The sequence below is a fragment of the Mytilus galloprovincialis genome, chromosome 5, assembly GCF_965363235.1.
Source record: "Mytilus galloprovincialis chromosome 5, xbMytGall1.hap1.1, whole genome shotgun sequence".
Classification (NCBI taxonomy): domain Eukaryota; kingdom Metazoa; phylum Mollusca; class Bivalvia; order Mytilida; family Mytilidae; genus Mytilus; species Mytilus galloprovincialis.
This window is the reverse complement of record NC_134842.1, coordinates 49369506-49441594: the sequence shown is the minus strand read 5'-3', so window position 1 is coordinate 49441594 and position 72089 is coordinate 49369506. Positions and strand designations below refer to the sequence as shown.

The following is a 72089-nucleotide window of genomic DNA, read 5'->3' as shown; positions in this document are numbered from 1 at the left end:
ATACGCCTTGATAAAACGAAAAATTATTAAATTTTAATCATGCAAAGGTCATATTTCTTGGCATAATGAAGCCATTTAAGTACCTAGCTCCTTTGACATTTTGTTTTTATAACAATTATTTTATCCTTATTGATATTTATTGAATAAATGTTAATAACAAAGATGTTTCATATATAATAGTTCAAGAAAAACACACAAAAAAATCATTAAAAATAAGTTTTTTTCTTTTTCAAAGAAATATATTCTCAAAACTGAATTGTGACTTTTTGTCCTGTGACTTTTTGTCCGTGACTTTTTGTCCGTGACTTTTTGTCCTGTGACTTTCTGTCCTACATTCTAAAATTGCGCGTTTGAAATTCGCACAGGTAGACATGAAATAATTTTGTCATTCAAAGTATGACGGGATGCATAAATACAGTCACGCAAAATAGATATAACAAACACTGACTTAGCAGTTAAAGTAATAATAATAAATAAAATAATAGTGTGGTTCAAAGTATGACGTGATACATCAGTACAGAGTCACGTAAAATGTATATCACAAAAAAAGTTGGTTAACAGTAAAAGTAATATTAATGAATAAAATAATTTTGTCATTCAAAGTATGACAAGATACATAGGTACAGAGTCATATCATAAAATAATTTTGTCATTCAAAGTATGACAAGATACATAGGTACAGAGTCACATCATAAAATAATTTTGTCGTTCAAAGTATGATGGGATACATAAGCACAGAGTTACGTCAAAAGGATATCTCTAAAAACAGACAACAGTAAAAGTAATATTAATCAAGACAAATAAAAGGATAATATAACACGTAAGTAAGATGATAAACAACGTCAGTACGCAAAATCTATACTTCAAGACCATCGTGTATTATTTGTGAAGTTGATACGGAATATTTATCAACAAGTTCTGGGTACCTTCCTATGAACTTTTTTAGAAAAAGGACGAGACGTTCTTTGACATACCCCTGGTTCATCAACTTTCTGCTCAGACACTGGTGACGTTTTACAAAGTCTGAGTAGGAGCAGCAAGCTCTTGAATAATTAATATTGTCATTGCAACCATATGGCATTGCAGTCCCTAACTCCCTTATCCAGAAATTTTCTCTATCTTTGCGGAAAGGAGTACTTAGTACAGGGCTATTTGTGTGGTGATAAATTTTCTCAATGATGCGTACTTTCATATGTTTTACCCATATGCTCGGTATCATACAGATATACATGTAAGTCATGGGCGTAAAGCAAACAACTATCAGTCAGTAAGATAGCTGCATAGTTTGATGAAAATCCAATTTGATTTGAAAAATTTATAAAAAAAATTAAAGATGCCTATCTGAATTTATATAATAATTTTTTATTTTTACCTATTGTAAAATTAAATTCTTTCATTTCACAGCAATAAATCAAACTACCTAATAAGCTTGAATTTTGTAAGGTCAATATTTAATTTAGTTAGATTAGCTGATTTACACCAGTCAAAACTAAATTTGAAGGTCAAGACTAGTTGAGACAGGTCAAGACTGGTTGAGACTGAGCCGAGACTAGTCGATACAGGTGGAGACTAGTCAAGACAGGTCGAACCTTGGTCAAGACCATTTCAGACTACACAAAGATCATCAAGAACTGAATCAGACTAATTAAGTAAAGTCGAGACCTAGTCGAGTACACTTAAGTACAGTTAAGTATAGTCGAGACATTGTCGAGACTGGTTGAGTAAAATGTGTGCTCGAATTTACTGGTCGAGCACAAAAACTGGTCAATTCAGACACTGAGCAGTTTGTAGTGATATCACTTTGAATATACTTTTTGTTATTCCCATTTTAAAATGAGGTTTTAAATTACATGACACATGCACTTGTTTAGCATCAGCGTGTGCTTTTGTATCAAATTTCATTACTTCGCGTGTATACAAGCTACGTACATGTATAGTTTATATCTGGTACATATGTTAGGATAAGAAGTTTACACCAAGAAAAGACTTACGTTTACAGTTCAATCGCTTTTATACGATGTTTACAACTATGTGGTATTTTTGTTAATGGGACACAAAGGACAAATACTTTCACAATCACATCTCCGTTTGTGATATTTAAAAATGAGTTTAAACCAAAATGTAATAAGATATAAAAGGTCTTGACATGACACTTTGAGTTCGGTTTTTTTTAATTAAACTTTTTAGCAGTATGTAATATATACCACTGCATATTGATAAAATATGTTTTACAGATAGGTTATAAACAGTAGAAGAAGGCATGATATTGTAAATTACCCAAAACAAAATTGTACGAAAACAAAAGAAACGTTACACATGTAGAGCAGGATCTGCTTACCCTTCCGGAGCACCTGAGATCACCCCTAGTTTTTTTGTGGGGTTCGTGTTGTTTATTCTTTAGTTTTCTATGTTGTGTCATGTGTGATGTTGTTTGTTTGTCTTTTTCATTTTTAGCCATGGCGTTGTCAGTTTATTTTAGATTTATGAGTTTGACTGTCCCTTTGATATCTTTCGTCCCTCTTTTATAGTATTATTGCTTCACACATGTTTTACCCATATGCTCGGTATCATACAGATATACATGTAAGTCATGGGCGTAAAGCAAACAACTATCAGTCAGCAATACAATGTACATCATGATTTCAGGTTTCCATTGGATATGGGAAGTAGTGACGATGCTACTTAATAACACATCGGTTATCTCAAAGGAACTACCAGCGAAATATGTTTTAGAAGCTGGAACTATTAAAAAATTGCAACAGTCACCACAGCCGAGAGTTCTAGGGAGCCATATGTATTATGAAGAACTTCCGGTTTCAATCAGACAAAAGAAATGTAAAATAATTAATGTTATAAGAGACCCTAGAGCAGTAGCAGTTTCAAGTTTTCATTTCTTTACCAAATTAAAAGAAAGTAAATGGAAAGGTACCTGGGCTGGTTATCTAAATCTATTTTTAGACGGTAAAGGTAAGAATACATTGTTTACAAAATAAACAGTCTATAGTTAATCCTATATACTACATTGTACTAGTACATAATATATACTTATAGTTTATTTATGTCTTACTTTTAAAAGTTTATGCTTCTTAAATGCACAAATGTACAACTACATGTATGAAAGTATTATATTGACAAGAACTCCAACAAACTAACATCAAACGTTATAGTCCGATGGCGGAAAATCGTTACATATACAATGTGTCTGTAATCAACTGTACATGTTATATTGATCGTAATTACCATGATTACAGAAAATACAGAAATAACCAGATGTGTGCTTCATTGACAAAAAAATATGAAGAAAAAAAAATGTTTTACAGGGTTTTTCAGATTTTGGCATAACGAAATAGGCAATCATACTATATCTCCTCATTCTAATATTGGCTTGAATAATTATAAATTCCTTGTGCAAGATAAACAATATTTGTTTTCTACATCTATAATTATTTAGGTTTACTGTTAGTTTTGAAAAAATATTTTGATTAATTGTTTACTGAAAGGTCAATGGCAAATACGTTATGCAATTTAACCAGACACAAAAAACAATACTTAACAAAAGTTGTGTGTGATGCTTCAAAATCGAGTTCCAATGTTCAAATCTTACGAAAACAAATTATACATGTTTTATAATACTTCTTAGGAACCATCATGAGGGTTGTTCGTTAAATGCATCCAGAAATATTGCAAGTTAAGCCATTCCTTAAGAAGAAAAAAATGTCCAACGCCAGTGCAATCTCGTATTCGGCTAAAGATTAATTTTTACTTTTAAAATTATCACAAAATGTGTAACATGCAGCAATTTTTGGGGGGCCTTTATAGCTTGCTCTTCAGTGTGAGCCAAGGCTCCGTGTTGAAGACCGTACTTTGACATATGATGGTTTACTTTTACAAATCTCGTGACTTGGATAAGTGAATTGTCTTATTTGCACCAATACCAAATACTAAAACAAATGATGGAGTATCCATTAATGTCACATATTAGGTACAGAAAAACACACAAACAAAAAGCAAAGGAACAGCACTTTTATTGCAGTTCGTAATCTAATGGTCACAGGGAGTCATTCAACATGTAGCTAAAACAAAAAACACTCACACCTCACTGCAAGTTTAAGGTGGTCCCTTGTTCGTCACGTGTATGTGTCATATATAACCTCTTTTATTCTTTAAAAATTATTCGAGAGATACACGAAATTACATTTTTCCACAAAGAGACGATTGAAAAAAAAACATAAATAGGTCTAAACGTACTTGACTAACTAATTCCTATCATTTTATTTTCTTAAAAAAATCAGGGGGGATGGGAAAGTGCTAATTTTTCGTTGCAGTTCTTGTCAATATGATGCTTTTATGGTACAACTTACATAGCCTATTCATTTGTCAAAAGAATATTTTTTAGATATTAATAAAACGACATGATGTTTCAGCTACAAAATGAGCAATATATAGTTTTCACGAATGTAGATCAACATTTGTTTTAACATAGTCCCGCATACATCGGGCTTATTTAAGGTCACAAAGTAGTATCATTTATTGGTGTTAAACGCAATTTTCAGAACTTTTGCTATGGCATGGCGGGCAGTTTGTATTGGTCAAGGAAACCGGATTTAACATTCGACCTTCTGTAGAAAAATTGAGAATGCTTCACACTATAGATATAAGTCGAGCGCACCAGCCGTATGCGGTGTTACCAACCTCAGTATTGACAGGCTTGTCATACAGTAAACGAAGTTTGACAAATTAGTCCACTCGGCCACTGAGCCCCCCCCCCCCCTTTCCACCCCAAGACAAAGAAATAATCACTAATACTGTTTACCTTATACAAAATAGAAAGCAATTCGCCAATTAAGAAACAGTGCTAGAGTACATTGTGTTAAGCTAAGCTACGTCACCAATTTTGCTGAGATTGGTAATTTGCATTACATGTAGATGAAATGTAATTGTTCTTCTGTCATTTCTGTTACATTATTTAGGGAATTTGCTTTCTGACATGAACCGAACAGGTAACACCAATATCATCAAAAAGACGTCACGTGATCAGTATTACATTTGATGATTATATTATATCAGGTGATCAAATTAAATATATTATGTTACTAGTTCGAATACCTTTTTTGAATTTGAAGGCAGTTTCCTATGTATGAAAAGACATTGACCTTACTTTAGTATTTAAAAAAGGAATCAAACAAATACATATTTACAGAATAACATCTTCATTTGATGAATAATAGTACGTCTTCTTTAGTTCTGTTCAACGGCTGGTTTCAACATACGCAATTATGGGAGAGAGTTAGACAAAATAATCCTGATAATCCCATACATGTTCTATCCTATGAAGATGCAAAAAAGGTATGTTTTATTATCTAAATACGTTAACAAGTAACAGTAACCAAGAATTATCATATAAAGATATGATAAAAAATGTACGCCCATTTCCGTTTGTTTTTAGGGCAGTTGGAATACAGATAGAGGTGCATTTATTGTGTCCCAATTACATATCTGATTTGCTGTGGTGTGTTCCTTTTCGCACGCTATGGTCTTTGTCACATTTAAAATATGCATTACACTTTAAAAAAAATATTTAATCGCTTCTTTTATTAAACTCATAATAATAATATAAAACCTTTTTTTTTTCTGAATATTCACCATAATTGTGTTTCCAGTCTATAACATATTGTATCTCTTCTTTCGAATAACACATGCTTTAACGTATGGACATTTGAAGCAGGGAGTATCACTGTATGAAGTTTGCTTCCATTGCCTATAGTTTAAAGGCTTATCAGTGGATCAATTTTACATATCTAGTACTGAATTTAGTGCGGCTATCATTCATTGAAAATTGAAGATGTGTTTGCAAATAGGTTTAAACGTTCCCCAGGCGCAAACCTTCAATGTTTATATGTTGAACATGACTCCAAAATATTTTTTTATAATAACATTTTGTTGCTGAGTTAACGTTGCTCATTATCTACAATCAATAATTGTGTTTTTTTTTTTTTTTTTTTCTGGTGGTGTTTCTTAGTTGTATTATGTACAAACCTTTCTTATTTCTATATTTCTACTTGCTTTGCATATGTTTAGATAAATAAAAATAAGTAGGGCTGTGTTGATTCTGATGTTTTGATGTCTGTTACATTTTTTTTTTTTTTTTGCAGAATCCATTTTATGAATTTAAAAGACTCTCCCAATTTCTCCAGCTGGATGTTAAAGACTCAATGATAATGACCATTGTAGAAAACACAAATTTTTCGCAAATAAAAACATCAAAAAAGGCGATTGCTGAACACCGGTTAGGAAGCGTATTTGTAGGCAATACATATCCTTTATATAGAAAAGGTCAGTTTATAATGGTTTACACGTATGTTTCATGAGCGAAATTATATAAACACCAGTATCCACAGTGAAGAAACTGATACAAACCGAATTTTACGTCAATATGTCGAAAAAAAATCAGTGTGTACTTTTTTGTTTATTCCATTTAATATTTATCGTTGTTAGCTCATCTAACACTTTGTGTCACACCAACATATAGGTGGCAGTTGTGGCTCTCTAACTATTTTGATTTGAGCGTCACTGATGAATCTTATGTAGACAAAACTCTCGTCTGGTGTAAAAAATTATAAGTCTGGTACCTTTGATTACTAATTATATCTTCTGTCTGTTTCGGTTCGAGGTGCTCCTATTTTGATCTCGTCATGCTCGGTGGCTGTCGATTTTGTTGTTTGAATACACAATCTGTTCTATGTCAATTGTAATAAAGATGTCTGGAATTCAGTGGTGTTTCTTTTTACTCCACTTGTATATGCAGTAGACTGGCGTTTCAAGAATGATTATCTTACAGTTATCGAATATTTGAATATTTTAAATGCGTTTATTGGTTAATTGAATGTGCTGTCTATTGCATCAGTTAAATGATGTGAATAGAATCAATACTACATTGTAACACAATTTCAAATATACAAATTATTAAGTTATATTGAGCTATCATGTATTTAAACTTGATAAGATATACAATTTACATAATTATTACCACTTTATCTGGTACCATATAAAGGGATATGCCTCTTTTGACAGGAGGAACCATCGGTTGTTGTATGTGTGTTAGTCTGTTAATTTTTTCAAGGCACGGGAATTTATTAATTACAAATTATTACGCCAGACACGTGTTTCATCTACATATATAGGAATTATCAGTGACCTCAGATCAAAATAGTTATAAATCAAAACAAGTAGCAAGTTGAAGAGCATTGAGGCACGGGCATTTATTAATTACAAATCCTCATATTCTGATTGCTGTTTATTCTTATATATAGCAAAAAAAACCTGCCCGTACCAAAGACATATTTTCACAAAAAAAGGAAGACAGAAGACAAAAGACAAAAGAGGAGAATATTATAATGTTGCAGTAAAAGAGTTAAATGTATTTGCATGTCGACATCAAAATGCAATGTCTGCACTAAAATGCTCACACTGCAGAGTTACAATGAAAACTTTTATCAACTAAAAATAGTTGTGGTAGAAACATTGATAAAGAAAACCCATAGGCATGTTTCATGCACCATATATTTTATTTTAACAATTTATGTAAATGTTATCTTGTTGTTTTATATAGGTACAGAAGACGACTGGAAATCCCATTTCACATTGCAACAAAATGCTGAATTTGAACAGATTTACAAAGATAGGATGCATAACAACAAAATGCAGCTAAAATCTATCGTTAACCCCAACAGTAACGATACTGGCTGTGTAGAGACGACTAGATATGAATCAAAGTTGTAGCTTTTTATTAAGAACATTACATTCCATTATTATCTCTCTCACTTGTTTTGAATCTTTCAAAACAATCAGAGTTATCTGAAGTTTGTTTTTTCGTATATGAAACCATAGAACTAGCAACATTACAACAAGATAGAAACAACGATTTTAATTATAAAACAACAGCTACATGCAGTATTTATAGTTGCGGGTTCACAATCAAATCATAAACTGAACTGTTTTGTTGAATTATAGAACCGAGTTGCTTTATTTCTAACATATATACATGCTTGTTATGCAACATTTGATTATTTTATCACAAATCCTTATCACAGGTTGATATACATCAAAATAAAGAAATTATTAGTCACGATTTGTTATTTACTATTCTATCTAGTTAAGATTTTTACTGTATAATAGTATAAGCTTACAGATATGTTAAAGCAAGGGATTTGTTTTATATGAAAACTATTGAAATTTTATTAAAATTTTACTTTGCTTCCTGTTTAATGACACCTTGTATGCGGATTTGACTCATTTTAGCTGACGGATTTCATCAGAAACTGTTAATAACATTAACGGTACCAATTTTCCTGCACCAGATGCGCATTTCGACAATACATGTCTCTTCAGTGATGCTCGTGGTCAAAATATTTGAAATCTAAAGCTTATATAAAAGATGAAGAGCTGTAATCCAAAAGGTCCAAAAAGTATAGCCAATTGCGTTAAAGGATTCAAAGCTTTGCATGAGGGAGATACATTCCTTAATTTATAATAATTTTTAACATTTTGTAACAGCAAATTTTAATAACACATAAAATCCGCATTTTCATGCCAGTACCGAAGTGCTGGCTACTGGGCTGGTGATACCATCGGGGACTAACAGTCCACCAGCAGAGGCATCGACCCAGTGGTAGTAATAACATTAACAGTACCAATTTTCCTGCACCAGATGCGCATTTCGACAATACATGTCTCTTCAGTGATGCTCGTGGTCAAAATATTTGAAATCCAAAGCTTATATAAAAGATGAAGCGCTATAATCCGAAAGGTCCAAAATGTATAGCCAAATCCGTTAAAGGATTCAGAGCTTTGCATGAGGGAGATACATTCCTTAATTTATAATAATTTCTTACATTTTGTAACAGCAAATTTTAATAACACACAAAATCCGTATTTTCATGCCAGTACCGAAGTACTGGCTACTGGGCTGGTGATACCCTCGGGGACTAACAGTCCATCAGCAGAGACTTCGACCCAGTGGTAGTAATAACATTAACGGTACCAATTTTCCTGCACCAGATGCGCATTTCGACAATAGATGTCTCTTCAGTGATGCTCGTGGCCAAAAAGTCAAAATAGGCCGAAATACTGGCTACTGGGCTGTTAACCTGTCTTGGATCACATCAGTTTATCGCAGTTGTTATTGGGACCATGTAACTGAATATTATTAAATGAATAAAACAGTTTTCTGTTGACCTATTGATTTAATTGAGATATATAGTGTCAGGTTACATGTACCATATATAGAAATAGAAGATGTGGTGTGATTTTTTAATGCCGCAACTCTTCACAAGAGACCAAAATGACACAGACACTAAAAACTATAAGTCACCGTTCGGCATTCAACAATGGGCAAAGCCCATATCGCATAGTTCGCTATAAAATGCCACCGAATGACAATGTAAAACAATTTAAACGAGAAAACTAACGGCCTTATGTATGTACAACGAAAAACAAATATGTAACACATAAACAAAAGACAGTCACTGAATTATAAGCTTCTGACTTGGGACAGACAAATACATACAGAATGAGACGGGGCTAAACATGATAGTTTGTCTGATTTTCCATTGACAAAGTGTGAGGGTATCTTCACAAACACCAGAGTTTCATGGCAGCCCTCTGATTAGTTTACTAGATGTTTGAACATGGCCATGTTGTGTATGTTAGATTCTTACCATTCCAGAGCACCTGAGATCACCTCTAGTTTTTGGTGGGGTTCGTGTTTTTTATTCTTTAGTTTTCACTGTTGTGTCATGTGAACTATTGTTTTCTTGTTTGTCTTTTTCATTTTTAGCCATGGCGTTATCAGTTTATTTTCGATTTATGAGTTTGACTGTCTCTTTGGTATCTTTCGTCCCTCTTTTAGATGCTTCACACTTTCAACTACCCTCAAACATATTTTCTTTCCTGGAATATGTTTCAACCCTTCAAATAAATGTTGAGTAGTTGTCTCATTGGTGAATACCCCGTATCCTTTCTTTTTCATATAAATAAATAAGGACAACAATGATTTCTAATAACTGTATTACTTTAAAACAAATATGAGACTGAACGCCACTTTAATAATCATCTGATCCTACCAAAATCCATAATGCAAACAAATTCACTGCAAAAAACAATATGCAAAAAACAATATGCAAAAAAACAATATGCATAAAACAATATACAAAAACAATATGCAAAAACAATATGCAAAAAACAATTACAAAAAACAATATGCATATAATTGCATTATACAAACATTCTTTTGAATAAAAGACATCATAATCCACCAATACTTATCTAATACTAGCAAAGAATATGTTTTTTTAAAAGCAAAGCCTCTTCACATTGCCAACCTCTACTGGGACCCTGGCTTCCATTACTAGAATAATATGCATTTTGTACATTTAAAAAACTTAGCATTACCCTATGTAATGTTATTGTGTATATTGTTTAAGCTTTCTCCACACCACCATATACCTGTTTTATATAATATACTGTTATATGTTGTTTATTGTTTTTTTGTTCTTGTTTTGTGCCAAAAATAGCATGTACATTCTTTAAAATCTGTTTTGTGTTTGTATGAATTATTCACAATGGAAAACCAACTTTGCCAAATTTATTTTATGTTGTATCCTAAAAAAATAACACTGCTGCCAATTTCCAAATTTCAAGGATTTTTTTGTTTTATTTTTTTCATATAGTTTTTTTGTTTTGTTTTTTGCATTTGTTTTTCATTTATTTATTATTTTCTCTTCTCCACCCACTTTCTCTCTTAAATAAAAATCTCTTCATATAGATCAATATTGAAATAATGGATACACAAAAATATATTGTATATATGTTATAATTTTAAATACTAACAGTTACTAACAAATTTTCTAAAGATACAATATAATGTTTAACGAGACCGTTATTTTCTGTATCAAACTAATAAATGTAAAAAAACAATTCAATAAAGTATATACATTGTAATACCTTTAAAAAAAATAATCCACAAATACTGAATGCATCAAACATAACGTTTTAATTAACTTCGATTATTAGAATTGAACATGCATTTAGTCAACAAACTTCCAAAGCCTTCTCAAGCACTATTTGATTGTTCACGAATTTTCGTTTTCATGATATTTGGTAATTTTTTAACGCCTACTAACTGTTTAACAAGTACGTCCTAGATCACATGCAATATTCAAGTACTGTTCATTAATTTTGAAAAGTACAGGGTTTTGAAAATAGTGTTATAAGATGTTGGCACTGGTTTAAGTCCACCTGAAAAAATGAATATTAACATTCAGTAACATAAAAAAAACATACATTGAACATAACTGATATTTGGCCTGGATTACAGAAAATGTAATAAGCATACACACGTCAAAATATAACCTTGTTAACCTTATTTTACTCCATTCAAGAAGCACCTGTTGTAGCGGTAACATCGACGAAGACACCTGGATTGTGTAAAAACTGTCAGTCAGGTGTTGATGACCCAATAAATAAAACAATGAATCGAAATACACAATAAAAGCGCAAATAACTCAAATACTACATAATTATAAGGGAAAAAACTTTCCATAGTACGTTTTGTCGGCTCTGCTCTTGAATAAAATACAGTTTCTAGTTTAATCATTTCCCAAGTTCGAACTATCCACGGACAGATTCCGATGCTAGCCCACACATCTAAGCCCAAAAAGTTTTAAAGTCACTGTCACTGCCCTCCATTTATGAAGCCATTTCGGACGACTGAAATCTGTAGATAAATTATGCAGCAGGAAAGGCACTTTTAATCACGCGATACCAGTTTTGAACTTTAAAAACGTCATTGGTTATATGAAGATAAACTATTTGATGGACAATATTTCACTCGAAAACAGCCTTCTATTTTCTCAATGTGGTCTTGTATAAAAAGTCCATAACAACATTAAAAGTTTCAAAAAACTTCGTATACATATATACATTTATATCTAATGCAAAAATTGGGGCAAACATATCATGCATACCGTTGGGCATGTTGGGTGCATACCAATCATTACATGTAGACGGTCGGAAAACAATAAACGCTTCGTATACTTGCCTGCACCTCATTCAAACGGTGCATTAACTCTGCGTTAACTCCGAAATTTCAGTAGACATAACAAGTGAACAGGCAATTACTTTCACGTTTATCTCCGCGCAAGCGCAATATTTGCGTGTGTACTAATTTTGTAAAGAGTAAACGGGCATTTATTGATGCGTTTACTTCCGCGTTTACGTTGAGAAAAAATTTACTTTATTGAGCAAAAAGTAAACACACGTTTACTATTTGTACTAAACACGCGTTAACGGAGATCGTCATTGTATCCTGAATACACTGACCTACATATCACATGATAAGGTACATTAAAATGAATAACTGTCCATTTTCGATTTTCAATTTGACGAGTACAGTTAATGATATTCTCGTTAATTATTTGAAAAAATCATAGCATATGCATATGGGATAGGTGTAGCTCTACATTTTTACGAACGTTTCCAAGTTAACTTGGTCGTTGTTAGACCAGACCAAGGTCTCCTGCAGACCTATTGACACAAGAGTGACGAAAGATACCAAAAGGGACAGTCAAACTCAGAAATCTAAAATAAACTGACAACGCCATGGCCAAAAATGAAAACGACAAACAGACAAACAAAAGTACACATGACACAACATAGAAAACTAAAGACTTAACAACACGAACCCCACCAAAAACTAGGGGTTCTCCGGAAGAGTAAGCAGATCCTGCTCCACATGTGGCACCCGTCGTGACAAGTCTGTTCTAGACCAGACATGTGGACAAGTCTTCTATGGATCAGTCCATGGATTTTATTATGTACAAAATAATCACCCATTTCTCTTAATTCCCAGTGAAGTAATTAACTATATACTGTATAGATATTATATATATTTAAAAAAAAAATTCATGTTCCATTATATATTAAATAATTGTTATAGAGTTAAAATGTATACACCTGTGAACACATATACATGCAGCTATCATAAAAGAAAGTTTAATTTAATTATAGGGTGGATATTATTTATTAACTAATCATATTCTGCGTACAATGCAATCACTTGCATTTCATGTGTAATGTGTTCGTGTACGGCTGTCATCTCGTGCTTTATCATGTTTATGTTATATGATTACTTCTAAAGGGAAAAATATATTTCAAATTGAGCTTTGAACATTCACAACACAATCCGTTGCTTATTCATGTTATTACACAAACCCAACACACTTCTTTGAATTGAATAATGGAATGAGATCCACACACACATACATTTTCTTTATCTTTATATTCATTACTTGAAGCTGAATACTCTCGTCAGACTGTATTCACCACATTAATAAGGATTCCCATATAAGTACCAACCTGCAAAACACAAACATGTATAAATTAGATAGTATAAAGTACAAATGCATTTTGTAAGAAAATATCACGTGTTTTTTATGGGGAGACATCACTGAATATAGATCATCTGATGGGACAATATATTGAATCAACCATCTTAAGCTTCTAAAACACGTACATATGATAATATTGAGGATGTTCGCGGAGAAGCACCACGACTGTATGAAGATCTTGGGGACATACATATCTTTAGCTTTTTATGACCAACCTGTACCAATCGACCTTCATATTCCAGTGCAACATATAGTCCTTTTTATAATGCGCCTAGGATGATTAATGACAAAAGATCTGCAAAGTGGTATTTCAAATAGAAAATTAGGAAATAATCTTTATGATATAATGAAAATTAGAGAAAAGAATGACTTGACCAATCACAGTGCTGGAAGATATTTGGTGCAGAAGCTGTGCAAAAACGACAAACAATTTCTGGCCATAAAAATAAATGTTTGGGCGCAGATAAACTCTGGAAATTAAAATGTTGCTGACCTAGCACCTGTTCATCCTTCTCATACAATCTTTAATTGCTTTAATTGTTAGTCTGTTTATGTTGTACTCTCCGATCAGCAACACCTGTGCTCAAGGATAAACAACAAGAATAACTCTATTTTCAGAGCAAAAACTTGCAGATGGCCATGTGTAACACACAAAATCAAACATGCAACATTAATCATGGAATTTCATTTTTTGTATCATTAACATTTTTCTTATATCGGCAAAGCTTTTGGTTTTTTTTTTTCATTTTAAAGTTCAAATTAGCTGTTATGTTGTAATACATAATTATCAGGTTTGACCCTGGTTTTATTTCAACCATTAATTCTAAGGTTTGTTCTTGGTTTTATTTTCGACCATGAGTGATTCTTGTCGACGTACCAGGCATCAGCCGATTGTGTATTTACTGATATACTTCATTCTAAATCGAAAATAAATGCAAATAAAGCGAGTCTCCATGTCTTTCAAAGCATACACAAAAAAAAACGTACTCATGGTACTTATACATGTTATATGATAAAACTGTAAGTATAAGAAAATTAATCACATTACTTCAAGTCAAGCCAAATGAATGAATTCAATCAAAAACAGAGACAAAATATACAGACCCCATTACAAAAAAATGAAAGATCAGATAATCCTAAGTTAACACTACACTACACTACATTACTCAGTTAAGTAATGATATTAAAAACGAACATGCATGTGTTCAAGGACATTCAAAATTAAACAGAACACAGTATTTTGTGTAAACATTCCAGAATTACGTTTTCTACATACTTTATATTATTTGTAAGGGGTATTTATGAAATTGTCTATGCTTTCATCTGTGTTTTTGTTATTCTAACCTACATCTGGTAGAAAATATATTGTTCTGTTTACAGTAAAACATAAGCGTAACCAAATTCGTTCAATACATATGTTGTTATATATTGCTTAACTGCACGTTGTCGAAACACGTGTTGTTATATAATATCAAGAGGTTAAGGCTATCAATAGATTAGGGTTATATAATATGTATGCTAACCATTCTAACTTTATGATTTATATAATTGTGAAGATATTTATCCAAAAGGTAATGTTAGTTATTTTAATTTGTTTCACATACTATTAAAAATGATCGCTATATGAATTATATGGCAATATTGTTATTGATTTACTTGATTAAAAAATTATAACAAACTTTTTGCATTTCTGGTGTAATTTGTTGAACTTGATTTTTACAAGTTCATATATATGCGTCATTCCACAGAGATAATGTCACGTTATAAAACCTTGAAATTTTATAAAGCTTGCGGATTTTTTGTTGGCACTGTTTCTTTCTGTTTTAATAACTTATGTATTGAAGAAATCAAACAAATATACGAAAACAATTTTATAAATTATTGATATCGCATTTTATTGAAGCAAATTCAAGTCAAAAAGAAATGTCCTACAAATTGAACATAACAAGGGTCGGTTAATGCATATGACTGATATGAAATTTTTAACGTGTTGTTTTCATTTTTAATTCTATTGCAAAATTCAAAGACAGAAGTGTTTCCAATGTGCTCAGAAAGTTTATGCATGTATTTTGAAGTAAAAGCTTTTGTTTATTTATATCTGTTATCAGAATTATGAACATTTTATGTACAGAGACAAGTGATAAGAACTTTTTTGGTATTCTCGTGATCACATTGTAACTATATCATGATGATAGGTACATGTACAGTGGCTTGTATCAGACTGTTTTTTCAATCTGGAAATATGCGACTTGTTTTATCTAGATAGAAAAAACATCCGTCCCTGAAGAAAGATGAATGATTGGTTCTCTGGGTAAATGCAACTTCAAAAGTAAAACTAAACTCTCCTCATAGATCGACAAATTCATTCTTATGTAACACATATGGCAACATTTGTGTTACTTTGCCAATTTACTTAGCGGCCATTTTGATTTTCATAATCACAGCCAATATAATAGGATTATTAATTCCTCTTCAAATTTTTATCGAAATATGGCAATTCACATGTAGAATTGTACATTGGTTTTTTTCTTGTTTCTTTCCTTAAACAAATGAATAGTGTCTACATATTAAAAAGTTTCTTCAGTTTAAGAAAATCAAAAACATGACTGTATTATAATTGACTTATAAAAAAAACGACAAATCATAAACAATGCAAAATTCAAAATAGAAATAAGGACACAAAAAAGGTTTGTTCATGATTTGTTTATATGCAGGAAAACCCTTTGCAGGTTGATGTTTCCGGTTTAAGATCTTGCATCCTTCCTTCTTCCCTAAGTTTCACCAAAAGTCTTTCGAAAACATAATAACTTCATCCTATCCGTATCGTTGATAGAATAATTTTCATCGTATTCCCTTACAATTACACCGGACATATTTGTAAATAATTTAATTTTGGATATAACGCGTCTTCTGGTTGGCTGACGTTATTTTGTTATGAGCCCATAGACATAATTTAGTCATGGGACCGTGACGTCATTAACGTTTTTTCATGGTTTTCTACGGTTTAAAATGGAATTTTACGCGCGTTATTCAGTGTACACCAAATTTTTAATGTTATTTCTTCATAGACAGAAACAATATTACAGTCATTCCTTAAATATCTATCAAAAGAGGTTTTCAAATACATGGCAATTTTAAATCCAAGACGGGAAAGACTTGAATCATCTGTATCTTTGATATAATTAGTATTTTCAAATTACAACTAAGGGAATTAATTAAATCAATAGGGCCTAGTTCACATGGTGCAAATCATATGCATAGAGTATCTAGGATTGTGATATTTGCTCCAATGACAATTGACCGGAATGAGAAAGACATAACCATTTTATACGATATATAGGTTTTCAAAGATTGATAAGGGCGTTTTATTATTATTTTTTTTTTTTTTTTGCATTGCTTTACATATGTCATTTTGCAGCGGATATATACATATATAGAGAACTATTGTATGGTTTCTTCTTCAGACATCAATAATTATTAACTTCTAAGTTATTTGGTATCTTTGAAATAGTGTGCTTATCGTTGATATAACTCTTGCAATGTAATTAGTCTTACATGTAAGATACATCATTGTATTTATCTAGAGAATGGTTATATTTATTTTCGCAAAATGATTAAAACTTTTGTTGCGGATGGTGATTTAGCTGGATCCGTAACTGTCAAAGAATATAAAGGACGTTATTTTCCACCAGATATGCCAGATATACCTTCACACGTTAAACATTTGCAGTCATTTGATGTCGATGTCAGTGACGTCATTATTAGTGCATATCCCAAATCAGGTATTTTGTTTAACGGCAGGTGACATTCTAACACGCTAAAATTATGTTTTAAATAAACTGTGAACTAACTGTTTTGTATTATAAATTTGAGGTGAAGTGTTCAGTTAAATATGTTCCCAAAAATCGCATTACGCAAATTTTGAGACGGTTATCTAGCAACACGGTCTCTTTTTGTATCGAGCTTTATATCGCAGATGTGCAGGACCAGCTGCATACAGTTATAATCCATATCTGGTAAAAAGATGTTACGATCAAAGACACACTTAGAAAAATGTTCAGGTACATTTTAATCCCTAAGATGCTTGAATGAAAAAGAAAATCCTTAAAAAAAGATTAACGATTATGAATCTTCATAATCAATTTTTAACCATTTTTTTAAGGATTTTCTTATCCCAGGCATAGATTACCTTAGCTGTATTTGGCACAACTTTTTGAAAATTTGAGTCCTGAATGCTCTTTAACTTTGTACGATTTTGGCTCTACAACTATTATGATCTGAGCGTCACTGATGAATCTTATGTAAACGAAACGCGTGTCTGGCGTATTAAATTATAATCTTGCTACCTTTGATAACTATTTGCATATCTATACACCTTTCAGATATAATTAGCAAATTGGTATCCCTAAGAAATGAATTTTGATACCAATCCGCCCGCCCTTTTCAGATATAAAATGAAATTGTCCAAGTTTTATATCATGGTTTCAGGATTTCATTGGATATGGGATGAGACGACAATGCTCATTAATAACACTTCAAGAATTTCGAAAGAACTACCAGGCAAATATAGTTTAGAACTTGGTGTTAGGAAAATTGAACAAATACCATCACCAGAATTCTTGGCAGCCATTTGTATCATGAAGAACTCCCTGCTTCAATAAGACAAAAGAAATGTAAAATTATTAATGTTATAAGAGATCCTAGAGCAGTAGCGGTTTCAAGTTATCATTTCTTTACTAAAATAAAAGAAAGTAAATGGAATGTACCTGGGCAGGTTATTTAAATCTCTTTTTAAATGGAAAGGGTAAGAAAAATAATCATTTTCATTCAAACATTCAACAGTTATAATATTAACGTAGCAAGTTTTCCTCCATTTTGGAATTTAAGATAGCAGAAGACAATCAGTCTAGAGTTTTGATGAAAACAACATCATTAGCAAATAAAAATGTAATGCATATGTAAGATTTTTAAAAGTTAATACATGTATACAAATGTAGACAGTTACCACGTGTTTTGTCATACTGCACAGAATACTTTTATTTGATTATTTTTTTAATTTTTTAAGTACATCCTTAATGACCTCTTATCAATTAAAACCTTTGAAAATGAATACTTAACGCGTACCTAAATGTAAAACTAGCTAACTAAATCGCCAAAGGCAAGAGGAAAACAACTGAAAAGATGATTGTAAAACAAATATAACATAACATGATGGTTAAACTACAGAATGATCAATATTGATCAATAGAAAACATTTTGTCTCACACACAAAGACTAAAGGTTCGATTAGGAAGAGTCACAAATTGTATTTACAACACATTTTGTGTGCATAACCTACTAAACAAAACCAAAGGACAAGGTTCACGTATAGCACAAAATGGCCTAAAATATCAAATTTATCATAAACATCAAAAAATTCACAATTCGGTTCATTAACAAGTCTTTGTCAAAAGCCTTAGTGCTAATTAAATCGGTTATTGTAATCAAAGTACATAATATTTTCAAAAGTATGCCCACTTTGTATATTTTGTCAAAATATGATGATTTTGAGCACTTTCAGACCTAAAAGGTTTAGAAACATTTGGCCTCCAACTATGATCCAATTGTTTTATAATTCCAAATTATATATAAAATTCATCAATATAAAAACTTTTTGGATCGGGGATAGAGGCCGAGGTTAATTATGCCAAAAACAATTAAAGTTTTAGAAAAAAATTACCAAAATTAACCCTATCATTAAATTATTATCACAAGTTGTTTTATGTGAAATATTATGGCCATTTTAACTCTTCGTGAACCTTATCCTTTGATATAGAGGGAATTTAACTGTTATATTTTCCGCTTGTAACATTATTACATTGATTAGTCAGTTGCAAAAGAGGGGCGAAAGATACCAGTGGGACAGTCAAACTCATTAAGAGAAAATAAACTTACATGGCTAAAAAAGAATGAATAAGACAAATAAAATTACACAAGACATATTAGAAAACTAAAGACATTGCAACAGGAGTAAAAACAAATTGTGGGTAATCTCATGTGCTAAACATGTGACATCTGTTGCGAGTGAGCTCAATTGAACTGTTAAAAAATAGTTAAGCAATGAATTGAAAATTTAAAAGGTGAGCCAACAACATGTCCAACATAGTATATTCTTGTTTTAAATATCTTCTTCAGTTTTGTTCAACGACTGGTTTACATACACACAGTTATGGGAGAGGGTCAGACAAAACAATCTTAGTAATCCGACACATGTTATGTTCTATGAAGACGCAATACAGGTATGTAATTCAATATAACCGGAGATATAAACAAAGGGTTATGATACTATGATATTGTTCTAATTATACCCTACACCCTTTAATATAGGTTTGTAAGAGGGTCAGTCTACATTTAAACGTTTCTGTCCATGTGACTATCTTTTGTCTCCGATTGGTGCGTTTGTTATCGCATGAAATATTCGCTGAACGATCAGTAAAAACTGTAGTAAACATTTGCTGCAAATATTCAACCCATGCAGGCCATGAAAAGAAATTTCAAACTGTCTCTGAATCAATCGTGACCATGTATTAAAATGCCTATATCATATTTTAGCCCTATTTTTGGTCAAACCATAATTTGGGTTTCACTAATCAAATCCTGAACATTACAAAAAGGTATCATTTTTTACATGCTAAATTAACTTTACACTCAGTACCTTGTGATTGAATGGCTTATACTAAAGTATAGTTGGATTCGTTTCACATTTTTCTAACTGGATGGTGCATGTCAATATTCATTGAAATCGACGAGACGTGTTTGCAAACATGTACAAATCATACAAACTTCGACCTGTTTACTCAAGTAGAACAAAAACAAAAGATTATGAAAAAGGATAATATACTAGTCAACAAAAGAAAAAATACACGAATTTGGAATGAAATTGATCAAAAAGTGTTAAATATAAAACAAAATGAGATACACCATTTAAAAAAGCTATCATTTGCAATGTATGCACATATGATAATGAATATCAAAACCTGTCGGAAAGTAACTAAATTCCGAGTAAACGATCATAGAGTGCAAATTATTTTTGCGTTGGATAAAAAATCGACACATTGTTTTCTACGTACTAATTGAAATTTCAAATTTGTCTAAAAATATTCACTATGCAAAACAAGTTATGTTCATGTTGTAACTAATGGGTTGAACTATCGTGTTTCTAAATATTGGTAACAAAAGTGTTTTTTAAAATCTCAAAAAATGCACAAAAAAGCGTTATTTACATCGCAAATCATTACTTTAGATATGAAAACAACACTTTGTAAATTTTGAACCTTTCGGATAAGTTTTTAGATTGTAACCGGTTTTTGAATTTCACTTTTCACATACTGTCTATGGCAAATCAAAAGATAATGTATACATTTTAACGATTTCTTGTGGGGCCGAAAAAACTGCATGATTTTTAAGAAATAAATGATGGCATACATTGTTTTACCTTCAAATGAGAGGTTGGAATCATTATTTGAAACTTCTCTTTTTAAAATTGTCGGTTTATGCAAATTTTGTAAAAAAAAAAAAAAAAATTCGCCAAATGACGTCATGAAAGCAAAACAAAAATATTTTTAAACATATTTTTAATATCATGGTCAATAAGTGTAGTACCTTTAATGTTGGTCCTATAAATGGAAAACTTTTAATAGTATATTAGTGGGAAAAGGAAACGTCATTATCGTTTTTACCTTTGGTATAAGATTATTATAAACATGTTTGATATTACAATCCAATGGTATATCTTGATATTATATATTGTATTTGAATTAGATTTTCTGTCAATAAAATAGTTCTCTTTTTTTCAAAACATGTAAAAGTTCTAAAGCCCGATTGAAATATGCATAGGACTGTTTAAAAGCATTGTTGTGAATATTAAATTTCAAATTATGGTCTTTGTTTGATTGTCAAATGTCTTTCTTCTATATGTTCAGCCCAACTCTATAGAGGAGAAGCAAAAGATACCAGAGTGGCATTCATACTAATATGTCGATATACTAACAAAGCCATGACTCAAAACGAACAAAAACATGTAAAACCAGACAAAACAATTGTACGCAAAATACAACATCACAAAATAAAGACTGAGCAACACGAACCGCGACATCACTGGTAGAGATCTCGGGTGCTGACCATTATATTTCGTAGCTGGGTTGCTCTATACATGTATTCAAATATGAAAAAAAACGTTATATTTTTCATGTGTGTTCCAAGTGTTTTTGTGTATCAACTTTCTTATTTTTTACGGCAAAACGTTTTTCTTTTGCTTGATTTTCTTTGAATCTATTTAGTAGGGAAAATAAAATAAATGTATTGTCAGTAGCTAGACATCTGTTAAAGAACATTCCATGAATTTTCCGGACGAAAAGTAATCAACTTCGTACTTTATTTGGCCTTCTTAACTTTTTTGGATTCGAGCATCACTGATGAGTCTTTTGTAGACGAAACGCGGGTCTGGCGTATATACAAAATGTAGTCCTGGTATCTATGATGAGTTTATTATTAACATTAAATACAATATATAATAGGTCCTGCAATGAGGTTTTCAATGCTTAATGTAGGATAAAACTGGACTGTAATGAGGAAAATAACATTAATAGGGCAGTGCAGACTATGATGTCCAACATATTTTCTTTTTGCAGAATCCATTTAATGAATTTAAAAGGCTCGCTCAATTTCTTCAGCTAGATGTTAAAGACACTATGATAAGGACCATTGCAGAACAAACAAAGTTTTCGAATTTGCAAACTTTCAAAGAGGCGGCTATTGGACACCATCCGCTTGCAGGAAGCTTTTTTACGGGCAATAAATATCCTTTATATAGGAAAGGTCAGTAAATGACTATGTAAAAATATTTTTCCCGAGATTCTTATTCGATGTTCCTCATGTCGTTACTACAATGTCCTTCCCTTTCCACGAATGTGATCTACCGATTTGGACTGTTTATCGGGTTTGTAATAACATGAGCAACATGACAAGTGCAACATGTGGAACCGGATCTGCTAACCCTTTCGGAGCATCTGAAATCATCCTCCGTTTTTTGGTGTTGCTGAGTCTTTAGTTTTCTATTATGTGTCGTGTGTGCTATTGGTTGTCTGTTTGTCTTTTTTCTTGTTTACACATCATACACAAGCGTTGTCATTACTCTAGAATTGTTTAAGTGACACAAACAAAATTCAAACTTGATCTATGTTTTGTGGTAATAATAACAGTGCGTATAAGTTTCATCACATTTGGTTCGGGCATACAAAAGTAGAGAACAGAAACCAACTTTGGGGCATACAAACGTACGTAAGCAGGCTGACGTAAGGCCGGACAAGGGCATGTATTGATGCCCACCGCCGCTACGGCAGTGACATTATTAAAAAAAAACGCATTTATACAAATTAAGAAATTGGCTTTTTACTAATTCAGAATGTATAACTGCGGCGTGTATTCCCTTCCATACTTGATGTGTAAGACCTATTTGTTTGTTTGTTTGTTAGAATGTTTTATTCAATTCTGTCGTATGCTTTGCATGCTTACCCATTTTTTGGCTGCTCAATACAAGTTATTGTCATATTTTGCTGATATATCTGTTTGAATTGCAAAATATTTTAGTCAAGATGAAATATACGACAGTTGTTTTGCATTCGTTTCGTTATTGAGAAAATTTAATTTTAGTTTTGCAGTATTCTGAACTTCCCTCTTTTATAATTTACTTTAGAGTTTGGTATTTTTGCATGTTACATCAAAATTGTATTTATACACTAAAATTATAACACTGGAATATCCTTTCATTACGGTATGAAAAATGCCAACAAGCATACTGTTTTGTGGTAGATACATTGATAAAGGAATCACATAGGGCAATTTTTAGACAGAATATCTTTCTTCTTCAACATAAGTATTATTTTATATTTCATGATTTGACATATTCAGATTGCTGTTTCAATGCCCTGATATAAGCGAAACCACCACTCGCCCCCAAAAAATATGTTAACTAGTTGAAATGACGACATATGTATCATAAAGAGGAGAATGCAGCAGTTAGAAACTACAGGGAAAACAGTCAAGCAACAATCTACTACTATTTAAGCCCTGCTGCACTAAAGTGACCATACTGCACATTTATAATGAAACATGTAATCAAGCACAAACTTTGATAACAGACTCACATGCAGTATATATTTTTATTTAAACAAATAATTATATGATATATTTTTTATAGGTACAAAGGATGACTGGAAATCTTTATTTATATTACAACAAAATGCTGAATTTGAACAGATTTACAAAGAAAGGATGCAGTATAAAAAATTGCAGCTTCAATCTATTGTCAACCCCGGCAGTAACGATACTGGTTGTGTCATGTGTGTAGAGGATACTCGATATGGATCAAAGTTGTAACGATTTATGGACAATATTTTACTTTTTTATGTCATTCTTTATTATCTACATGACTACGTACAATTAAAATACGTCAAAGCCTTCCAAATTATGTGTTATTCTATTGATGAAAGGTAGTTGCTAGATTTAGAAATGATTGAACAAAAAGGTTTCATATAGATCTAAAACCAAACAACTGGCATCAATACAAAAAAGATAGAAATCAAAAGTTCCTTTACAAAACTTTCGTCAGTACTAAAAGTTGCTGTAACACGATTGAATTATAACCTGAACAATTGTGTTTAATTATGTATGATTTATTCTAAGACTTATGATTTGTTTTGTTTTGTTTTTATTGTTTTGTATTTTGATTTATTTATCACAAATCTTAAAAGTTGATTTACATGAAAATAAAGTGATATTTTGTCATAACTTCTTTTTACACATTTTCAGTCGTTCACTATTATGCCTGCTTCACTGATAAATTATCAAGTCAGGGATTTCGTTACCATAAATTACTCAAAAATTTTACAAAATTCTGTCACAAATACAAAGATCTGTTACCTGTACTGTAGCGGTATTTCACATCTTTAATTTTACGGTACTATTGTACTAAAAGCGCAGTAGTCACTATGTGATACGTGCAAACTCGTCGAACCTTTAAACAAACTTATTAGTAAAGGTTATCCTACCTAAGTTGTAATTTGATCTTTGAATATAGGTTACATTGGCATTTATTTTGATTGTGTCATCTGAAAATTAAAACATAACTAAATTCGTATTTTTTGCAATTGGGACATCAATCTGGATTAACACACATCCACGTTCATTTTTCTATATATAGGTTAACTCCTAACTATCCTACTACCTGTCGATACTTTAATTTTTGGCATTGCACAAGTCATGTCTTCTTTGACTGTCCATGGCGTTAAAATACTAAATCCCTGGTTTGTTATTTTTGTTAATTTTAGTCTCTAAAGCATGTTTTTTAATTATTATTGATTGTTTTTGGCTTTTCACTAATTTCAGTCTTTTGTAGACGAAACGCGCGTCTGGCGTAAACACAAAATTTAATCCTGGTATCTATGATGAGTTTATTTAGTAACTGCAAGTGTTCTCAAATCGCACTTTCTTGTTAATGTGACCTGTTGATATACTTTGTAACGCTTATTTGTTATTGAATCGTTTGTTAATTAGGGTTAATTATCTCTCTATTTATATACACCATCTTTGATAAGTGTTTGGTATGAATATACATTTTCACTTCTGTTCTATGAACCATGAACAACAAAAGTATTTAGTCTGTAAAAACTATTTCCGTTCTTCATTTATAATGTATACCTTACAACAAAATTATTTTCATTTACCCGTGTACCTTGTTCTATTTAGCGGCATTTTGTTCAAATGTTGTTTTTTTTTGGAAATTGTTAAACCTTATATTTTTGATTTTGTATTCACAGCCTAATAGATCAAATTCATTCTTTCAGTGTATGTTCACTTGTGTTAAGATGTCTTTTGATTGAGTTAAGCCATTTCAATTGATATTTTGTAGTGTGTTTTTTTATGTTGAGATGGTACACTATTGTTTCAGATAGGGGGACGGTTGGCACCTATTAAAACATTTAAACCCGCTGCATTTGTTTGCACCTGTCCTAAGTCAGGAATCTGATGTTCAGTAGTTGTCGTTTGTGGACCCAATAACCAAGATGATAGATAAAGAGGAAATGATAATAAACTCATCATAGATACCAGGCTTTAATTTTGTTTTTACGCCAGACGCGCGTTTCGTCTATTAAAGACTCATCAGTGACGCTCGAATAGAAAAAAAAATGTTAGAAAGACCTATAAAGTTATGAAGTTGAAGATCATTGAGGATCAAAAATTCAAAATAAATTGCCAAAAAAAAAAAAAAACAGCTAACGTAATATATTCCTGCGGTAGAAAATACTTAGTTTATCAAAAATTCAGTTTTGTACAAAGTTAAATTATAACTATGACCATATCAATGTGCAAATGTACTACATTTTTGTATCAATTTATTCCAAACCAATGTTCATATGTACTTGCTACTTTAGTGCAGGGAAATATCTTCAAACGGTTTTCATATTTCAAATTCAGAATAAACACATTTGTTTGATTCAATTAAGAAAACATTACGATTGATCATGTTAATTTGTGTTGAATTTATCCAAGTGAAATGAAGCTATTTTTTTTTTTAGTAATAGATTTACATATCAGTTTTGACCAAGTAAGAAACAAATGAACAAATATTAAGACATTTTATTTTTTATTTTATATTTTCCATGCAGAAAAGGACGAAAATCCACCTTGCACATTTTTACGACCTCTGGTATTTGCCGTCCACTCCTCTATCCAAATCTTATCTCCTTTCTTTAATGGAAGAACCACCAAGTTTCCACATGACATTCGTACTCCACTAGATCCTCTAGAATCACACGCCGTGTAGCCTTTGTAACTATTGTTTACTTTCAGATATGGATAAACAGCATATCCTCCATTAGATAGGATATGCCATGAGATTGCGTAGTTACCATTAGAAGGTATCGTTGCTTTACCATCGTTTGGGTTATACATGCTTCGAACATTTAATTTGACTAACGTAAACTTATATGTCTGTCCAGCTTTGAAGCTAGTATCTCTGGCAGTCAAGGCAGAAAATGCTGGTTTTGGCTTGCCTATAAAGACAACTTGTACTTGAGTTGTAATTGCTAATGAAGTTATATAATCTCATACACGAAACAATCAACTGTATACAATGATATATAACTAATATACGACAAACTATGGTGTTTAAAAAAAATTGAACAATTCCAGATCCTTTTGTTTTTTATGTTATTAGTATTACCAATAATTAAAAAGTTCCGCGTCAGATCTGATACCGAAGAGATTAAAGTATATAAAAAATGTAGATTTGTATTCTTCACTCCACTGTCTGGAGTACCACTATTATAGTGTAGTGTGAAAACCAGTACGGATTCTAACATAATGAATTCGAAAGATTAAAAATAACTGTGCATCTTATACATTTTATAAGCATAACAATGTCAAAATACAATAAGAATACTTACAATGTAGTGTCCATACAGAAATGGTAACACATTTTTATAAATCAAAAGCTTACCCGAACTACTTGTATCTACGCCATTTTCAGTTTTATGTTTGACCCAATCAGCAGCACTTCCATGAAAACAGACACCTGCACATTAATCAATATACAATGACTGTATGTTTGTTGTCATACTTATGTTGTATCTCGGTCAAAATAGCTTACCAAATAAAACAAATAGCGTTTACTTTTCTGGTTAACGTTGATTTCTTTAGCAGTTTGGATTTCTAACAAATATCTTCGGAATTTGTAAACATTTCTGTCGAAGACCCTCTGCTAATTTAACTCAAATGTCCAGTATTTCCAAAGTGTGTGTAACATATCTAAATTCAAACAGACCATTTTTTGTGCTAAATTGCAATAATATTTGTTTTTTTGGCTATATCAAAAATTTGTCATTATGTTTTCATAAAATGTTCCCGTAAAAGAATCAAAATGGTGATGCGAACTTATTGTTTAAAAATGGAGTAATTTAAAGCTCATCAATTATAATACATTATTCGTATTAAAATCAGATTGTAAAAATCATTTTGCTTTGTTTTAGACAAAAATTGTTGATTCATAACTTTTTAAAGATTTGTTTTTTGTCAAGAGGGAATTGATATTAATCCTTTTATTTCTTTTGAAAACTGATGATTTTCTTAAAATAAGTAAAAACCCAAAACAACATTACTTTCATAAAAAAATATTTCGTGTTATTGAATATAATTGGCTGAGTTTGTTTTCAAAGTGTTATAAAGATAAAAACTGTTTCTCCTGATGGAAAAAAAAAATAATTCCTTAACAAAAGGTTGTTGGAACCTTATCCCATTTTCGTCATTGGCACATTTGAAAAGACGTATAAGATATTATTGAAAAAAAAGTTGAGGTTACCGTCCCGATCCGTTATAATTTATCAAATTTTCCATTACATCAGGACGCTATTTCTTTTTAAAAATTTATAAAAGTTTACTTACTTTTCTCTGCGACGTGAATTTTCTCAACAAGTATTCCTGGTGGGAAGGTAACAACTGCAATAGCAAAGAATAATATATTCATTCTCATTTTTGTTGTTGATGTTGAACACCGTGTTAGCTAAACCCTACAGCCTCCGTTTATATTTGTCGAATGATTGGCGTGACGGTAACATGTGTAATATTACCCTTAAAACATTCTTTTTTTCCAAGAACTGGTCAACAGATGGCTTCTATTGTTATTGACACATGAGTACATACGTGTATTCCTTATTCTAATTTGTAAGCATTTTTATCCTGTTTCAATCCGAGTATAAGTAAAATAAAACATGTTTGGAGACTTGATAATTATGGTAGGACGTGTATTCCATACATATAATTCGTATGTTGATAATAAAATGTAGGTCATGCATGAAGTTGCGCTCATCTGAGTTCATCTATAGTGCCTAACAGGATTGTGTGAGGTAGAGAAACATGACTTTCAAACGATCGTGTTGAATTGTGACATACAAAAATTGGCAGATCGGACATATTTTGACTGTAATTACTCACTACTTTTGTTTGGGTTTAATTGTAATTGCAATATTGAAATTAGAATGAAAAATGTTTTTTTTTGTCAAGATAAACAAACATTTTACCTGGCGAAGCCGTGCGTAAAATGAATTTCGGCGTTTCTCATCTAAAAATGACCGTTGTTTAGTGGAACAAAACGTTTTATTAGTTAATTTCCAGTAATTTCTCAAGAACAGGCTATCCATGAATAATGTATTTGCTCCAAATAAGTAGCATTTTGAGAAATATAAGAATTCGCAATTACAACCTTTCATACCTTTAGTTTCATTGAGAAAATTAATATGGACTCGTCCGCTGTCCAGTTTAGAGGTCATTTAATTTACTGTTCACTGATTACATCACGTGTTCGTGTAAAAGGAAAACATAAATTTTATATAAACAAAAGTTTCTCATACATTTCTTTAAAATTGAAAATTGAAATCCTTTGTACATTTTTAGCTTAATAAATCAATTAGGCAACTGTTCATTTAAAGGGGTCATAGGGCTTTTCTTTTATTTTCTTCTTTCATCTTTAATAAAACAGTGGCGAATCCAGCCAGCTGACTGATATAAGAGGCGCTTCGCTGAGATGATTTAAGGGGGGGGGCTTCTCCAGTAATGCTTCAGCGACTCGCTTATAAGTTTTCCAACAAAAGTAATAGTTGGGCCGGACCGTCCCCTCAGGTCCTACTGGAGCCACCTATTACACAGATGATTTATTGATATTACACTTCTGAAACAAGTAAAAAAAAATCTTTATTAATTCAAAATTAAACAATTTTCGAAAGAGGCACGTAGACGAATGACCAATTTCATGAGACATGCTATTTAATTGACACAAAAAAATCATTTTACTTTCCAACTTATATATTATTCAGCATAACAAAATGATAATCATATGAAACAAAAATACAGTGATAATCATGCACTTTTAATTTAAATCGTATGCGTCCGAGTCATTATCAATGCCTTCAGATATAGCTTCCGAAATGCTTATGCATTCAGATGAGGGAATATCATGATTTTCAATCTCTGCATCTTCGTCTTCGGAATCAGAAGAATCACCAACGCTAAATACCAAAGAAGGATTTTCTCTTTTTAATTTTTCCATTTCGTCTTCTTCGTGGGTTCCCTGAAACAAATACCAATCTTCCCAAGTGCGTGCTTTTTTTACTAAACCTTCCCATTGTTTTTTTAGAACCAAGTCAATGCCTTTCTCAATGAGAAATTTCAGCATTTTAAATGTGTGATTGATGTTGTTATTAGCGACATAATTTTTTACCAATGCCCATGCCATTTCAATAGGGTTCAGTTGAGGATGATATGGTGGCAAAAAAATAACTTTATGTCCATATTTGGCAGCTATTGATGACATCTTAAGTTCTCCGTTAGACATGTTTGCAAACACAACTTCGCGTATTGCCTTCGCTGTTTTCGGACATGGCATTTCTAACTGTCCCGGAATTGCCCCTTTCAACCACATTTCCTTTAACTGTGCAGCTTTTGTTTTTGTCCAATAAGTTTTTCGACATTCTTGGTTAACAACCTCTTTATGATATGATGCATTATCTGCAATGAAAACACACTTTCCAATAGTTTGGCATTCTTTTGCTAGTTCTTCGAAAATTTCCATGAAATGTTTCCCGTTCATAGAGTCATGGTAGTCAGCTGAATTAAGAAATATAATAAAATAAACTAAGATGATAAACAAATATAGTGAAAATAACCAAGGATTAAAACAAATAGAATAAAACAATAGAAAAATATGAAAGAGAAAAAAATCATAGCAAAATTATTAAAGCAAAAGAGGCGTGAAATTAAATAAATTTATAAAACAAATAATAGAAAAATGTTAGAATGTCCATCAGATATCTTTCGCCCTTCTTTTATAAAACAAACCCAAGAAGAATGTGTCCATAGTACACAGATGCCCCATCAGCACTATCATTTTCTATGTTCAGTGGAGCGTTAAATTGGGGTAAAAAACTCTTATTATGCATTGTAATTGGGAGATCATATCATAGGGAGCATGTGCAATATGTTTCAAGTTGATTGGACTTCATCTTAATAAAAAACCTCGACCAAAATCTTTAACCGGAAGCGGGCCAGGCGAACGAACGGAGGAAAGGACAGACGGACGCACATATCAAAAAATATAATGCCCATAAAAAGAGTAACAACACGCGGTCCTTAAATATTAATGTCATTAGCAAAGTAGATCGTTACACCAATATCTGACCTTCCAATGACGTTTACTTGCTTGGCGTTAGATTATCACATTTTATTAAAGACTTATAATTTGGCAACAGGCGGGAACAAAACGTAAAGTGTCTTCTTCTCTATTTATCTCGTATATGAAAATAAGGAGATGTGGTATGATTGACAATCAGACAACTATCACCCGGAGTTGATTTCAAATGCATTGTAGGTCGCCATACGGACTTCAACAATGAGAAGCACCCAAATTGTACAAGTTAGACCCTAAACAGAATTTAATGCACGACTTTGTGCAATTTTATTTCATTCTATTCTATAATATCTTATTTTATTCTATTCTATAATGTTTTATTTTATTTGATTATAATACTGTTTTCAATTGTTTCGGTTTTGTTTTTGTAGTCATGTTTTAAACATCATTTACTGCTTATTTTTTAAACATACCAGTCTTTTTGGCAGTAAATAGTTTATATTTCCATTGAATCCAGCCGTTAGCACCACCAGCGTGGAAAAGAATCCATCGGTTGCCTTTTCCAGACTTCTCCTTTACAGTTAAACCGTTATAAAACCAGCCTTTGTTGAATACATGGTTTTCGTTAACATACGTCTCATCTATGTATACTGGATAAAAACCTTCATTGTCCCTCAATTTTTTCAATTCCCGACAATATTTTAGGCGCCAATCTATAATTTCTTTGGTTTGATCCACAAAAAAATGTCCTGATTTCGATTTTCGAAATTCAAACCCAATTGCTTTCATGATTCTTCTTAGCTTCGACCTACTGATTATGACACCCTTATAAAAAGACAAGTTGCGAACAATTTTTTGAGCGGTTGGAAAAATTCCCTTCTTAGCCAAGTGTTCAATGGATTGATGTATGGCAGATATAATTTCTCTGTCATAAATGGTGTTTTTTTGTACGTTTCAGTCCTTTTTGTCTCTCAACAGGCCATGCACCATCCTTAAGTTGTACAACAAGAGACCTCACACAACCATAGCTGTAACCAGTTAAAAATGCTAGCCTTTCAGTTACAGCATGGTCTGTTGCATTTGGGTTTTCGTCAAGGAGTCGGACAGCAACAGTGCAAACCAAATCCATGCTCGATTGTGACAATTCTTTTCCTTCGTTGCCGATATGCTCATTGAAAACTTTACAATATTTAGTAGTCTGACCTTGAGTGTCTTCTGAGGGGCGTTTTCTGCATTTCCTTCTGTTATGACCCTTTTCTCCGCATATACTGCAGTGTCCATGGTGGTGTCTGGAATTGTGGCCATTAGCTCCACAAACTGAACAAATCATATACAAACAAAGAAAGAAAAACACTCCAACCTGGTGTACATTTCTGATAGACGCCATCGCACTTTTATACTGGTTCTGTTAATTGTATTTGTTTATTTATTTTTGAAATATTATAAAATAATATAATAATTCGCATTTTAATCATTTTTTTTTTCATTGTCTATGCTTTCTGTCAATTGGTGTATACGTACTCCCCCAAAACATCAACATTTGTATAAATCAATTAAGTTAAATTTTATAATTTTTATTCTTTTTTCAGACATGTTCGTTTACTTCAGAGTTAGGCCAATTAAAATTAATTGCTAGATTTTCATCCCCGCCCGCCCCTCTGAAATCGTCCCGCCCCGATTTTTTTTATTTAACAAAAATACGATTTCCGGATTTTGATCATGTCCGTTACCGGGAACCATCAATAATTTCGTTTCATTCAAAACTTCCTGTTTCAATTTCGTTTTTGTGTTTCTTCGAGTAATCTAACGAAAATTATTAAGTCGACATATTCTGCTGCTCTATGATGACAACATCATCTACCGAGAATGGAGATTGATAACGAGAAGGGCATTAAATATTTGAGTTACGAGTAAAACGCCTTGTCCTTGAACGCACATTGCGGTAGTCACATTAAGTGAATCGAAAACCGTGTTTTTTTCTTTATTTATACAATGAGTTGTGTCAGGAAATTTGGACTGTGAATGATATCCAAAGCGAAAGAAATGTAGAACAAATTGGTACAAAAAACATGACTGGATTAAAGAAATTGACACAAGCACGAACTTGTTTTATTTATGACCGTGTATTGAGAAAAAAAAGTCAACAAACACGCATTTTAATTACAACAAGCCCTTATATTTACCCATGGCTGCTGTTTTTGTTGACAAACAGCACACAGGAACTGTCCCAATACTCTCAATTTAGTCATTAAACACCAACTACTTTTTGGTTAATAAGTTCATGTTTTACATCATAATTGCTTTCAACACTGAGTTTAAATTTTATTCTGTACTCATAATACTTGTGTTGCATACAATTGTACCAATACATTTTATTGCTTTGGACCCAATAACCAAGATGATAGATAAAGAGGAAATGATAATAAACTCATCATAGATACCAGGCTTTAATTTTGTTTTTACGCCAGACGCGCGTTTCGTCTATTAAAGACTCATCAGTGACGCTCGAATAGAAAAAAAATGTTAGAAAGACCAATAAAGTTATGAAGTTGAAGATCATTGAGGATCAAAAATTCAAAATAAATTGCAAAAAAAAAACAACAGCTAACGTAATATATTCCTGCGGTAGAAAATACTTAGTTTATCAAAAATTCAATTTTGTAAAAAGTTAAATTATAACTATGACCATATCAATGTGCAAATGTACTACATTTTTGTATCAATTTATTCCAAACCAATGTTCATATGTACTTGCTACTTTAGAGCAGGGAAATATCTTCAAACCGTTTTCATATTTCAAATTCAGAATAAACACATTTGTTTGATTCAATTAAGAAAACATTACGATTGATCATGTTAATTTGTGTTGAATTTATCCAAGTGAAATGAAGCTAATTTTTTTTTTTTTTTTTTTTTTTAGTAATAGATTTACATATCAGTTTTGACCAAGTAAGAAACAAATGAACAAATATTAAGACATTTTATTTTTTATTTTATATTTTCCATGCAGAAAAGGACGAAAATCCACCTTGCACATTTTTACGACCTCTGGTATTTGCCGTCCACTCCTCTATCCAAATCTTATCTCCTTTCTTTAATGGAAGAACCACCAAGTTTCCACATGACATTCGTACTCCACTAGATCCTCTAGAATCACACGCCGTGTAGCCTTGGTAACTATTGTTTACGGATAAACAGCATATCCTCCATTAGATAGGATATGCCATGAGATTGCGTAATTACCATTAGAAGGTATCGTTGCTTTACCATCGTTTGGGTTATACATGCTTCGAACATTTAATTTGACTAAAGTAAACTTATATGTCTGTCCAGCTTTGAAGCTAGTATCTCTGGCAGTCAAGGCAGAAAATGCTGGTTTTGGCTTGCCTATAAAGACAACTTGTACTTGAGTTGTAATTGCTAATGAAGTTATATAATCTCATACACGAAACAATCAACTGTATACAATGATATATAACTAATATACGACAAACTATGGTGTTTAAAAAAAATTGAACAATTCCAGATCCTTTTGTTTTTAATATTATTAATATTACCAATAATTAAAAAGTTCCCCGTCAGATCTGATACCGAAGAGATTAAAGTATATAAAAAATGTAGATTTGTATTCTTCCCTCCACTGTCTGGAGTACCACTATTATAGTCTAGTGTGAAAACCAGTACGGATTCTAACATAATGAATTCGAAAGATTAAAAATAACTGTGCATCTTGTACATTTTATAAGCATAACAATGTCAAGATACAATAAGAATACTTACAATGTAGTATCCATACTGAAATGGTAACACATTTTTATAAATCAAAAGCTTACCCGAACTACTTGTATCTACGCCATTTTCAGTTTAATGTTTGACCCAATCAGCAGCACTTCCATGAAAACAGACACCTGCACATTAATCAATATACAATGACTGTATGTTTGTTGTCATACTTGTGTTGTATCTCGGTCAAAATAGCTTACCAAATAAAACAAATAGCGTTTACTTTTCTGGTTAACGTTGATTTCTTTCGCAATTTGGATTTTTAACAAATATCTTCGGAATTTGTAAACATTTCTGTCAAAGACCCTCTGCTAATTTAATTCAAATGTCCAGTATTTCCAAAGTGTATGTAACATATCTAAATTCAAACAGACCATTTTTTGTGCTAAATTGCAATAATATTTGTTTTTTTGGCTATATCAAACATTTTTCATTATGTTTTCATAAAATGTTCCCGTAAAAGAATCAAAATGGTGATGCGAACTTATTGTTTAAAAATGGAGTAATTTAAAGCTCATCAATTATAATACATTATTCGTATTAAAACCAGATTGTAAAAATCATTTTGCTTTGTTTTAGACAAAAATTGTTGATTCATAACTTTTTAAAGATTTTTTTTTTGTCAAGAGGGAATTGATATTAATCCTTTTATTTCTTTTGAAAACTGATGATTTTCTTAAAATAAGTAAAAACCCAAAACAACATTACTTTCATAAAAAAATATTTCGTGTTATTGAATATAATTGGCTGAGTTTGTTTTCAAAGTGTTATAAAGATAAAAACTGTTTCTCCTGATGGAAAAAAAAATAATTCCTTAACAAAAGGTTGTTGGAACCTTATCCCATTTTCGTCATTGGCACATTTGAAAAGACGTATAAGATATTATTGAAAAAAAAGTTGAGGTTACCATCCCGATCCGTTATTATCAAATTTTCCATTACATCAGGACGCTATTTTTTTTTTAAAATTGATAAAAGTTTACTTACTTTTCTCTGCGACGTGAATTTTCTCAACAAGTATTCCTGGTGGGAAGGTAACAACTGCAATAGCAAAGAATAATATATTCATTCTCATTTTTGTTGTTGATGTTGAACACCGTGTTAGCCAAACCCTACAGCCTCCGTTTATATTTGTCGAATGATTTGCGTGACGGTAACATGTGTAATATTACCCTTAAAACATTCTTTTTTTCCAAGAACTGGTCAACAGATGGCTTCTATTGTTATTGACACATGAGTACATACGTGTATTCCTTATTCCAATTTGTAAGCATTTTTATCCTGTTTCAATCCGAGTATAAGTAAAATAAAACATGTTTGGAGACTTGATAATTATGGTATGACGTGTATTCCATACATATAATTCGTATGTTGATAATAAAATGTAGGTCATGCATGAAGTTGCGCTCATCAGAGTTCATCTAGACTACATTGGTTTTATTATATTAATTGTTCCGATTTAAATACTACATGAACATATCAATATTGCATATATGTTTTACGTAACCGATTACATTGCAATCAATATAATAGTATTTTAAAACTTATTTCTAATATTATTCAACTTGTAGATCATTTTTGTAGATAGCAGAAACGATAAACTAAAAAACGCCATACATGTAGTTGAGTAATTTTTTTGGTACTCGGTGGACGTTTGAGGCCTTGAATTACATGTACGAATGTTTGATACTTGACTGTGTGTGTGTTGGTATTTTCAATTGGTAGTTTGTTAGTTACTTAATTGTTAATTAAAACAAATTTCGATTGTTCAATATACTCACCCCTTCATCTTCTCGGTGTATTTTCTTCTATCTTATCTTTTTCTCTACACTTTGATTATTTATTGATTATCAATATAAAGATCTCTCCCATCATGCATACAACAACATAATTCTGTCAATATTTGCTTCAGGAGCAATTCAGGAATTTTGATATCGAACAAAATCAGTTTTTTTAAAACTATCATGTATGTATACAAATGTAGGTATATAGGCCAACGTACGGTCATTATCAGTGAGCAAATATAATCCATTCAGAGTGTTTTGTAGGCTACAAATGGCCCAAACAATGCAAAATATTATAAGATTCAAATGAGAAAACAACAACGATCTGATTTTGCAGAAAAAAAAAATAATCATGTAAACGGGGGAAAAAAGTGACACATTAAACGAATGACAACGACTGAACTTCACATAATTGTATATAGTTAATGGGGTTGCGTCTACGGTAAATCCGCTCTGTTAAATGTGTTTGTGATCGATAAAGCCTTTGAATACCATGGACCATGGTGGTACGTGTGTACATGTCTAAAAAAACGTTAACGTTGGAACCTCAACACATTAAATCGACACGAAGCACAAAGACAAAAGACACAAATTACCAATCGTATACACTACTATAGAAAGAAGTTCAAATACATTCAACTGATAGATAAATTATGTCTTCTACCTCTTTTGTATAAGCAGAGTCACATTAAACGTCAAGTGTGCAAGAACGTGTGCAAGAAAAAATCATTTTCATCAAATCCAAAACGCGAAGTTTTTCATTTATTGACTTCAAGCTTGTTATTATGTTAGCAGCTGCACATTTGCATTCTTCTGAAAGGCATTCGCGGGTGGTAAACATGTTTAATAATTTACTTACTGGCTGACACAAATCCCCCTTTTATCCAAACACATTGGAGAGCAGGTCGAAAGAAGTACTGTAAATAAATAACAAAGTATTCGCTCTACAGTTACATTTTGTTTAGAATGCCCTCAAATTCCATTTTAAGGGAACAGGGGCTTTTCTAGGGTTGCATAGAATTTCAAACAAACACAAATTCTTGTTAAACAACGTCCAACCAGTATAATTTCATAGGAATGTAAATCAGAACACGGAAATACTTATTTTTGGTCTATTTTGGGTTTTTTTTTTTTGTATTTCGTTTATCAACACAATTTTGTGTTAAGCCTTCTGAATACAAATATTATAAAGGGTAAAAAAAAATCGTGTTCTACTGCTAGTTCTTTTAATCACTACACTTATTTGTGATTTGACTCCATGCAGAGAGATTCGGAAACCGTGAACCTGATGATGAATGAGTTTATAAAAAAAAAAAAAAAAATATTTGTTCTTTTTGTTAGCAATTACATTATATCAAAGTTTAATGCAAACCCCACTTTTAACCCTCATTAATGTACCTAGGCTTTGTCTGTAATTCGTGAAGTGAACCCGATTGTGTTCCCTAGGAGGGAGTAGATACAAGACTTTCCGTTGTCCATAATGTTACAATTTATTATTATGATGTTATATTATGTCAAAAACAAAACAAAATATTGGTAATATAGTTAAATAATTACATTAGATGTATGTTTCATTATAAAACTTTATTCTGATTGGCTAATTGCACATCACGTGTTATTCCTTCAGCAATTGCATCACTCAATAAAACTTATCATCCATGATAACACGTGGTCCCACAATAAACAAAAAATAATATAAAATTCGTGTTTTCATGATCATAGCTAAAAAATGTAATTATAAGTATTGAATGCTTCTTTTTGTAACTTCATAGGATTGTAAAAGCGTTGACCGTGCAAACATTTTTAGAATGAAGCGCTACTTTGTACATTGTAAATTGTACATATGCAACTAGTCTTTCATCGTTAAAGCAAGTACCACTATACATTTCAGATGCAGTTAGTTATTCGGTTGCAGATAAAATAGAAGGTACAGTTTGACAATTAAAGAAATAAAAGAAGATAATTTTACACTTGTGATGTTGTTACTTTTAAAAAGTAAATTGGAAACAATTCATATCATATACATATATATGTATATATATATACAAGGCGTATTTTAAACAGTTTGTTAAAGATTATCTAAAAGATTGATTGATGATTGGTTCTTTACATATAAAAGTCCACTGGCAAATATTTTATGCATGTTCAGGATGAATATGAAAAAGAGAAACATCAGGCGCAGATCCAGCCATATTAGAAAAGGGAGGGGAATTGAACCCTATATGACAACCAAACGTTCACATGAATTTCGGGAAAAATAATAATGTTTTGTAGATGTGATATTATCTAGATAGACACTAGCGCAAATTTTGGCCCAGGCGCTTAATTTTCGGAAATTTTTTTCACTACCGTATAGAGAAATGACACTTTTTTTAATAAGGCTTTGAAAAATATCAAAAATTGTCATTGTGCTCGGAAAAAATGTGAAACGGTGGGAAATGGGGTAAAATGGACTTTTCATCAACGTGAATTCATGCTATAGTCTGTTTCCTATTTGTATTGATTTCTATATCTTAATCTAGGGTGGGCTCGAATGTCGACAAAGTATGAAGAGAATAAAACGTTTTTTTTTTTTTATTTCTACTGTTTTTATCGGAAAAAGCATATGTTTATCTTGAATTTGAAGGTAAATTTTCCATTAACCATAATGACCATGTCTCAGTTGCTGTTCTAGCAAAAAGCTAATTTCGTGAAAATTGGCCAAAAGGGTCCATAAGCAAATATCAACGATTTAGTTAAATTGCAAAGTAGAAAAAATAATCTTGGCATTGAATATTGTAGTCCAAGAATAGTTTCTCTTGCCAAAGTAGTAATATTATCATATTTTTTAAATTTGGAAAAACTATAGTCTGTTTCAAAAACGTGTTTTTTTTCAAGAAATGCTTTCATATAAAGCCATTCTTCAAAATTTGATGTAGCTTTTTCATATCAGAAAGGTTTTGTCGACAATATGATCAGTGCTGGATGACCTTCGAAAAATTAGGCCAGTAAATTAACATTATCTTCATATCTCTTTGACCAGTACCGTATTTGGTGAAAAAATCAGTTCCAATTTTTGGCCTGATTAGAAAAGGGAGGGGAATTGAACCCTATATGACAACCAAACGTTCACATGAATTTCGGGAAAAATAAATAAAAGGTGTGTCAACTTCAAAACACCCTCAACCTTAGATCGACAAATACACAACTCTTTTCTTTGAAGCCTTATTTAGTAAAGTGACAACGTACCGTACAAAAACATAAGGTGGACATATTATACACAGATGACTGTATCAATTTTTCTGATTTTCTTTAAAAATATTTCAGTAAATGAGAATACTATGATAGATTTCACTTGTAGATAACGACGAGCTCCGCCTGGTCCTGTTTGGAACTAAACAAAGTGGTAAAAGTTCGACAGGAGACATGATATTAGGAGAAGCTAAATTTCCATCTCAATGTTTAACAAAAAGTAACACATCAACAAATATTCTTCAATTAGATGTGGGAAAACAATCAGAATCGTAGAAACTCTTGGATTTGGGATTAGTGAATTGGCGAGGGAAGACGTCAAAGTAAACGTTGTGAAAAATATCAACACAGCAACCCAACAACTCGGAGAGGAACCCCACGCATATCTGTATATCTTTTCATCAAAAACCAATTTAGATCAAGAGACGAAAGTGATTGACCTCATATACAGAAGATTGCGAAAATTAATAGATAAAATAGTTATAGTCTTTACAGGGTTTGACTTTCTACAGCCTAAAGGGTTGTCGCGCTTTACGTACCTTGAAAGTTTGCCAGACAAATTTAAGACTTTTGTTTCGGACTGTAATAGGGAAAGCAGAATAATATTTTTTGACAATAGCAGACTTTTTAATGAAGCTTTGACACATACGCAGGTATCAAAACTGATCAATATCATCGTGACTCTAAAATGATACAATAAAAAGTCATGTGATATATACAAATAAAAATAATGAAAACTAAATAAGTTTTACTTAAGATTTGAATGCTTCTTTTTGTAAATTCATTGGGGTGTAAAAGCGTTGACCGAAGTACACGGTGGACGTTTGAGGCCTTGAATTACATGTACGAATGTTTGATACTTGACTGTGTGTGTGTTGGTATTTTCAATTGGTAGTTTGTTAGTTACTTAATTGTTAATTAAAACAAATTTCGATTGTTCAATATACTCACCCCTTCATCTTCTCGGTGTATTTTCTTCTATCTTATCTTTTTCTCTACACTTTGATTATTTATTGATTATCAATATAAAGATCTCTCCCATCATGCATACAACAACATAATTCTGTCAATATTTGCTTCAGGAGCAATTCAGGAATTTTGATATCGAACAAAATCAGTTTTTTTAAAACTATCATGTATGTATACAAATGTAGGTATATAGGCCAACGTACGGTCATTATCAGTGAGCAAATATAATCCATTCAGAGTGTTTTGTAGGCTACAAATGGCCCAAACAATGCAAAATATTATAAGATTCAAATGAGAAAACAACAACGATCTGATTTTGCAGAAAAAAAAAATAATCATGTAAACGGGGGAAAAAAGTGACACATTAAACGAATGACAACGACTGAACTTCACATAATTGTATATAGTTAATGGGGTTGCGTCTACGGTAAATCCGCTCTGTTAAATGTGTTTGTGATCGATAAAGCCTTTGAATACCATGGACCATGGTGGTACGTGTGTACATGTCTAAAAAAACGTTAACGTTGGAACCTCAACACATTAAATCGACACGAAGCACAAAGACAAAAGACACAAATTACCAATCGTATACACTACTATAGAAAGAAGTTCAAATACATTCAACTGATAGATAAATTATGTCTTCTACCTCTTTTGTATAAGCAGAGTCACATTAAACGTCAAGTGTGCAAGAACGTGTGCAAGAAAAAATCATTTTCATCAAATCCAAAACGCGAAGTTTTTCATTTATTGACTTCAAGCTTGTTATTATGTTAGCAGCTGCACATTTGCATTCTTCTGAAAGGCATTCGCGGGTGGTAAACATGTTTAATAATTTACTTACTGGCTGACACAAATCCCCCTTTTATCCAAACACATTGGAGAGCAGGTCGAAAGAAGTACTGTAAATAAATAACAAAGTATTCGCTCTACAGTTACATTTTGTTTAGAATGCCCTCAAATTCCATTTTAAGGGAACAGGGGCTTTTCTAGGGTTGCATAGAATTTCAAACAAACACAAATTCTTGTTAAACAACGTCCAACCAGTATAATTTCATAGGAATGTAAATCAGAACACGGAAATACTTATTTTTGGTCTATTTTGGGTTTTTTTTTTTTGTATTTCGTTTATCAACACAATTTTGTGTTAAGCCTTCTGAATACAAATATTATAAAGGGTAAAAAAAAATCGTGTTCTACTGCTAGTTCTTTTAATCACTACACTTATTTGTGATTTGACTCCATGCAGAGAGATTCGGAAACCGTGAACCTGATGATGAATGAGTTTATAAAAAAAAAAAAAAAAATATTTGTTCTTTTTGTTAGCAATTACATTATATCAAAGTTTAATGCAAACCCCACTTTGAAACTTCGGTTTACTTTGACGTCTTCCCTCGCCAATTCACTAATCCCAAATCCAAGAGTTTCTACGATTCTGATTGTTTTCCCACATCTAATTGAAGAATATTTGTTGATGTGTTACTTTTTGTTAAACATTGAGATGGAAATTTAGCTTCTCCTAATATCATGTCTCCTGTCGAACTTTTACCACTTTGTTTAGTTCCAAACAGGACCAGGCGGAGCTCGTCGTTATCTACAAGTGAAATCTATCATAGTATTCTCATTTACTGAAATATTTTTAAAGAAAATCAGAAAAATTGATACAGTCATCTGTGTATAATATGTCCACCTTATGTTTTTGTACGGTACGTTGTCACTTTACTAAATAAGGCTTCAAAGAAAAGAGTTGTGTATTTGTCGATCTAAGGTTGAGGGTGTTTTGAAGTTGACACACCTTTTATTTATTTTTCCCGAAATTCATGTGAACGTTTGGTTGTCATATAGGGTTCAATTCCCCTCCCTTTTCTAATCAGGCCAAAAATTGGAACTGATTTTTTCACCAAATACGGTACTGGTCAAAGAGATATGAAGATAATGTTAATTTACTGGCCTAATTTTTCGAAGGTCATCCAGCACTGATCATATTGTCGACAAAACCTTTCTGATATGAAAAAGCTACATCAAATTTTGAAGAATGGCTTTATATGAAAGCATTTCTTGAAAAAAAACACGTTTTTGAAACAGACTATAGTTTTTCCAAATTTAAAAAATATGATAATATTACTACTTTGGCAAGAGAAACTATTCTTGGACTACAATATTCAATGCCAAGATTATTTTTTCTACTTTGCAATTTAACTAAATCGTTGATATTTGCTTATGGACCCTTTTGGCCAATTTTCACGAAATTAGCTTTTTGCTAGAACAGCAACTGAGACATGGTCATTATGGTTAATGGAAAATTTACCTTCAAATTCAAGATAAACATATGCTTTTTCCGATAAAAACAGTAGAAATAAAAAAAAAAAAACGTTTTATTCTCTTCATACTTTGTCGACATTCGAGCCCACCCTAGATTAAGATATAGAAATCAATACAAATAGGAAACAGACTATAGCATGAATTCACGTTGATGAAAAGTCCATTTTACCCCATTTCCCACCGTTTCACATTTTTTCCGAGCACAATGACAATTTTTGATATTTTTCAAAGCCTTATTAAAAAAAGTGTCATTTCTCTATACGGTAGTGAAAAAAATTTCCGAAAATTAAGCGCCTGGGCCAAAATTTGCGCTAGTGTCTATCTAGATAATATCACATCTACAAAACATTATTATTTTTCCCGAAATTCATGTGAACGTTTGGTTGTCATATAGGGTTCAATTCCCCTCCCTTTTCTAATATGGCTGGATCTGCGCCTGATGTTTCTCTTTTTCATATTCATCCTGAACATGCATAAAATATTTGCCAGTGGACTTTTATATGTAAAGAACCAATCATCAATCAATCTTTTAGATAATCTTTAACAAACTGTTTAAAATACGCCTTGTATATATATATACATATATATGTATATGATATGAATTGTTTCCAATTTACTTTTTAAAAGTAACAACATCACAAGTGTAAAATTATCTTCTTTTATTTCTTTAATTGTCAAACTGTACCTTCTATTTTATCTGCAACCGAATAACTAACTGCATCTGAAATGTATAGTGGTACTTGCTTTAACGATGAAAGACTAGTTGCATATGTACAATTTATTAGATAAAAGACATTATCGCACCGCGGGTAAATTATCACGTTGTGATTGGTTTAACGCCGTCACGTGGTAACCCCCTATGAGAAAGACAATATAAGGGTAGTACATGCTGATACAATAATGGATATGACATTGGATAGTGTCTATGTTTATTTTAAGAACTCTATAATTTTCAGTCGGTCTATATGCCATTAGAAAATAATTTTAGTTAGTGATATTTCATTTAAGTTTAATAAACGAAAACACATTCGTCCCCGATTAACCGATGTGCATGTATAAAAGAAAGAGTCGAACATTCTTTTATCAAATCGATTGTATATAATAATAGTTACAGAAGATGTATGTTTCATTTTAATACGTTTTTTTTATTGGCTAACAACAATCTCGCGTCATTCTGAAATAAACATTTCAAAATGAATTGTAATTTTCATGACGACACCTGCTTTTAAAATAAAGTGCATAGGTTTAGAAAGGAAAAAAATGATAGTAATCGTGTGTATTCATGATCATAGCGAAAAAATGTATATTTGTAATTATAAGTATTGAATTAGCTTTTTAGTAATTTCAGGAATCAAAAGAGCAAAATAAATATATAGGTCAGTGTGCTTGTTTTCGAGATATTAGTCATTGAAATTTTGGCGGGAAAATATTCTCTCTTTACTTTTCACTGTAAGCTTTATCATTGACAAGTGTAAGTTCTTAAAAACTATTAAAAATAATCAAAATTTTGAAAGACTTTATACATGTAAAAGATTTATAAAAAGAAAAATTGGGGTCAATGGGCAAATTATTTTAAGGCATTCAAATGAATAAAACCAGAGGATTCCGAAAATCTGACAAAAATCCCAAAGCATGACAAGCGAACTTCTTTAAAACAAGATTGGTCATTTTATCGAACAGCAAGTTACAGAATAAGTTTTTGATTCTTTTTTAACAATAGTTTTACAATGACATCATTATTTGTAATGATTCAATATATTACCTCGTTCGATATACTTGTACTCAGAATTCGTAGCTACAAAAACAATTATATAAGAAACATAAAAGTGTCAACTTTATTACTACATAATTACATTACATGCATGTTTCATTAGGATCCGTAACCTTGATTGGCTGACAATAATCAAAAGTAGTTTTAATATCGTATTTTGTTTTCGTATGAGATACAACAGCTACATGGATGACTTCACGTGCTATTCGTGACAATATTAAAGTATGTTTATGTACTATTGCTTAGAAAACAGATATTCATTTCGAAATAATTTGATTTTGGATGTAACGCGTCTTCTGAGTTGCTGATAGTTTTTGTTTATCAGCTCATAAGCAGAATTTCATCATGCGACAGTGACGTCAACAACGTTTTTTTCATGATTTACCGCAGCTTAGAATCAAATCATAAGGAATGACGTCGTCAACATGTTTCCGGCTTAATATGGAATTTATATTTAAAGCATAAGAAATATAAAGGACACGTATTCATGGTATTCACAAAATAACTTTTTTAAAGAAAGTGCACAGAGTGTTAGAAAAAAAATCCATCTAAAGATTATGTTCTCTATAATAGAGATATTTTCACAAGCATACGTTAAGTTCAATGCATATGAATTCGGTCACAGAATGTTAAAGTCATAAGAAACCTCAAATTAAAAAAAATAATGTTTTTTTTATAATTCAATGGATAGTTTTCATTACAAAACTTATGTACATATACTTTTTTCTGAAGAAAAATCTTTTAATTTAATTTATTCATATTTAGAAGAAATTTACTTTATTTTAATTGCTTCTTTCCAGGAACCAATTCCCCTGACATACTTTCCGTATGCAAAGTGACCTCAGTGTGACTTATCTCGTAAAAATCCGGTGATCGCAATACTCATGGATGTCCTTCAAATAAACTTTTATCTGAATTAACATGTTAAACACGTGCTCAATTTCCATCCTTTTTTGTTGATTTTTTGTCGATTGTTGACAAACAGGTGACAATCGTTAAACTTCGGCTTCAAAACACGAACTTTAATTACCTGCCATATTTTACAATAACACTGACCGATTGAAAAAAAAATGACGACTATACGAAATTTACACGAAAAAAAATGATAAATTCGTGCACAGAAGACTAAGTTTATGATGTTTGTATGCATTGGTTCAAGAATTGGAAGAACATTATTTTTCACCGGTCACTCGTTTCTTATGACTTTAATTTTTGAACTTTTTTTCAAATTAAAAGAGAGAATATGTAAATTTTTTTTGTTTTTCTTAATATGAATAAAGACTGGATTTTCTTAAGATACATGTGTATACATTTAGGAGATAACTGTATTGTATTTTAAGCTCCGACGGCATCAATTGGGCATTTGATGGTCGCAAATCAAGTTTACTGGCGACGCGGAAGCGGAGACAGTAAACGGGTATTTGCGACCATCAAATCCCAAATTGATGCCGTCGGAGCTTATAATACAATATTGTTATCTCCATTCTAATGAAACTGACAGAAAACAACGTTAAAACATGTATTTAAAATCTGTCATATGTCGTCTGCGATTGAGCGTACGTCCCATAGCATCAATTGTCAATTGATGCCATGTAAGAAAGTGACGTTATCCAATCAAAATGAACGTTACAAACGTTGTTGCATTACTATGTACAACCATTAAAATCTTACTTGAACTTACCCTTATGTGTCAAATTTGTTCGTTGCGTTTGAAAGGCAGGCTTCTTTTCTGTTAATAAATAGGAAATTTAAAAGATTATGATCCTTTCAAAAGGTTTTGTAATAATTCATTAGGAAAAAGAAGGAATTTAATGTTGTTGTCCGAACTTTTTTACTTTAAAAGTTCCGAATGAGTTTGTTGTACAGCAATGGGAAACTCAGTGTAACAAAGATATAATATTCCTGACATCTAGCAACCGTAAATAAATTCAGACTGAAGCCGGTATCATTTTCCCCTAAGATATGTGGGAATACATAGCTACGCCTGACCGGAATTGTGACCTTAAAATTCGATTTTCCTTAAAATGACACGTTCGCAGAACTGCCAAACCCTTTTCGAGGAGTCTTTGGGTGAACTATAAGTCTTAGATCCTATACGAAATAGCCTGGTTTTCGAGTGACAATCAAAATACCATACTTTTATCTCAATCGTCCGTTCTGCAGAATCAACACATCATATGTATTGACAAATTGTCGTCAATCTTAATTTGCGTGAAATATTTGCCACTGGGAGTTACAAATTGTGACATACACATAGTTCTATATTGGTACTACGCGGTAGAAGTTCAACAATTAAGCTGTTGTAAGATTTTGAGAGATATTTTACACAAATAGAGATTACCTAATACGTATAGTTCTTGTCCTGTGGAATAATATAATTTATGATAAAGCCATTTGTTTAGCTAATGGATAAAAAAAATCGAAATTTCACTTTAAACTTGTCTGTTACGTATCAGTCATTATATCTTTGCGTTTCGTCTTACATCTACGATTTTGGTTTTTAGGCCTAAAGTCAGTGGAGTTCATTGTAATTCTAATATTATCAAAATTACTGTACCAAGATATCAGTCCTATATGTACTTTTTATATATCTTTAACAAATCTATAACGTTTTATCAAGAAATAATATTTCATTCAGTGATTGTGCCATCTCAATTGTTTCGTAGTAGTGTGTTCGCTTCGAGTTCGAGCGGTCATGGTTTCGAACCCGGCTTGGTTAAAACAAAACTTTAAAAGTGGTATTTTCTGCTTCTCCGGTAAGCACACTGCAGTTTGGATTAGCAACAAATTGTCAGAATAATGTGTCCAGGTAAGATGTCTATTGCAGGCTGTCACCTTGTGAATTACCACGTTAAAAAATCCCATTGCGTCAAAATAGCGCAAATTGCTGTTCGGTGTGAGCCAAGGCTCCGTGTTGAAGACCGTACTTTGACCTATAATAGTTTACTTTTACAAATTGTGACTTGATGGAGAATGGTCTCATTGGCACTCATACAACATCTTCTTTATTTTATTAAAATTCATATTACATTTACACGTTCTCGTCCTGAAAGTGCGTGCTAATTTACCACGGGATCATCGTAATCATCATCCTCATCTGGTTTTATCAGTATGGTGCCATTAGAAAATGTTGTCCTCCAACCCCTCTTTCTTTCCTAATTTTAGTTCAATAGTTTTTTATTGAAAAACTCATAAATTCCATGTTATTATTGTCCTAGGTTTTTATAAAGAAATAAGGTACCACTATAAAGCGTAAGAAAAAACAAGAGAGAATCATTTCCCGCAAAATTTGCAATGGCTTATATATCTCAAAAACAAGCACATTTACACGAACAATGCATTAATTGTTTCTGTTTGATTCTGTTTGTTTGGTTTTTTTTTTTTTGTTTTTTGTTTTTTGTTTTTTGTTTTTTTTTTTGTTCCGATGAATATAAAGAGCTTATCATTTTGACACAGAGTAGCGAATATCCTTAAGCAATATTATGGTTTCATATTTTCTTTGCACTTTTTGTAGCAAATACATGTAAAATTTTGCTTTAATCTGATTTCTCTTTTTGAACGTTTAGACTCGTGGGAAAATTCTGTTCTTTACCTCTCTTGATATGACTGTGTACTATTAACTAAGTCTACATGACTAGTCTATACATTTTGAAACACAGTTCCGCTTTAGTTGTATTACTTCAGTAATATTTGTTCTTTTTTTGTATACTGACCTTTAAGCAAGTCTTCTTTTCTGAAATAGAATATCAATATAGTTTAACTTACATAAACTGGTTAAATATTGTCTATTTTTTTGTTCTACAGTTATGCATACAATTATGTAGAATAGATCTTCACAAATATAGTTTTTTGAGTATTTTAAAAGCACAAAGAAAATAAACATTAAAGAAGAAGAAAAATATGCTTATTATTAAAGACCGCACTGTTAACTCTACTATTGGTTTGTCGTTTTTGTCATTGGTAAATATAATTGAGTCATTGACAATTGACAATCATACCATCACTATTGTGATAGAAATACTTTTAAATAATTGATAACATTATACACTAAGAATTTAACTACATGTACCTACCTTAAGGATGTTTGCTCCTCCTTTTTTGATTTTTCCCAGACTTACTGAAACGTCTGGTTTAATCCCTGTATTTCTATTTAAGAAATGCCCGTTAACGTCTACTTTTTTTTTCATAATTTTATTACATATAGTTTAAAAAGCCATTTTTGAAAATCTATTAAAGGCCTTGTTTTGGAAACAAAAATCAGTTAATGTTACAATTAGGGAAAATCTAGAGCGAATTTTCAATGGCTTATATCTCGAAAACAAGCACAGAGACCCTAATTTTTTTTCTACTTTTTAATTTTCTTTATTTCTTAATCTCTAATTTGGCATTAAAATTAGAAAGATCACAGGGAACATGTGTACTAAGTTTCAAGTTAATTGGACTTCAACTTTATCAAAAACCACCTCGACGCACAGACCAGAAAACATAATGCACATTAATCGGGGGGTTGCTAAACCGTTTAGCAACACCCATTAATGGGGGCATAAAAAACATTCGGCATTTTAAGTTTTATATCTGTACTGACTTGAGTTTACTATCTGAAACAGGAAAACCCCCAGATTATCACTTTGAGATGCTCCAGATTGTTCCTGCTTTCGGAATTATTTTTTTTGTTCTGCGACTATTGCATTTCGTCATGAATTTTGTTAATACTAGTCTTGAGATGCAAATGCACTACTGTACAGTTCTTTTTTTTCTTTTTTTTTTTTTTTTTTTTGGCTTCAAGCTATTTTTATGCATTTAAAAAAGCTATTAAGTAAAGAAACTTTTCAATTTTTTTCTTCGTGTTTAAATGCTTTTTAAAAATGCTATATATTAGTTTTGATACGCACTTTACAATACAGTCATGTAAACCTGATTAAACATCAAAGACACGACAAAAACTAATTTATTTAAATAAAACGACTAGTTGTGTGCAAAATTATCATATATAACTTACGTTAAAACTGGATGTTCATACGAAAAACTCATACTTATAAGTAATTAAACAATATCTCACTGACATGGCACAGCTATACCATTAGCCTTTTGTAATAAACAACACGAATACAAATAGAGGTTCAAATGTACGAATTAAAGCTCCAACAATTCCTTTACATATATTCCATGCGTGACGTTTGTATTCATTGGAATTAAGGAATTGACATTTGATTTGCTATCAGTATAATTATTAAAGTTTATTTATCCTTTAGTGTATAACGATCCTATCATCAAACATTTTAAACAATAGCGCAGTTTTGTAAAACATCATTCATTTACTAATACAAATAATGTAGATCGAATGCACTAAAGTACACATACAAACGCATAGGGGGATGTGAAAACATTACTACATGTATACTGTCCGTTTGTCTGTGCGGAATGCATAAATACTTAGCCACGTGTGGTTTAAATAGGAACGTTAAATCCAATGTCTTTGTGCACTGTGAATACATAGGAATACCTGCACGTCTAACTATATAAGAAACTCTACATTTCAAATGGTTGTTTGTTGAAATGATATGTTATAACTCTTCCACCTTTACCAATGTTTTAGCCGTGGCCGTTTTATGGTCTTCAATACCCTATAACGTCGGATTTTATTCTGTAATTTAACTTATTTATTCGTACGTCACTGGCGAGTCGTTCTTTATAGACGAAACACGCTTATACATTTTGTAGTCGTTCAAAATTATAAGCCTGAAATCATTGTTTAGTTTATATGTATTAATCACATTTCATTTTTTGAGGGTTATATAATTAGGAATTTACAGCATAAAGCATAAAAGATTTATTTAAGTCAGTTATACATATAACAATAAAACATAAGCTCTGTAGTGCTTTTATCCGACATACTATCTGGTGTAAACATTCTGTCAAATACCATACAATCAATCAACAGTATGACATGAGAGTCATATCTGTCCATTTAATAAATATTCGAAACCATTTTTGTTTTTATTTTTTTCTCTACTGATAACCTCATGAAACAGAGGCTCTCAAACTGAATCCTTTGTCATATAATTTAAAACGATGTATAAAGCTATAGGATTTTTTTATTCAGCAAAGTTCAATGGCATCATCCACACATTGTAGTGTTAAAGCAAGGCTGAGCTGCAAAATACAAAAAAAAGCAAAACGTAAACCGTACTGAAAAGCGTTTTCCGATGACTAAATGATTAAAGTAATAACAATACATTCTGATTTAATAAGACAATAACAATCAAAACTAAGGAGTAAACAAAGTCTCATAAAGCCAAAAGACATTTACATCAACAGTTACAAATATTAAATAAGAAACAACACGAACTCCACTAAAAACCGAGAATGAAATCAGGTGCTCCGGAAGGGTAAGCATTTCCTGCACCGTATATGGCACCTGTCGTGTTATTTCTTTGTTCAATTCGGTAAAGTTGGAAGGTTAATATGAATGAGGAAGAATATCATATATGATTTATGACACACCTTTGTCATAATGGCCAATCAGCTCATGATGGCGACCGTAATTTCTTGAGTGATGACCTTAATTTGATTGATTCATAGCCCTGTCTAAGCAATTTTGGAGAAAGCACACCACTATTCAATTTGATCTGTATAATATGAACAGCGTCGAATAGAAATCTGAATGTTAATACATCTTTTAAACTATTTGGGTTTATAAAATCTCTATTGAAAATATTTACAAAAAACAAAATTTATTTTTATTTCGTTTTTGAATATTCAAAACACAAAGTCGTATACATGTTCATGAATAAGTGCACTAACATAAAAGAGGGACGAAAGATACCAGAGGGACAGTCAAACTCATAAATCGAAAATAAACAAGGTAGATGTCTATCCGATGCAGCTTATATATGTTAATTTACACATGTAAAAACCTTTACTTTCAAATTAAGATATTATTGGGTTTTTTTTAAATGACGGTTTCGGGACAAGGCTAAGCATGTTTAGTTTTAGTTTGATATAGACAAATTCGAGTTGCATCCAGGGATGGGGTTGATTACTTTAAAATGTAATCGATTAAATTACAATTACTTTGCTAATAAAATGTAATTGATTACATTACAATTACACCCTATTTCATATGTTATCGATTACATTAGATTACTTTTCTTTAAATTAATCATGATTACTTTAGATTACTCATGATTACAATTGTATATTGCAATATCAAAATTTTTTTTTTATAACTTTTGATCCTCACAAAAAAGCTAATTTTGGTTACTTTTTTAAAAGCTTTAATTTATTCATCTTAATTAAAAGAATTTATAGACAAGTACAATGTAACATGGTTACATGTAATTTGATAAAATAGTTATTGTAGACAAGTGTCCTTTCTCTATGTAAAAGATATAACTTTATTTGTTTCTACTTTTAACCAACTGTCTAACTAACAAAAAAACCTGGACAAATAAAAAATTATTAAGTATAGTTTTATTGTCTGTTGGGGCATAATTGACACATCCATTAATGTTTTTACAGGTGTTAATCACTACTTCATTTTTTTTTAACAAACAATAGGTGAGCTTGGGTATTAAAATTTTATTGTCTTAATAACAATATCAATAAGGTTAAAAGGGGTGGTTGATTGTCATTATTTGTTTGAATTTTTTTTATACTTGATCTAATTAATAATTAATAGAATTATTATCAGGTGAAAACACAAAACAGTTTTGTAACTTAGGAAAGTATATACGTTTTTCTTTTAATTAAAAACAGTTTATTGTAATAAAATATTTGTATTGATGAAACTCCTGACGTAACCTATTGTTTACTATGCATAATGTTTGTAATATTATGCCATATGTATACACTGTACATGTTCTTGTTTATACTGATGAGATGTATTAAGACTCAAAGTTAATAAAAAAATAAAAATTAGAAAGCACATAATAATCACGAATTTATGAAAAACAAAATTTATTCAATTTGTCAAGAAATGAAATCTGGTTTAAATCTCCATTTTGAATTAAGTGGGCTCATATATTTATGTCGACCATCAAAGTCAAAATAAAACACTTGGTAATACAAATTTGTTATATAGATGATACAATTTATCACATTAAACAAGGTCCCATCATTGTGAATACTAGTTCCATGATTTTTCATTCAAACTTTACATTTTCTTATTTTCAACTTGTCTTTCAAAAACTATTTTCATATATACAAGATTTATAATCAGCAAGTAATCATATGAATGTAATCTTAAAGTAATCTAAAAGTAATCATGATTACACCTGTTTTTGCAATGTAATCGATTACATTACGATTACTTGTAATCAGAAATGGCATGATTACTGATTACATATGATTACACTGCAAAATGTAATCAATTACAGCTGATTACGATTACTGATTACGATTACTCCATGCCTGGTTGCATCCATCTTACATATAAAGTGATCGCAGTTTCTCATGAGTAAATTTATAGATATAGTAAGATGTGGTTTGAGTGCCAATAACACAACGCTTCTTCCAAGTAACAATTTATCAAAGTAAACCATTATAGGTCTAGGCACGGCCTTCAACACTGAGCCTTGACTCCCACCGAGCAGCAAGTTATAAAGGGCCCCAAAAATTCCTAGTGTAAAACCATTCAAACGGGAAAACCAACGGTCTAATCTATATAAAAACGAGAAACACGTATGAACTGCATATACAGACGACAACTACTGTGATTCCTGTCGTAGGACAAGTGCAACATTTGCAGCGGGATTAAACGTTTTAATGGTACCAAAACTTCTTCCTTTTCTGAAACAATAGTATAACATCACAACATAGAAAAACACACTATAAAATACTGATTGGAAGGCTTAACTCAATCAAAAACACGCAAATTAACTTACAATGAACAGATAAAGTTAATCTGTGATAGCTGAATGCATATACATAGTTAATAAAAATTATAAGGAATACACAAGTAAGGTCAAAAGTTAATAAACCATTGGTGATCATCTACCGTTCATGATATTGCATTTCTACATTCAATTTGATCGGATGCCTTATTATCATACTTTGAAATAATGCTAGCTTGCCTGTTATCAAGGCTCAGCTTCCTTCGTCAATAAAATGGCGTTTTATAGTTAAGCTTTGATGTCGGCATAGCAAAGATATTAGCGTGAATTTTTGAATTGATATTCGAGCCGCCGCTCTTGTGATCAGATTTCTTTACACTTCACTTAATTTAATTGAAATACTAATTTGAATTGACCCAATCGTACAAGAACTTGTCTAACCAGGCAGAAGCTAGCGAACAATAGCTAGCGAACAATAAGCCAGCGAACAATAAGGCGATATATCGAGAAACCAAATAACAGAATCAGACAACAACGGCCATTAATTAAAAAAATCCGTTAAAATATAGCAATTTTAACTCAATAGACCAATTTCACATAAGCTACTAATCAACGCTGATCTCGAAATCTTCTGCGCGTTTGAGTTTAAATCTCGCGATAATTAACGATATCATACGTGACAGGGGGCTACTGATATTTAGCAACACAATAATAAATCAACCGCTTATAATTACTGCGTTATGTACATTGCTGTATGTCAGTTTGATTTTTCGTGAAAAGAGAAAAATATTTTGATAAAGAGAAAACAGCCTAAACATCAGAAATTCATTTAATTTCAGTTCTGTTCCAGTTTTTCTTAAATATTTTTTACATCTTCTTCACATGCATGTAAAGGGTTTTTACGGTCTACATATAGGTTTAGTATCATAGACTCGAACTTTTAACGTTCTTTTAAAAAAATACAGGTTACTGTTCTGGTGACTTTTGCATGAAATTTTATGGGTACAAGGACATGATACCGGCACTTCCAATAATGGTAGTACAATGTAGGGGAGTATAATATATAATGTTCAACGAAAATTGATAGAATTTTTCCTTACATACTCTTGTCAAAGATGTAGTACATAATTATTGTGATATGCTAACAATATGAAAAACACAATGATAGGTCACCGAGTGTTTTCAAGCTATACGCTGTGAAAATATGAAGCATTTTGTATGGATTAAACAGAGGCATTTTTAAGGTAAAAGTATCATTATATGAATATTTGAAGGTAAAACAAATGATAGAATTCCAAAGTAAAATGTGAGAAAATAGCTCTTATAAAATGCGTTCAGAAAACAACAGAAAAAATGGAGTCACCATGCGTTTTATCCTGTTTAGCGTACATGGAATATAACATTAATAGAACACTTTCCTATTGATTGTAATAGACACGTAGTAGACAGGGCCCTGGTACCGTGTTGAAGACCGTACATTGACCTATAGTTGTTAAACTTTTGATACATTGTGACATGGACTGATCGACAGTTGAATCATTGGCACTCATACCACATCTGCTTATTTGTATGTACATTTGTTTCAAATATTTCTGTGTCAATGATGTTTTAGACGGCCATGATATAAATGAAGTGAGATATAAGGCAGTTTTAAAATACGTATCAGAAATACAGGTTCATCTTCAATTTTCAAAGATCGGACTATAATACAATGCATTCAATATCATTTTAATTTCTAAGCTATGTTCATGATCGATTTCGTCTAAGCAGAGGTTCAGTGCCAGCGGGGCGAGTAATTTTCTACATATTGTCAACTTTATCATTTTTCGTGCCATTAAAAGTAATTGAATATCCTGTATTTACAACAAGCGATGTATGCCTTAAATTAAGATCAAATGCTGAATGACCCCCTCCTAAATTATTAAAATATTCCCAGTGGCATTAACCACACTGGCCATGATATCTCAGTGTTAATAAGGTACCAGGGTTAACATTTTAAACATCTGTACTAGGGGATGACCATTTGATTTTCAGGAGGGGGGGGGGGGGTAGAAAAATAATATTCTTAGACTAATTTCCTTATAAATAATTATGATCTAGGCAGGATGGAAAAGAATGATCTGCAACACAAACTACAGGAAATAATTGTGTACAAAAGTTAAATGAATTATCAAACGGTCGCCCTTTTTCAGTAACTGTTTATACAGAAAAGGGTACGTTTTATCAATTTTCACCTGGTGAGATTATACAAGGTGAAACGAGGATTCCACATGGCCAAGGTGTTAATTGCCTTCTTAATTTATAACCTTATACTATGTATATGAAGTGAGCCCCGCTTATTTATCTAATTTATTCTTCCCGTTAGGTGAACGATCTCAGCGTGAATTCGTGACATTTAAAGGTACAATTAATATAAAGCCAGGCGGCATATCAGATCGTATATAATACTGCAATCAACAACACAGCAGTAGTCCGTTTTAAAATCTTTTATTGTGTCAATTGTTAATAATTAAAGTTGTCTGGTCAATATAAATTTTAAATTTTGATTCAAATGATGCTCATGTTGTTAGAAATGACCCAAATGTAAACGCAAACACTCAATCAGATGCTTGTTTTTCCAAGTCTTAGTGGTCACTGCTTACAACCGTTAGCCCCCAGTTGATAAACTCTCGAGAATTATCGCGTGATTTCATAGTTTTGCTAATTAGATTAGACATGCGCAGTTAAATGTGAAACTGGTGTATTGTGAAATGGTTTTTATCTATTGATGAAACAAGTCACATCTCTTGTTAAGCTAATATTCAGTACCACAGTAACTCTGCATCTATCAACGGATTATTTGTAGGTGTAGGACCACCAATGCACCCTTTTCAATTTAGAACGTATGTAAAAGTAGTCCTACCCTATAAAATTTAGCCCCATTGATGTCATTGTTTAATTAAACTAAAATACACATATGCAGAAACGGGATCGGTCTATTCCCGGGCTTCTAGAGAAGAATAATGAGGGGTGTCACGGTGTATGACTATATAGGTCTTGTAGAGGAGAAACAGGCGCTTCTTTTACGCAAGGTATCGAAAGGCGCTATGTTCAAAAATCTGAAACTAGAGCTCAAAATTTGAAAAAAATGGCACAAAAACAGGAGGTCGGCCTATTCTAGGGCTACTAGTGAAAAATAATGAGGGGTGTCACGGGGTATGACTATATAGGTCTTGAAGAAGAGAAACAGTCGCTTCTTTTGCGCAAGATAATCAAGGGAGCTATTTTAAAAATCTGAAACTAGAGCTCAAAATTTGAAAAAATGCAAAAAAAACAAAGGCTTGGTCCATTCTAGGGCTATTAGTGAAAAAAAAATGAGGGATGTCACTGGGTATGACTATAAAGGTCTTGAAGAGGAGAAACAGGCATTTTTTTTTTTTTTTTTGCTTCAGGTATCGAAAGGCGCTCTGTTCAAAAATCTGAAGCTAGAGCTCAAAATTTGAAAAAATGGCAAAAAAACAGGGGATCGGCCTGTTCCAGGGCTTCTAGAAAAAAATAATGAGGGGTGTCACGGGGTATGACTATGACGTTACGCACGGTATTGGTGCCACTCAGCGTTACACGACGTTCCTAATAAAACGACGATTTTGACGTTGTTCCACGGAAAGTTTCAAACGTTGACCTTATATTCTACTCATGTGAAAATGCCGCTTAAAGTAAAGAGATGTTTGAAGTTGCTTCTTTATATGGTTTTATTTTTTAAAGCCGGTGCAAATGCAAAATTCCATTGAATTAAAACAAAATTTTAGATACATGAACAATTATTAATTTTTGCGAAGAATTGTATGCAACAATAGCACAAAATGACAATTTGATGTCTTGTAAAATGATTTAAATATATAAAAAGAAGATGTGGTATGATTGCCAATGAGACAACTCTCCACAAGAGATCAAAATGACACAGAAATTAACAACTATAGGCCTTCAACAATCAGTTTCTTCTATTTCTTAAAATTAAGCAATGCTCTCTCTGCCAGAAGACGTCTCCTATCTTTGCTAGTGAAATTTTAAATATTTCGTTTCTTGTTTCTGTCTCTTTTCCCCAATTACACGTTTATATATGTTTGTTGCAATTTGGTAATTTCGCTCACTCAAATAATATTCAAATGCTTCTTGATTTGTCTTTGATTATGTGAAAGATGTAGGTAGTATATATATCGCAAGCTATTTTTCTTTTCATAATCTTATTTCATCAACACTTTAATCCTGGGACTATTATACTGTATACTAACGTTAATATAAAAGTCCAAGAATTTGGTTTTATTTAATTTTTCTTAAACAGTGACTTATAATTACATTATAATTCATATTATTTATTTTAACGTATAAGTAAGTCCACAATCTTTACATCAATCCCTATTTTATGGAAAATGTTAACTATATCATTATTTAAAAAATCTCTAACAAAAAACTTTATAAAATGTGCATCGAAAAAGAAATACGTGTGATACGGTGCTTTTTGTCCGCAATTTGTTTTTTGTCCGCTTTTGCTTTTTGTCCGAAACTTTTGCTTTTTGTCCGAAACTTTTGCTTTTTGTCCGAAACTTTTGCTTTTTGTCCGTTGCTTTTTGTCCGTTTTGCCTTTTGTCCGAAACTTTTGCTTTTTGTCCGAAACTTTTGCTTTTTGTCCGTTGCTTTTTGTCCGTTTTGCTTTTTGTCCGAAACTTTTGCTTTTTGTCCGAAACTTTTGCTTTTTGTCCGTTGCTTTTTGTCCGTTTTGCTTTTTGTCCGATAATTTTGCTTTTTGTCCGATATAAAATGCAAAAAATGAGTACATGTATATTTTTTTGCAGGTTTCATTTTGAACTTCGTAATACCTTGCCCTTTTTTGGAATGAAATACACACCATACTCACTATGTGAATGATTTGTACATGAACTATTCGTTTCTTTTCCGATATATAAGAAGATATGGTTTGAATGCCAATGAAAAATCTCTCCATCTAGTTTGATCAATATGTTCCGAATTTATCGCTCTCTAACGTTCAGTGGAAAAGTTTTAGAAGAGCATTTATAGTTTTGACTTGTATTCACTTTCGACCGAGAAGCGCTCAACATAATGCAAAATATAGGTATGTAAATCCGACATCTGTTTTATCTTTTGGCATATATTTCGTTTAATTTATTTTAGATGTGAAAAATATCCCAATAATTAACAAAACTGCTCCAATGACACAATTTTCAATTGATTGTCCTTGATTTTATTTTCGTTGTTTCGTTTGTGTATAGGCTGATTTTAGGGGTATTTGTAGGATTCAACTATTCTTTTGTCAATGTTTAATTGTTATGTGTTTTTTTTCCTTGTGTATTTTTTTATCAATGAGTCAATTACAATAAGCGTATACAGGGGCTTGTTATTTTTACTAGAATATTAAACGCGGTTCATCTGATATTGACCTTACTTTGATCTTACTTTCATGTGCTATCGGTCGATGCTTATTTTTCATTAGATGTGTTTTTGTAATAATCTTATAGTAGACCAAGTATATTTTCTAAAATGATTTTAATAGGAACATACTATTCGCCAATAGTACGTCTGGAATTAAATTAAATTCGTTGTTTTATATGTTGTCTTTATGAGTGTGGAACGTTCGAAATTCAACAACGAGCAAAGTATATACTATATAGTCAATTATAAAATGCCCCGAAATAACAAATGAAAACAATTCAAACGAAAAACTAGCGGCCTAATAGTTGTACATAAAAATTAACGAAAAACAACAGTAAAAAACACCAACCACTGAATTAAGGTTCCTGGCTTGGGACAGAAAAAGAACATACAGAATGAGGAGTGGTATAAATGTAAATCTTCTTACCACCTTAGATCACCCCGAGTTTTGCTCAGAATGTTATGTTTTGTGTTCTTTGATTGTTTGTGTGCATTTGTCTTCTTTTTTTAGCCATTGCGATGTAAAATCATTTTCGCATTTCAGTTTTAATACCTCCTTGGTATTATTCGCCCCCTCTTTAGATGGAACAGTTCTAAATGAAACCACCTTAGATTGTCCATTTTTCCTTATCTATCTGAAAGCTTGAAACACTTGTATAGTTGTATCCTGAGAGAATGCATAGCATCCTTCAATTTCGTTTAGATTAAGAAAATGTTTGCCAATGTTGAAGGACTTGAAATAAATAATTTCAGACTAGTGATTTTTTGCCTTAGTTATGACTCTTGAAACTTGAAACTGTGGTTTACTCAATGTTAAAAGCCGAGCAAAAACTGTTTCGTTTCGTCCCCGAGGGTATCACCAACCCAGTAGTCAGCACTTAGGTGTTGACAAGAATATCAATTATATGGTAATTTTTATAAATTTTCTGTTTACAAAACTTTGAATTTTTCGAAAAACTAAGGATTTTCTTAACCCAGGAATAGATTACCTTAGCCGTATTTGGCACAACTTCTTGGAATTTTGGGTCCTCACTGCTCCTCAACTTTGTATTTGTTTTGGCTTTTTAACTATTTTGATCTGAGCGTCACTGATGAGTCTTATGTAGACGAAACGCGCGTCTGGCGTATAAAATTATAATCCTGGTACTTTTGATAACTATTTACACCACTGGGTCGATGCCACTGCTGGTGGACGTTTCGTCCCCGAGGGTATCACCAACCCAGTAGTCAGCACTTAGGTGTTGACATGAATATCAATTATATGGTCATTTTTATAAATTTTCTGTTTACAAAACTTTGAATTTTTCGAAAAACTAAAGATTTTCTTACCCCAGGAGTAGATTCCCCTATCCGTATTTGGCACAACTTTTTGGAATTTTGGGTCCTCAATGCTCCTCAACTTTGTATTTGTTTTGGCTTTTTAACTATTTAGATCTGAGCGTCACTGATGAGTCTATGTAGACGAAACGCGCGTCTGGCGTATACAATTATAATTCTGGTACTTTTGATAACTAATTATAATGATCACACTTTTGATTATTGGCTTTACTGGGTACACATATACCAAACAGGTTTTACAAGAAATCATGTGATGAAACTTCTTTAATGTCTTCTGATTTTTTATTCCATAAGATGTCAAACTTTCCGCTATACGGTATTTGCATGAATAGATTGAAATACAAAACATAGGAATAAAAAATTCTGAAAAAACAAGTTTTAATGAAAAAATAATACATTTTCCTGATTTGTATAAACACGGTAAATACATTTAGAAAAGTGTCGTTTGAACAACCTTCAAAGGTATCTATTCTTAAAAGACAACACTTATAGGTAAATAGGTAAGAAAAGAACTGTTAAAATTATATGACATTAATACGAGTTCCAAAACATACATATCCCTCTGATTGATTTGAATGAACTGTAAAAGTAATCCAACCTTTCACGACTACCCTCTGCCATTAGTTGCATACAATACAAATGCAGGGGAGGTGATGGCGTTCCTAATGTAAAAGTAATTTCCGAGAGTTCAAACTGTGACATATCTGGAAATGACTGGTTTTTTTTTGTGTGATTTGAACTGATTTCACTTGAAAACGAGTACATGGACCCCTTTTATTTAAAACTGTATTGTTTATGATAACGTATGAAGGTTATTTGTACCAATTTAAATGAAAAAGTCAAAATTGATATTTTTTATTTGATAAAATGCCACAAAAATGCCGTTTTCCCTAAGATTCCGATTGTATTTGCAAAGCATTGTTGAACATACTAAGAGACGAGTTAAAAAGATTTTCATATTTTTTTGTACAAAAATCGGCTTGTGTTCATGTGTTCAAATAAAAATCAAAAGGATAAAAATGTAAAAAAAAAAATAAAAAAAATTGACCAATTTTATCTCTTAGACTTCAAGTAGCACATGAAGGTATATTATCATTACACAATTGAATTATCTTAGGTTTTATGCAAATTTTCGTACAAACATTATGGGATCGTAACTGTATTGTATACCATGAATGAGAAACTAATAAATTTTTATATGACCAGATTAATGTTAATCAAATGTACTTGAAAATTCATTCACGTTAGCTTAAGTGTTATACCTAGTATATGCAAGTCCTTTATTTAGGATACCGGTATGTGTAATGTACAAGATCCTACAAGGTACTACAATTTTAAAAAAAACAATCGTCTTATCTTCTTATGATAAGGGGTTCAAAAAATAAATCTGTTTACCTCTACATAAATCTCTATAAAAAGTAAAATACATAAAAGTTAATATTTGTATACATCATTCAAAAATTAACTGGAAAGTCAAAAAATTTAACACAGTCAAATTAATATGAAAAGCACCTCTGGCAAAAGGAAAACAAACTACTAGGCTATACCAACTGGTTTGTTGCCTAAACTAAGATATACTAATTGACGACTGAAAATAGCATTGTTTCTTACAATTTAAGATATCAATCAAAGAAAGTTACGCTTTCTAGCGATATTTAAAAGCATACCAAAATATATGAACTAATTGCTTCAAAACAAACAATCAAAAAAAAAACTGAAATAACTTGGTCTATGGTGATAGTTCAAAAATAACATATACTTCATCCAAATATTGGTTAAATGCAGACAACATTTTGAAACCTTTTTTTTATCATTATCTTGAAACGATATTTTTTCTAATTTTACTTAATATTTTGTTGAATTACATTCAGTTTTACAGCAACTTGTAGTAAAAAATACCCAAAAATCAACACATATGGCCCGAGAACACAGTTTATTTCGTGGTGCATTTCTTTATGACAATAAATTCAAATTAAAAAAATCGCACCTGCACTTTCTCAAATTTTGTAGTGTAGTGTACTACTAATGGGACAAATAATACCAAAATCATAGAAAGTTATACCAGCTCTAACTCAAAATATTAACAATTCTGTGATAAGAGGGTCTAGAATTAAGTTTGACAGCTTCAGACGTAATAAAAGTTGACCTTTTTGAACTGGACCAAATCACTACTTATTCATCCAAAGGTTTTTAACATGTAATGTCACCCCCTACATATAATTTCATGCATTAGATATCAAAACATTTATTGGGAAAGTGTATCAATAAAAAAATATGGCAAGTTATACACTGTTCACACTAGGGACTATGTTCGTTTATTCAACAGCAGCCAACTAGTTGTTATATTCATCTGATTTTCTTTCTACTATGATCCCTGTATTTGAGCCGTACATAATTAAGCCTTGGATTGATTAAAAATATCAGGACTTTTAATTTGGTATCTACATAACTCTGGATTTTTAGTTTCAAGAGTTAAGCTTCACAATAGGTATACATATATGATATAAAAATAAAGATGAATTAGTACAAACAAAAAGCTTGAGACTTGGATTATAGACTTGATGCAATACTTTTGATTTACCAAGAATCCCATGGAGAAATCAATTCCAGTATCCGTAAAGTATACTTTTCACGACAGTTTTTTGATATGCAGTCTGTCTACAATTATGTAGAAATTGTTTCCCTATTTGGCTACATTTTCATATATCACATCATCAGCCAAATCATCTAACAAAGCTTTAGAACCTTGTCGAATATAAAGGTAAAAACAATGTCTAGAATATACATATAAGAAATTTAAAAGAAAATGAACATTGCATGGCACATATATGGTGGAGAGTTTCGCTTTCATAGTCAATAACAGTTGATTATGAAAATACAGTTGTGAAGTTACAACGCCTGTTTTTTTTTTTTTGCATGACATCAACTTTAGATTAACATTGGAAAACCATATCTATTTATGAAGTGAATAGATGAATTGAAAATATTACAATGAAAATATCTCATGTTTTTAGTAACACATCTTGAAAAAAAAAGCCAACATTTATGCGATTGCCAGTGACAGTCATCTCTCCACCAGTGACTAAATATAAATATAAGAAACATAAGTAGTTCAATACTATAGCATACTATGTTGGTCAACAAGCGGCATTCAACTCGGAAAAAAATTCGTTAACATGTTAAGAGAACATCGACAGTGAATATGAGAGCGTTTAAACTGTAACAGTTATCTACAAATACTTGATAAGTTCTCTTATTTGTTAATGTTGCTGTCTTTTGAAGTAGGTTTACGTAACTAAATTAAAAAATAAAGAAAATCTTAATACACGAAACTTTATATGTTTACATAGATACATGTAGGATATAACAAACAAAACATTTTGTTTTTTATAAATGTGATTTAATTTCACTTCAAAACCACCGGTTATAGATTCAAATTTGATATTAATTCGAGACTTTTAAGATACAATACAGTATTTGAGTTCTGCTATACTATTGAACTAATATACATTCTTAGTAGAATTAATCATCGTCATGTTTTAGATAAAAGTCAGTTATGTAAAACCATCCGGGTGTATCTGAGCTTCTAACAGTAATATACCCGCTGAACCATTTCGTATAGCCTCTAAAAATATCTTTTATACTGATCATAAGGCCACTACTTTTACCTGATGCCATGCAAAGAGAACGCAATGAAAACTCATATATCCTTCCATCAAACTCAGTACTCATTTCATTCCTTACCTTATTTGTCAACCGTGTCATTGTACCGGAATTTATATAAATCTTTGGAAGTTGGTTTATACTTCCAATGATCATTTGTCTAAAATGTGTACAAACTCGATTTAAAATACCAATACAAGCTGCAGAGGATCCAATTAATAAGAACAATATCTTCAGTTGTATTTCCCTTGGAAGTTTTGTAAAAAGTGTAAATATTGACGCTCTTGTGTATAGCATTCTGGTGTTTCTTTTATTTCTTTGAGCTACATTTTGAAGTTGACATGGTGAATATCGAGACGGAGGAATAATTTTTCTCTTCGGTCTTTTTTCCTGCATAGGTACATCACAATGAATATTGCCGGAATCATCTTTTTCGTCATTAGAATTGTTTTCAATATCGGTCGAAATATTATTATTTTCATTGAAGTCAGGTGACTCTTCATTATCATTACTGTCTGCTTGGTTTTCAGAATCGCTTTCCTTTTCTATACTAATATGACTGCAAGCATCCTGTTTATTTACAGACTCATTTTCATTATAAAAATCACTTGCATTTTCACCAGAAGAATTTTTTACCGAGAAAAAAGTATTTGAAATCAAGTCATTTCCGGAGTTTACAGAATCGTTTTGGTAGTCTTGTGATACCAGATTTTCCAATAAAATATAGTGTACCTCAAATTCATGACCAAGATAAATATTTCTATCTTGGGCCATGTTTGAGACATATGGCAATATTTGTTGCAGTCGTGTGTCTTGGCTTGACACAATATTAATTTGGACATTATAAATATTACTTATAGCAACAATAGATATATGATCACCCCATTCGTCACCGGCGAGACCATCTAAATAGTCTTCCCAATTTCGATTAGGTACAAAATCAGCTAAAGCTTCGCCGTTCGGGAGTGTGGGATTTGATCTAAGATAGGCTACTACTGCCATTCTGATATCTTCTTGTCTATATTGAACGTTGTCAAGCTCTCCAACACCTATAGCTACTGAATGGAACAAACAATTTCCATCTTTTGGAATATCATGTGATGAGGGAATAAGATTGTATACCATGGCATTTCTTACCAACTCATCGCTCGCGTCTTTTTGATCCTTGACATACTGCACTTGAATTTCCGAAAGATAATTAAGATAGTCTATAACTTTGCAGTTTTTCTTTTCCAAAATAAAAGATGTAATATCCAGAAAATTGTGTGTTTTAATACAGCATTTGCCTATAAGTTTTTTTCTGCAACAATTTTGATGCAGATTGTAACTGCAGCCCGGTGATGGACGTTTGAAACAGGTTTCATGTGCACAACTGCATGTTGGCTTTATTCTATCAAAATAGAAATTGCGCGATCGTCTTTTTAGGTCAGTTTTTCTACACAAAGCGGCAACATCACAGACGCGGAACCATTTCAACTCTCCATTCTCGGTTCTAATCTTATATGTGTGGAGCTTTAGGTTTCTTTTCACTACTGTGCCTATTTCAGTCACACGCTTTCGTTTTACTGCACCAATATTTGACTTTCTTACCATCACTTTTTCTCCAATGTGGTAAATGCTTGGTGGGTTCTTTGCCAAACTTTTCGTAATAATTTTGTCGGCTTTGTAATTTGAATGCATGTTTGCCTTTTGTCTTATCTTCTCCTGTCCTTCAATATGTTTGGATATGTTTGACTGAATTGTTCCAATTACAGATTGTCGAAGTTCTTTATGCCCAAACCTATTTGACACTCTGCCATGATATACTTCAAATGGTGACATTGATAAACTGTCATGTTTTTCCTCATTGCGGATTCTGCAATATTTTTGCAGTGATTCCACCCAATTTGTATTTGTCTGTTTACGAATGTCATAATGAATTTTTTTTTTTCCATGAGGAATGTGAACACTCTATCTTACCCTGGCTTTGAGGATGATATGGTCTGCTTAAAATGATTTTTATACAAAGTTCGTAACACAAAGCAAGAACTGCACCCTTGAATTCTTCCCCGTTGTCACACTGTAAAATTAGAGGTGAGCCTTCTGACTCATATATCTGCTTTAAATTAAGTGCAACGTTTTTACTTCGTTTATTTTGTAGTGGTCTTAACCATAAATAACGACTAAAGACGTCCATAACAGCTAAGACATATTTATAAGTTTTTCCGTTTTTCGTAACTGGCATTTTATTGAATGACACTAAATCCACTTGATGGCGTTGCTGAACAAATTCTGCTCTTATTGGTTTTAAAGGTGCCTTGTTGTCGAATACCGGTTTATTTGCCTGAGCATCAGGGATGGTTTTCAGTTCTCTAAGAATATTCTTGTAACTTATTCCTTCGTAGGTGCGTTCAAGTGTTGCTGCAAGTTTTGTGGCACCCGAACCCTTTGCTTCTTTCAATGCCTTTTTAGTGTGATCCCTTAACATGTTTTTTGAGAGCAACAGTTTGTTGTCGATGAAAATCTGTTTTTCAAGTTTCTGGCTTTTGATGTTATGAACTTTCCGGACATTAAGTGACAACCCTGCTTGTCTCCACCTTCTTACTTGGCGTATGGCAGATTGAGCTGGTCGGGGTAAATTTTTCTCATTCTCCCTTTTATACTTTCCATCAAGTATGTCTACAAATATAAGTGAACATAATCATAAAAGTGTAGGTAAAACGCCGAAATGAAATTGATTTATATACATAATTTCTTTATTGTTTATAAGCACTGTCCATTATTCTGCGCTTAGAATTTGAACTAATCGTTTAACTTATCTCGGTTTCCAAATCTCCGATTACCAGTCCGTAGTTTTTTTTTTGTTTTTTTTTTTCGTTATATTTAGAATAAAACTTTACCATATTTAAAACTAACAATTTTAATTGTATACCAATCCAGTTATGTGTCATTTGAATAAACTAAACTATTCCTATATTTTCTGTTGATATATTTTTCAAAACTGTACTCAACAGGGACAAAATTAATGTCAAAATGTATTTGTATTCTCATTAAGCAATTTTGAAGCACAGTAATTCATGAAAAAGTAAAGCCTCGGTCACACCTTACCGGATAGCACGAACGGACGTCTAACGGATGGAAATAACAGTTGTCCGTTGACAAAATTGTTATTCGGTGGGAGTCCGCTGAGGCTTAAATTAAAATATTGTTTGTTTGCAGTTTACCCACCGACCCTTGAAAATCCTCCCGACTGTGAAAATTTTATTGCTTTAAATTTGAAGAATTTTTTTTTAATACCTCTATTGACGCGATCCGGAACTTTGGGTCCTTTCCGGAAATGATTTAAAGTCTGGGTCAATTACGCATTTCAAGTTCGGTTTTTCTTAGCTTCGCGTCAAGCATTCCTGTGACCATTTAATAATAAAGCACATGGAAATTGTTTACAGGTATCCATGAAGTCACGGAGGAGTACTTTACGCTGTCGTCTCGTGTCAATTTTAAGACAAATAACAAACAAAAGAGTTTATTAGTAAACTGTTTATACAGATTCAGGCACATGTAATGATGTGTGATGATATCATTGACGATGATGCAGCGGATATTCATAACTGACAAGATAACCATTCTGTCTCAAACAAATCGGGTTCAGAATCTGTGGTGCCTGACTTTATGGAACCAATTTCAGTGGTTAAATAATTCGACAGCAGCTTGAAGTATGGCATATTTTCTACAAATCGTTGTGAAGACGACAAAGATGAAACCACTCCTCTGTGACTTAAATCTTCATGGATATCTGTAAACACGCCTGTACGGAGGAAGGGCTCATTTGAAATGTTAATGGGTATAGATCATGCCAAATCAATAAGAAGCAACCCTAACTACACAAAGATGTAGATAAAATGAATGGTTAGCTTGAAAAATAAATATACTCTCTCTATATTAAATCTATCTTCCATTGCAATGAGTATGCTCCTTTAGGATAAGGGGGGGCTGCCCAACTCATTGCAATTATTCTCTTTCTTACAATATTAAATATACCCAAACTGTGTGGCCTGTGTGAATTCAATTAAAACATGTCCTTAGGAGTTATGCTGCCAATTTTTTTTATGCATTAAAAACATTTCAGTACAGACCATTAATTACTTTTAATGGGGTGCTATGGATTTCACCCCAAACTTTAGATTTCTTTGGTTTTCATTAAAGCCTGGCAAAAATATAACCTTATCACATATAATTAAATATTGTTAGAAATATGGAAACAGTCGGATGTCTTAATACTTTTTTTTCAAGTTGCCTTTTTTTCAATTGAGGAAGATTCAATGGTTATTTTTTTTTATTAAAAATACATTCTTTAATAATTGTCTTATAAATCTATAATATATACATTTTTCTGATGAAAATACTCTACTCATGAAAACATTCTAGTCAAGAAGCATACATGTCTGAATATATTTCTTTAAAACAGTTCTAGTCATAATGACATTCCTTGTTTATAAGTGTTCCAGTATTTAATAATTATATCATATTTTATGTCATAAATTGGATAAAGACACTATATTAAAGTTTCAGTTTTGGTTAAAAAGTTTTTTATCTGAAAATGCCTGTTCATTTGATGTTGGTTTTCAGCATGTCCAGTGTTTGTTGTTTTAAAATGGTTTTTTTTCTTCACAAGAAACTTGGTTTAGTGTAACTGCTTGTTTAAACTGTATTTTGGCTGATAAAATAAAATATTTTTCCTACCTACCGACCCTTCAGTCTGAAGGTACAGTCGGAAAACAGCAAACAAACATATTTTTAAGGTTGGCCTGATATACTGACCGAATAAAACGGACGTGTAATGGCTGCCTTACGGACACAAACCGGATATGCAACGTACGAGAAACGGAAACGTACCGAACAGAACGGATGTAGAACGTACATCCAACGGACGAATACCACATAAAACGGACACCTAAAGGAAGCGTACCGGATAAAACGGATGAACAATATATACGGAAAAATTAAAGGCGACAATAATAATACATGTACATCGCATACATATTCAAAATGTATCGGGTTTTGGTTTATTCTTCAAAATACAACAAACGGTCAGTATCTGGCCTGAATAACAGCTTTCTGATTGTGAGGAATCGCCCTTTCCCTAAGGTCGATCATGAATAATAAGAATGCATGAACCTTAAGAAATCTGACATACCAATTATTGGCATTTCTGATGCGAAATTTTCAATTGGCATTTATCCGTTTCAGATCTGTTGATCATCCGTCCGGTAGAAGTCCGGTAGAAGTCCGTTTCTCATTCGTTTAACATCCGTTTTATCCTTTAAAATTCCGATAGAAGTCCGTTGGTGAATTTATTTTCCAGACCTCCAACGGATTTATAACGGACACGTAACGGATACAAAACGGAAACAAAACGGACGAGTATCTTACAAAATCGACGCCTAACGGATGTTCAACGGACATTTTATCCGTTGGACGTGCATTCAAAGTTTTGATCATGCTTAAATTTTCCATCGGACAGAATCGACGTCGACGAATAAAACGTACGCTTAACGGACATGCGTCGGATATGGATAGTAGTGTCAAAAGGGGGATTCTGCCGCACTTGACATTTTAAGCACAAATCCTGCATATGAACCCCAACCCCTAACATAAAATGCAAACACAATGGGTTTTAATTAGCCTAAGGGTAAATACAAATATGTCTTTTACACAAAACCCAAACACCTTAGAAGGATGTAATCCTAGGGTAAATACAAGTATGTCGTTTACACAAAACCGCAGCCCCAAACACCTTACAAGGAACCATTTCTGAAATTGATATAAATCTCAAAGGATGGCATCCAATATTGTTGATATAGATATGGATCAGTATGAAAAATCGAAGATAGTACCCTTACTCCCTATAAGCAGCAGTGTTGTAGCAAACCCAATGTAGAAGATATGGACGAAAGGACCAAAAAGTGTCAGCACTGCTGGAGACACAGCAAAGAACCACGCCAGCAGGAGGAGAAAGAGGATACACCAGTCGGAGAGAAAATCGTGGTGAAAAACACCATGGAAGAACTACTTGAAATCGCGATAAAGGAGGGACTTACGGGATACAGTAGGAAACCCACGGGTGAATTGGTAAAGTTAATTTAGACTAAAATCGCCCACAAATTTACACACGAAGAGGTCTTTACCAATAAGGAGATGAGGACCATTGCCAATAGACGGGGAATCACCAACTATTCCCGACTTGGGAGAACCACACTGACCGAATTGTTGAAAAAGGAGATCAAAAATGCCCCCGTTGAAGAGGTAATCGAAATTGTTGACAAGCGTGATGCATTGAAAGGAGTATTTTGCTCAATCGTCATAAAACCGCTCAAGCAGCAAGATTTGGAAAGGTTTTTCCAGATAATTCGAAGCACCATTTCCAAAGAACTCGAAAGTACCCTTGCCCAAAAGAAAGCATTGAAGGTGCAGATAGTTTTAACAGTAGGATTAGTGAAATCAAACCCTGCAACAGGAGGGAATATCAACGTCTATCCCAACTTCAGATCATATCAGGTTACGATCACCCAATCATCAGAACTTGATTACGAGATTTCCCTCGTGGCAGAGAAAGAGGACAATATGGCCAAATATATGCGCGATGGTAGTGAATTGACATGTGGAAAGGTCGATCAGCTAGAAATCCACTTGGACAAATTCAAACCACTCGCCGGGAAGTCTTACATTCCACTCCCACAGAAGCTGACCAAAAAGAAAGCTTGAAATAACCGTAGCTTCTTTGCCTCCCGGTCAGACGGAAATGTGAGAATTGATTCAGCCAGGTAAAATACAGGAAGGTAGAATGTTCTTAAATAAATGAGCAGCATACGGGTGCACAAACTAATCCTTCACCACAAGCCCCTGTCGAATAAGGAATTGAAGAAAGCCGCCACAGCCCTAGGAATCCCAAGTTTCATAGGGGTGTTCATACGAGATACCCTACCACCCAGCCCGCGCCGCATCGAATGTGGAATCTTGAATCATGTTAGCTGGAATGGTCCTGGAACGCATTGGACTTGCTGCTATAAAGTAGACCAGTAAAGTATTACTTTAGACTCCTATGGATGTCCACCGCCTGACGAGATGGCAAACTACTTACAGCCTGGAAATCGATATAGCACGGATGAATTACAGCAGCGAGACTCGGTGGTGTGGTCACTTTTGTCTGTACGTGTTGAATATACTGTCTGCGGGGAAGTCGCTAGATGACGCGGTCTTCTTACTCCATATATAAATAGATAAGTTTGGATATCATGCAAGAAAGCGCGAATCCGTCTGTCGGATGCTGCAGGATTTGGATATGAACGACAATCGGATTACTAGCCTAGGACATCCCAAGGAAAGTTCAGATGCTGTGACAAAACGGTGGGTGACCCAACAGTTGTAAGACGGTATGAAAGATCTTGACAAGCGAGAATCGGTGTTCAAACAGATTCAGATGACCATCAAGCGACTGGAAACAGACTTTGAATCATCGAGCAAAGAACTCGCCCAAAAGCTGATGGCCGTAGAAAATGGTAAAGTCGACAAGACAGAATGCGTCTCAACCAACGGTGGTAAGATTAAAACAGACTTGGACATGCAAAAGTTTGACGTGCTGAATCTCCCACTCCCACGAACTGACAACGAACCCATCACCAAAACCCTTTACGATCGTCTACAGACGGATTTGGATGCATTGAGGATTATTGTTGAATTGAAGCTTGCTTAGTTTTCCAAGTCTTTCAAAACTTTACAAACAACTCATTAATTATTTCTTGTTTCGCCTGCGGAGGATCTTCTCTATGCGATAGACGTCCTGGTCAGTCTTTTGAAGTTCGGGCTCAAAGAATGATCCCTAAATTTACTCGCCACTGAAATCCGTGAGGCGATAAGTTGGCGGCTGAGTGTTGAACACTAGGGAAATGATGAATACTTCCGCGATCCATCGGGGTGTGCATTCCTTCTCGAATGTACCTTTCTTCTTGGTGATTCGGACTTTATCGCCAGCACGAAATCGTGATGGTTTCATGTGAGGTATGCTGCCGTAAAGGTTCCAATACACCTTGTTTTCGTACTCCTTGTGACATGCGACGACAGGGGTCAGCTTGATGGATCGGTGCTTGATGAAATTGTACTGTGAACAAGATCGTCCAGGACCTCGATATAGGTGAGTGTAGAGTTGGCCTAGAAATATTTGAACATTTTCTCTTTCATGGTGCGATTCCAGCGTTCAACCACACTCGACTACTCCTCGTTCTCGGTGGAGTAGAGTTCGATATCCTGCTTTTGGAGCAGCTGATTACGTCGC

At 32.4% G+C, this 72089-nt stretch overlaps 3 protein-coding genes and 3 long non-coding RNA genes across 8 annotated transcripts in view; 2 read left to right on the top strand and 4 right to left on the bottom strand.

Moving 5' to 3' along the window:
* The window catches only part of LOC143075969 (sulfotransferase 1B1-like), a 13201-nt gene extending 5076 nt beyond the window's left edge, over window positions 1-8125 (top strand). The window contains exons 3-6 of the mRNA XM_076251579.1: window positions 2647-2967; window positions 5243-5346; window positions 6153-6333; window positions 7610-8125. Coding sequence (XP_076107694.1) covers window positions 2647-2967; window positions 5243-5346; window positions 6153-6333; window positions 7610-7779 — 776 coding nt within the window. The 3' untranslated portion in view covers window positions 7780-8125. The remainder of the gene's footprint in view (window positions 1-2646; window positions 2968-5242; window positions 5347-6152; window positions 6334-7609) is intronic.
* Window positions 8126-10054: 1929 nt separating this feature from the next.
* On the bottom strand, window positions 10055-14637 carry LOC143075968 (uncharacterized). Its single transcript, XR_012978486.1, has 3 exons — window positions 14550-14637; window positions 13321-13413; window positions 10055-11295 (listed from the first exon to the last, which is right to left on the bottom strand). It is a non-coding gene; the product is annotated as an uncharacterized LOC143075968 (long non-coding RNA).
* A 2382-nt stretch (window positions 14638-17019) lies between these two features.
* Window positions 17020-24172, top strand: LOC143075967 (sulfotransferase 1B1-like). 3 transcript variants are annotated; one of them, XM_076251576.1, is made up of 5 exons: window positions 17020-17227; window positions 17934-18249; window positions 19620-19723; window positions 22115-22301; window positions 23683-24172. In XM_076251576.1, the coding sequence occupies exons 2-5, from the start codon at window positions 18201-18203 to the stop codon at window positions 23859-23861; spliced, it is 519 nt and encodes a 172-aa protein (XP_076107691.1). In that variant the 5' UTR covers window positions 17020-17227; window positions 17934-18200; the 3' UTR covers window positions 23862-24172. The 3 variants fall into 3 exon arrangements, with proteins under 3 accessions (XP_076107691.1, XP_076107693.1, XP_076107690.1); XM_076251578.1 differs by lacking the exon at window positions 17020-17227 and having other exon boundaries at window positions 17274-18118; XM_076251575.1 differs by lacking the exon at window positions 17020-17227 and having other exon boundaries at window positions 17274-18249.
* A 1932-nt stretch (window positions 24173-26104) lies between these two features.
* Window positions 26105-28047, bottom strand: LOC143075966 (uncharacterized). Its single transcript, XR_012978485.1, has 3 exons — window positions 27924-28047; window positions 26983-27057; window positions 26105-26536 (listed from the first exon to the last, which is right to left on the bottom strand). It is a non-coding gene; the product is annotated as an uncharacterized LOC143075966 (long non-coding RNA).
* A 5578-nt stretch (window positions 28048-33625) lies between these two features.
* LOC143075965 (uncharacterized) lies at window positions 33626-35723 on the bottom strand. Its single transcript, XR_012978484.1, has 3 exons — window positions 35430-35723; window positions 34494-34568; window positions 33626-34047 (listed from the first exon to the last, which is right to left on the bottom strand). It is a non-coding gene; the product is annotated as an uncharacterized LOC143075965 (long non-coding RNA).
* Window positions 35724-41853: 6130 nt separating this feature from the next.
* Window positions 41854-49598, bottom strand: LOC143074061 (uncharacterized). Its single transcript, XM_076249610.1, has 6 exons — window positions 49519-49598; window positions 48233-48252; window positions 46201-46248; window positions 44511-44543; window positions 43434-43469; window positions 41854-42020 (listed from the first exon to the last, which is right to left on the bottom strand). The coding sequence occupies exons 1-6, from the start codon at window positions 49548-49550 to the stop codon at window positions 41854-41856; spliced, it is 336 nt and encodes a 111-aa protein (XP_076105725.1). The 5' UTR covers window positions 49551-49598.
* Between the last annotated feature and the right edge of the window lie 22491 nt (window positions 49599-72089).

Bases quoted from the DNA above. Each gene is read 5' to 3' on its own strand.
- LOC143075967 (XM_076251576.1), top strand. From the start codon at position 18,201: ATGGAATGTACCTGGGCAGGTTATTTAAATCTCTTTTTAAATGGAAAG. The intron at 18,250-19,619 runs GTAAGAAAAATA...TATCTTCTTCAG, and splicing joins TCTCTTTTTAAATGGAAAGG to TTTTGTTCAACGACTGGTTT. The intron at 19,724-22,114 runs GTATGTAATTCA...TTCTTTTTGCAG, and splicing joins TCTATGAAGACGCAATACAG to AATCCATTTAATGAATTTAA.
- LOC143074061 (XM_076249610.1), bottom strand. From the start codon at position 49,550: ATGAGTTTTTCGTATGAACATCCAGTTTTAAC. The intron at 44,544-46,200 runs GTAAGTTCAAGT...TTGTTTTTGTAG, and splicing joins AACAAATTTGACACATAAGG to CTACGAATTCTGAGTACAAG. The intron at 42,021-43,433 runs GTACAGTTTGAC...TTTCACTTGTAG, and splicing joins GGTTGCAGATAAAATAGAAG to ATAACGACGAGCTCCGCCTG.